Source organism: Tursiops truncatus, chromosome 6, assembly GCF_011762595.2.
Source record: "Tursiops truncatus isolate mTurTru1 chromosome 6, mTurTru1.mat.Y, whole genome shotgun sequence".
NCBI lineage: Eukaryota > Metazoa > Chordata > Mammalia > Artiodactyla > Delphinidae > Tursiops > Tursiops truncatus.
The window spans coordinates 75,523,347-75,595,435 of record NC_047039.1 but is presented as its reverse complement, the minus strand read 5'-3'; the positions used below and the strand labels follow the sequence as shown (position 1 = coordinate 75,595,435).

General features: G+C 38.3%; 1 pseudogene; it reads left to right on the top strand.

Moving 5' to 3' along the window:
- Positions 1 to 42,538: 42,538 nt before the first annotated feature.
- On the top strand, positions 42,539 to 61,315 carry LOC109552349 (ferritin light chain pseudogene; annotated as a pseudogene).
- The last annotated feature ends 10,774 nt before the right edge of the window (positions 61,316 to 72,089 follow it).

Genomic DNA, 72,089 nt, shown 5'->3' with positions numbered 1-72,089 from the left:
GTGTTGCTGAGTTATGTATACAGTGTTTAAACTTTCCTCTTTAATTATTACTTCTTCACATTTATAAACATGAAATTCACTTGCAGTTTAAAAGCCAAAACATATATTGTTATAAAAATTCAGTTGAAATGAGAAAAATAAAAAATATCTAGCTCTATCACTAATTCTGTGACTAAATAATGCTAAAACAAATCAAAACAAAAAGAAATTCACAATGGCTGGGAGATTTTCTACTTTCTTTTGGGGGACTTTAATTTTAAAAAATCTTACACTCCTTGCCATTTTATTTCAATTCTAAGTCAATATTTTTTCAGTCAACGCACAAACACACACACACAAAAACTACAATGAGAATGAGAGGTATAACATAGGAACATCATCAAACTTAAACTGAGAATTGAAGTGATAGAGCCTGATAGTATCTTTCTACATGTGTTGGTCTCAAGGTTAATAAGAAAAAGGTTGCCCACAGTGTTGACTCCACGTGGTATTTGAGGGACCACCTAGCAATAAATGTGAAGATTCCAACGTGCCACAACTTTATTTACTGCAAAGTTAGACCCTCGTAGCAAACTCTGTTTTCAAAAGTGAAATTGCCATGACACTGGGCAGTATAAATCTGAGAACTCCACCATTTCTGACAGGCTGCCACAGTGATTCCACTCAGAGCAGGGCCTCAGAAACACTCCTGGTAAAGAGCAATGAAAGAATTGTGCTCAGTAATTACTCTTCAAAAGACAGAAATAGCAATTTAAACCACTCTAAAGTGCATAACCAGATTGAAATTGAGGTGAGGCCAAAAAATATATATATCATCCATTCCTCTAATAACTCAGAACCAATGAATCCACTTTTTATTTTCTCTCTTCCTCTCATTTTTGACGTATACTCAATCTGTTTCTTCTTGTTTGTTTATACCTCCATCTCTTATTCCTCTCTTTTTTCTGCTTTTTTCTCAAGAGTTTCTTCCTCCTGTTTTCTGTTTATCTCCTTTCTTCTTTGTCCATTTCTTCTTGATTCATCTCCCTTTCACTTTCACCCTGCAGCTGTCATAACAGTGGTATATGGAGTTAAAATGTGTGTTTGTGTGTTGCATCTTTGTAAGCATTATACTCATTGAATATAAGCTACCATTATTTTCTTTTCTAAAATGAAAAATTCTGTAATTTGAACTTCTTCCCTCATCCCTTTTAAAATGAAGTCTGGGGGAAGATGGCGGAAGAGTAAGATGTGGAGATCACCTTCCTCCCCACAGATACACCAGAAAAACATCTATACGGGAAACAACTTCTACAGAACACCTACTGAACGCTGGCAGAAGACCTCAGACCTCCCAAAAGGCAAGAAACCCCCCACGTACCTGGGCAGGGCAAAAGAAAAAAGAAAAAACAGAGACAAAAGAATAGGGACGGGACCTGCACCAGTGGGAGGGAGCTGTGAAGGAGGCAAGGTTTCCACACACTAGAAGCCCCTTCGCGAGCGGAGACTGCGGGTGGCAGAGGGGGAAAGCTTCGGGGCCGTGGAGGAGAGCACAGCAACAGGGGTGCGGGGGGCAAAGCGGGGAGATTCCCGCACAAAGGATCGGGGCCGACCGGCACTCACCAGCCCGAGAGGCTTGTCTGCTCACCTGCCGGGGCGGGCGGGGCTGCGAGCTGAGGCTCGGGCTTCGGTCGGAGCGCAGGGAGAGGACTGGGGTTGGCGGCGTGAACACAGCCTGCAGGGGGTTAGTGCACCACAGCTAGCCAGGAGGGAGTTGGGGAAAAGTCTAGACCTGCCAAAGAGGCAAGAGACTTTTTCTTCCCTTTGTTTCCTGGTGGGCAAGGACAGGGGATTAAGAGCGCTGCTTAAAGGAGCTCCAGAGACTGGCGTGAGCCACGGCTAACAGCGCGGACCCCAGAGACGGGGATGAGACGCTAAGGCTGCTGCTGCCGCCACCAAGAAGCCTGTGTGTGAGCACAGGTCACTCTCCACACCACCCTTCCGGAGAGGCTGTGCAGCCCGCCACAGCCAGGGTCCCGGGATCCAGGGACAACTTCCCCGGGAGAACACACGGCACGCCTCAGGCTGGTGCAACGTCCTGCCATCCTCTGCCGCCGCAAGCTCCCCCGGCATCCGCACCCCTCCCAACCCCCAGCCTGAGTGAGCCAGAGCCCCGAAGCAGCTGCTCCTTTAACCCCGTCCTGTGTGAGCAAAGAAAAGATGCCCTCCAGCGACCTACACGCAGAGGCGGGGCCAAATCCAAAGCTGAGCCCCGGGAGCTGTGCAAACAAAGAAAAGAAAGGGAAATCTCTCCCAGCAGCCTCAGACAGCGGATTAAAGCTCCACAATCAACTTGATGTAGCCTGCATCTGTGGAATACCTGAATAGACAACGAATCATCCCAAATTGAGGAGGTGGACGATGAGAGCAAGATTTATTATTTTTTCCCCTTTTCCTCTTTTTGTGAGTGTGTATGTGTATGCTTCTGTGTGAGATTTTGTTGGTATAGCTTTGCTTTCACCATTTGACCTAGGGTTCTATCCGTCTGATTTTTATTTTTTTCTTTTAAAAAAAAATTTTGTTCTTAATTATTTTTTATTTTAATAACTCTATTTTATTTTATCTTACTTTATTTTATTTTATCCTCTTTATTTCTTCCTTTCTTCCTTTTCCTCCCTCTCCCTCTCCCCCTCCCCCTCCTCCTCTCCTTCTTTCTACTTTTTCTCCCGTTTATTCTGAGCCATGTGGATGAAAAGCTCTTGGTGCTGCAGCCAGGAGTCACTGCTGTGCCTCTGAGGTGGGAGAGCCAACTTCAGGACACTGGTCCACAAGAGACCTCCCAGCTCCACATACATCAAACGGTGAAAATCTCCCAGAGGCCTCCATCTCAACACCAGCACCCAGCTTCACTCAACGACCAGCAAGCTACAGTGCTGGACACCCTATGCCAAACAACTAGCAAGACAGGAACACAACCCCACCCATTAGCAGAGAGGCTGCCTAAAATCATAATAACTCCACAGACACCGCAAAACACACCACCAGACGTGGACCTGCCCACCAGAGAGACAAGATCCAGCCTCATCCACCACAACACAGGCACTAGTCCCCTCCACCAGGAAGCCTACACAACCCACTGAACCAACTTTAGCCACTGGGGACAGACGCCAAAAACAACGGGAAATACAAACCAGCAGCCTGCAAAAAGAAGACCACTAACACAGTAAGATAAGCAAAATGAGAAGACAGAAAAACACACAGCAGATGAAGGAGCAAGATAAAAACCTACCAGACCTATAACAAATGAAGAGGAAATAGGCAGTCTACCTGAAAAAGAATTCAGAATAATGATAGTAAGGATGATCCAAAATCTTGGAAACAGAATGGACAAAATGCAAGAAACAGTTAACAAGGACCTAGAAGAATAAAGATGAAACAAGCAACGATGAACAACACAATAACTGAAATTAAAAGTACTCTAGATGGGATCAATAGCAGAATAACTGAGACAGAAGAACGGATAAGTGACCTGGAAGCTAAAATAGTGGAAATAACTACTGCAGAGCAGAATAAAGAAAAAAGAATGAAAAGAACTGAGGACAGTCTCAGAGACCTCTGGGACAACATTAAACACATCAACATTCGAATTATAGGGGTTCCAGAAGAAGAAGAGAAAAAAAGAAAGGGACTGAAAAAATATATGAAGAGATTATAGTTGAAAACTTCCCTAATATGGGAAAGAAAATAGTATCAAGTCCAGGAAGCACAGAGAGTCCCATACAGGATAAATACAAGGAGAAATACGCCAAGACACATATTAATGAAACTGTCAAAAATTAAATACAAAGAAAACATATTAAAAGCAGCCAGGAAAAGACAACAAATAAGACACAAGGGAATCCCCATAAGGTTAACAGCTGATCTTTCAGCAGAAACTCTGCAAGCCAGAAAGGACTGGCAGGACATATTTAAAGTGATGAAGGAGAAAAACCTACAACCAAAATTACTATACCCAGCAAGGATCTCATTCAGATTTGATGGAGAAATTAAAACCTTTACAGACAAGCAAAAGCTAAGAGAGTTCAGCACCACCAAACCAGCTTTACAATAAATGCTAAAGGATCTTCTCTAGGCAGGAAACAGAAGGAAAACACCTATAATAACAAACCCAAAACAATTAAGAAAATGGGAATAGGAAAATACATATCGATAATTACCTTAAATGTAAATGGAGTAAATGCTGCCACCAAAAGACACAGACTGGCTGAATGAATAGAAAAACAAGACCCATATATATGCTGTCTACAAGAGACCCACTTCAGACCTAGAGACACATACAGACTGAAAGTGAGGGGATGGAAAAAGATATTCCATGCAAATGGAAACCAAAAGAAAGCTGGAGTAGCAATTCTCATATCAGACAAAATAGACTTTAAAATAAAGACTATTACAAGAGACAAAGGAGGACACTACATAATGATCAAGGAATCGATCCAAGAAGAAGATATAACAATTGTAAATATTTATGCAACCAACATAGGAACACCTCAATACATAAGGCAAATACTAACAGCCATAAAAGGGAAAATTGACAGTAACACATTCATAGTAGGGGACTTCAACACCCCACTTTCACCGATGGAGAGATCATTCAAAATGAAAATAAGTAAGGAAACACAAGCTTTATATGATACATTAAATAAGATGGACTTAACTGATATTTATAGGACACTGCATCCAAAAACAACAGAATACATATTTTTCTCAAGTGCTCATGGAACATTCTCCAGGATAGATCATATCTTGGGTCACAAATCAAGCCTTAAGAAAACTGAAATCGTATCAAGTATCTTTTCCGATCACAACGCTATGAGACTAGATATCAATTACAGGAAAAGATCTGTTAAAAAATACAAACACATGGAGGCTAAACAACACACTACTTAATAACGAAGTGATCACTGAAGAAATCAAAGAGGAAATCAAAAATACCTAGAAACAAATGACAATGGAGACACGATGACCCAAAACCTATGGGATACAGCAAAAGCAGTTCTAAGAGGGAAGTTTATAGCAATACAACCCTACCTTAAGAAACAGGAAACATCTCGAATAAACAACCTAACCTTGCACCTAAAGCAATTAGAGAAAGAAGAACAAAAACCCCCCAAAGTTAGCAGAAGGAAAGAAATCATAAAAATCAGATCAGAAATAAATGAAAAAGAAACGAAGGAAACGATAGCAAAGATCAAAAAAACTAACAGCTAGTTCTTTGAGAAGATAAACAAAATTGATAAACCATTAGCCAGACTCATCAAGCAAAAAAGGGAGAAGACTCAAATCAACAGAATTAGAAATGAAAAAGGAGAAGTAACAACTGACACTGCAGAAATTAAAAGATCATGAGAGATTACTACAAACAAGTCTATGCCAATAAAATGGACAACATGGAAGAAATGGAAAAATTGGTAGAAATGCACAAGCTGCCAAGACTGAATCAGGAAGAAATAAAAAGTATGAACAGACCAATCACAAGCACTGAAACTGAAACTGTGATTAAAAATCTTCCAACAGGGGCTTCCCTGGTGGCACAGTGGTTGAGAATCTGCCTGCCAATGCAGGGGACACGGGTTCGAGCCCTGGTCTGGGAAGATCCCACATGCTGCGGAGTGACTGGACCCGTGGGCCACAACTACAGAGCCTGCACGTCTGGAGCCTGTGCTCCGCAACAAGAGAGGCCGCAACAGTGAGAGGGCCACGCGCCGCCATGAAGACTGGCCCCCACTTGCCGCAACTAGAGAAAGCCCTCGCACAGAAATGAAGACCCAACACAGCCAAAAATAAATTAATTAATTAATTAATTTTTAAAAATCATCCAACAAACAAAAGCCCAGGAGCAGATGACTGCACAGGCGAATTCTATCAAACCTTTAGAGAGGAGCTGACACCTATCCTTCTCAAACTCTTCCAAAATATAGCAGAGGGAGGAACACAACCAAACTCATTCTATGAGGCCACCATCACCCTGACACCAGGGTGACACAAAGAAAGAAAACTACAGGCCAGTATCACTGATGAACATAGATGCAAAAATCCTCAACAAAATACTAGCAAACAGAAGCCAACAGCACATTAAAAGGATCATATACACCATGATCAAGTGGGGTTTATTCCAGGAATGCAAGGATTCTTCAATATACACAAATCAATCAACGTGATACACCATACTAACAAACTGAAGGAGAAAAACCATATGATCATCTCAACAGATGCAGAGAAAGCTTTCAACAAATTTCAACACCCATTTATGATAAAAACCCTGCAGAAAGGAGGCATAGAGGGAAATTTCCTCAACATAATAAAGGCTATATATGACAAACCCACAGCCAACATCGTCCTCAATGGTGAAAAACTGAAAGCATTTCCACTAAGATCAGGAACAAGACAAGGTTGCCCACTCTCACCACTCTTATTCAACATAGTTTTGGAAGTTTCAGCCACAGAAATCAGAGAAGAAAAGGAAATAAAAGGATTCCAAATCGGAAAAGAAGAAGTAAAGCTGTCACTGTTTGCAGATGACATGATACTCTACACAGAGAATCCTAAAGATGCTACCAGGAAACTACTAGAGCTAATCAATGAATTTGGTAAAGTAGCAGGATACAAAATTAATGCACAGAAATCTCTGGCAGTCCTACACACTAATGAAAAATCTGAAAGTGAAATCAAGGAAACATTCCCATTTACCATTGCAACAAAAAGAATAAGATATCTAGGAATAAACCTACCTAAGGAGACAAAAGACCTGTATGCAGAAAATTATGACACTGATGAAAGAAATTAAAGATGATACAAATAGATGGAGAGATATACCATGTTCTTGGGTTGGAAGAATCAATATTGTGAAAATGACTCTAGTACCCAAAGCAGTCTACAGATTCAATGCAATCCGTACCAAACTACCACTGGCATTTTTCACAGAACTAGAACAAAAAATTTCACAATTTGTATGGAAACACAAAAGACCCCGATTAGCCAAAGCAATCTTGAGAACGAAAAACGGAGCTGGAGGAATCAGGCTCCCTGACTTCAGACTGGTACTGGCACAGAAACAGAAAGATAGATCAATGGAACAGGATAGAAAGCCCAGAGATAAACCCACGCACATATGGTCACCTTATCTTTGATAAAGGAGGCAGGAATGTACAGTGGAGAAAAGACAGCCTCTTCAGTAAGTGGTGCCGGGAAAACTGGACAGGTACATGTAAAAGTATGAGATTAGATCACTCCCTAACACCATACACAAAAATATTCTCAAAATGGATTAAAGACCTAAATGTAAGGCCAGAAACTATCAAACTCTTAGAGGATAACGTAGGCAGAACATTCTATGACATAAATCACAGCAAGATCCTTTTTGACCCACCTCCTAGAAAAATGGAAAGAAAAACAAAAATAAACAAATGGGACCTAATGAAACTTAAAAGCTTTTGCACAGCAAAGGAAACCATAAACAAGACCAAAAGACAACCCTCAGAATGGGATAAAATAGTTGCAAATGAAGCAACTGACAAAGGATTACTGTCCAAAATTTACAAGCAGCTCATGCAGCTCAATAATAAAAAAACAAACAGCCCGATCCAAAAATGGGTAGAAGACCTAAATAGACATTTCTCCAAAGAAGATATACAGATTGCCAACAGACACATGAAAGAATGCTCAACATCATTAATCATTACAGAAATGCAAATCAAAACTACAATGAGATATCATCTCACACCGGTCAGAATGGCCATCATCAAAAAATCTAGAAACAATAAGTGCTGGAGAGGGTGTGGAGAAAAGGGAACACTCTTGCACTGCTGGTGGGAATGTGAACTGGTACAGCCACTATGGAGAACAGTATGGAGGTTCCTTAAAAAACTACAAATAGAACTACCATATGACCCAGCAATCCCACTACTGGGCATATACCCTGAGAAAACCATAATTCAAAGAGTCATGTACCAAAATGTTCATTGCAGCTCTATTTACAATAGCCAGGAAATGGGAACAACCTAAGTGTCCATCATCAGATGAATGGATAAAGAAGATGTGGCACATATATACAATGGAATATTACTCAGCCATAAAAAGAAACGAAATTGAGCTATTTGTAATGAGGTGGATGGACCCAGAGTGTGTCATACAGAGTGAAGTCAGTCAGAAAGGGAAAGACAAATACTGTATGCTAACACATATATATGGAATTTAAGGGAAAAAAATGTCATGAAGAACCTACGGGTAAGACAGGAATAAAGACACAGACCTACTAGAGAATGGACTTGAGGATATGGGGGGGAAGGGTAAGTTGTGACAAAGTGAGAGAGTGGCATGGACATATATACACTACCAAACGTAAAATAGATAGCTAGTGGGAAGCAGCTGCATAGCACAGGGAGATCAGCTCGGTGCTTTGTGACCACCTACAGGGGTGGGATATGGAGGGTGGGAGGGAGGGAGATGCAAGAGGGAAGAGATATGGGAACATGTGTATATGTATAACTGATTCACTTTGTTATAAAGCAGAATCTAACACACCATTGTGAAGCAATTATACTCCAATAAAGATGTAAAAAAAAACGAAATCTGAACTCAGTTAATTACTTTAAAACATCTACATGAAGCTTAATTGATTTGCTTAATATATTAGTGGTTAAACAGAATAGCTATTTTTCACTTCTGATTTAGAGCAATTCTTAAGGTCCTAAAAATAGAGAGTTCCCAACATGGCAGAGTAGGAAGACCCTGAGCTCACCTCTTCTCATGGGCACAACAAAATTACAAGTATTTACAGAACAACTATCTATGAAAAAGACCAGAATCTACCAGAAAAGATCTTCTACAACTAAAGATATAAAGAAGGAACCACAGCAAGATGGGTAGGAGGAGAGGAATCACAGTATAGTCAAAGCCCATATCCCCAGGTGGGTGACCCACAAACAGGAGATTACGACTGCAGAGGTTCTCCCCAAGGAGCGAGTTGTCTGAGCCCCACATCAGGCTGCCCAGCCTGAGGATCCTGTGCTGCGAAGAGAGCTGCCAGAATATTTGGCTTTGAAGGCCAGTGAGACTTACTTTCAAGAACCCAGAGGGCTTTGGGAAATAGAGATTACACTTTTAAACGGCACACACAAAATCTCACATGCTCTTGGACCCAGGGCAAAAGCAGTAATTTGAAAGTAGCTTGGGTCAGACCTCACTGCTGATCTTGGAGAGTCTCCCAGAGAAGCAGGAGGCAACTGGAGTTCACCCTGGGGACACAGACATGGGCAGCAGTCATTTTGGGGAGTTCGTCCTTCCACGTGGTCACTGGTGCTGGCAAATGCCATTGTGGAATCCTCCCTCTTGTTTAGTAGGCTTGGTACTCAGCCCCACCACCACCCATCAGCCTGAAGTTACCAGTACTAGGATGCCTCTGGCCAAGCAACTAAGTGGGCAGGGACACAGGCCTACCCACCAAAAGATAGGCTGCTTAAGAACTCCTGATCCCACAGCTACTCCTGGACATAGCCCTGCCTACCAGAAGGCCCAGACTGGGCTGTACATACCAGTGCACAGGCACTAGACCCAGGACATTCAGGGCCTTGCAATCAGAGACCCCAGGACCCGGTTATGACCACCAGTGGGCAGCCACCAGCCCTAGAATCCCCTGGGCCCTGGGTCCTCCCACCAGCAAGCCTGCTATAGCCTCAGGACCACCCTCAGCCATTAGGAGGCCGACACCAGCCCAGGAAAACTGCAGCCCTGCAGCCTACCATGGTAGGATACAGCCCACCCACCAGCAGTCTAGCACCAGTAACAGGACCAGCTGTGCTGGTCCCACCCACCAACAGGACAACATCAGCTCTGAGACACCTTCGGACCCTCAGCCAGCTGCCCCAGGATCAGCCCCATTCACCAGGGAGCAAACACAAGCTTTGAGACACCCCAGACCTCACAGCCAGCTATGTCAGGAACTAGCCCAACCCACCGGTGGTCCAAAACCATCTCTGGGACCCCTGGGCCCTGCAGTCAGACCCTAGGACCAGGCTCTGCATGCTAGTGGGCCAGCACTAGCCCCAGGACTTGGTCTCACCCACCATGGGTGGGCATCAGCCCTGGGATCTCCTAGACCCCAACCCTGCCCTACAGTGAGCCAGCACTAGCCCTGGGGCCCCCTGTGGAGCCCCTTGTGACCCAGCCCCACCAAACAGTGGCTGGCAGCCTCCACAAAAGGCAGGGCCTGGTAACCAACTGGACTGGGGGCCAGCCACACCTACAAGACTTCCCACTGTGGTCAGCCTGCCACAACAGAAGGAGCCACACAGACCACATAAGGGACACGCCTAGATCATATAGCTCTGATGACCACAGGATAGTGTGCTGCTGGCATGCATAGGACATCTACAAAAGGCCACTCCTCCAAAGCCAGGAAACATAACTAACCTACCAGATACACAGAAATAAAAGCAGCAAATTAGGCAAAACGAAGCAACAGAGGAACACATTCCAAATGAAAGAACAAGGCAAAACCCCAGAAGAACTAAGTGAAGTGGAGATAGGTAATCTAGTAAAAAAAAAAAAATCATTTATATCCACAATAAGCAGTTAAGGGATACATAAAACAAACAGATGTAAAATATGATGACGAAAACAGTAAACATGGGGAGGGGGTAAAAATGCAGGATGTTAAAAAGTGTTTTATCTTAAGAGATTAGCAACTTAACATAACTATATATATATAGTTATTATATGTAATAACACACACACACAAAGAGAAAGGAATCCAAACATAACACCTAAAATAGTCATCAAAACACAACGGAAGAGAGCAAAAGAAGAAGAAAGGAACAAGAAAAAACACCCCCCCCCCCAAATTAACAAAATGGCAATAAGTATATACCTATCAATAATTACTTTAAATGTAAATGGACTGAACACTACCACCAAAAGACAGAGAGTGGCTGGATAGATACAAAAATACAACCCATATATAGGCTGCCTACAAGAGATCACTTTAGATCTAAAGACACAGATGGACTGAAGATGAGGGGTTGGAAAATTATTCCATGCAAATGGAAATCAAAAGAAAGCCGGGGTATCAATACTTATATCAGACAAAATAGACTTTAAAACAAAGACTGTTGCAAGAGACAAAGAAAGACATTATATAATGATCAAGGGATCAATCTAATGAAAAGATATAATTATAAAAATATATGCATCCAACACAGGACCACCTAAATACATAAAGCAAATATAAACAAACATAAAGGAAGAACTTTATAGTAACACAATAATAGTAGAGTACTTTAACACCTAATTTACAGCAATGCACAGATTACCCAGATTAAAAATCAGTAAGGAAACGCTGGCCTTAAATGATACACTAGACCAGATGAACTTAATAGCTATACATAGAACATTCCATGCAAAAGCAGCAGAATACACATTGTTTTCAAGTGCACAAGGAGCATCCTCCAGGACAGATCACATGCTAGGCCACAAAAGAGACCTCAGTAAATTTGAGAAAACTGAAACTGTATCAAACATCTATGCCGAGACAATGCTATGAGACTAGAAATCAACTATAAGAAGAAACTGAAAAACACACAAACTAAAATATGCTACAAAACAACCAATGGGTCACTGAAGAAATCAAAGAGGAAATCAGAAACTATCTGGAGATGAAGGAAAACAAAAACACAACAATCCAAAATCGATGTGACACAGCAAAAGCAGTTAAAGCTTACATAAGGAAATAAGAAAAATCTCAAAAAACAACCTAACCTTACACCTAACAGAACTAGAAAAAGAACAAATACCAAAATTAGTAGAATAAATCATAAAGATCAGAGCAGAAACAAATGAAATAGAGCCAAAAAAATAATAGAAAAGATCAATGAAACTAAGAGCTGGTTCTCTGTAAAGATAAACAAAATTGATAAACCTTTAGCCAGACTCATCAAGAAAAAAAAGGAGAGTCCCTAAATATATAAAATCAGAAATAAAAAAGTTACAGCCAACACCACAGAAATACAAAGGATCATAAGAGATTACTAAGAACAAATATATGCCAATAAAATGAACCACCTAGAAGAAATGGACAAATTCTTAGAAATGTACAATCTCCCAAGACTGAACCAGGAAGAAATAGAAAATATGAACAGACCAATTACCAGCAATGAAATTGAATCAATAATTTAAAATATTCCCAAAAAACAGAAGTCCAGGACCAGCTGGCTTTACAGGTGAATTCCAACAAACATTTAGAGGAAAGTTACCACCTATCCTTATCAGGTAGAGTCAATACTGCTAGTCCAAAGGCCACACTTTGAGTAACAAGTGCATAGAATCTACAGCAACAGGTACATATAAACCAGTGTCAGTTTCCAAGGAATTTACATAGTAATCATCAGGAAATGATTGAGAAGGTCTACAAATCATTTTGCATCTTTCCCACAGAGGTCTTGATCTCCATCAAGAAAATATAGATACCCAGAGTCTCTGTCTTGGTTTCAGTAAGATGGACCAGAGAAACAGGCTTTATATAGTGTATCCTCAACCACCGTAAATGTTCTTGATGTAAGGTCAGTAAGAGCCAGAATTGTTTTTTATTCATCTATACATCCACAGTCTCTGAAACAGAACCTTACTCTAAGTAAGATTTCAGTAAGTGTTTGTTGAATTAGAGTGGATGTAAATAAAATCTTTTTGGTTTTGTATTTCTAGCTGAAATACAAATTGCTTAATAATTTCTTAAATTATTAAGAATTCTAGTGACATACGGACTGATTCTCAAAGAGTGTAATTGCTGGAATCATGCTTTCAGATTCTTGCTATTCATATAGATAAGAAATGTCTCAATATCTTTACTAAGTTGAATTCAGCAGCACTTAAACTAAACTCTTACTGGTTTTCTTACATCAGAAATACCTAAACTTTACTTCTTTCCAAAATCATAACATGCGTAAATCAAAAGAGCTTTCCTATTTTGTATCTTATGATCACAAATTCCTTGCTGGAAAGAACTACTTATTAATAATCCAAGAGCAGTCTGTAACCACATCAGAACTTAAGAAAAGGAATAATTAAACACTATTTTAATGATGCTAGTATCTCCTTAGAATTTTTAATATGATGGAAAACTTGGTGCCCTGAGTTTATCATGACAGCTTAGATTAAAAGCCCAGCCATCTTTACAGTGTAGACCCACTGTAAAATAAGAAATATATACAATATTATATATATATATATGTATATATATATATTGGTTTCTGCCCCCAGTGCCTGACACAGAGCTCCTGAAATGCTTGTAGATAAGGATGCTATCATTACTCTTTGACCCCAGTTCCTAACACAGAGCTCCTAAGACCTTTGTCATTTACTGAGTGATAGGACCATCTGACACAGAGCTCCTAACTCCTTTGCAATTTCCTGGGTGACAGGAACATCTTTTGGTTCTAATGAGATTACTCTTGGTGCGCTCCTGGAGGGGGGGTGGTCATCAGAAAGATCAAGCTGTGAGGAGAAGCCTGGAACTTTTAGTCCCATCTCCCACCCTCCAGAGTATACCAAGCTCAGGGGTTAGCACAAGAGTTAGGGTTTTTTTAATTTTTAGTTTCCAAAGCACATTAACATTCCTTATGCTGTTTGAATTACCCTAAGAGCATTTTCTAGTGGCTGTGTAAGGGAAGGGACATTATGAACACCCTGTTTTACTTGTGAATGTACACCTACAGGCATACCTCATTTTACTGTGCTTAGTTGATCATGCTTCACAGATACTGTGGTTTTTACAAATTGAAGGTCTGTGGCAACCCTGTGTTGTCAAATAATGTTTAGCATTTTTTTAGCAATAAAGTATTTTAAATTAAGGTATGTACACTGTTTTTTTAGTCATAATGCTACTGCACACTAAACAGACTGTAGTATAGTGTAAACATAACTTTTATATGCACTCAGAAAACAAAAAATTCATGTGACTCACTTTATCATATTTGCTTTACTGCAGTGGTCTGGAACCGAACCCACAATATCTCTGAGGTATGACTGCAGATGAATACACTGAAACCCTAAAAGTCTAAGTCTAAGGGAAGAGGACTCCTCTTTGAGAATTATTAGTATATCATATTGGTGTTTTTGAAACATGTGAGCAATGCTTTGTAATTTTTTTTCCAGCCTAATCATTTAATTTGTAAATGCTTTAGAGTGTGCCCAAATGTCTAAGGTCAGTAAATAAACAAGCAATATATTCTAAAAAGAAATGGCACTGAGACAATTGCTTGCCAATTTGTTTTCTATCATTGATATTTATTTGACATGCATTATGCCAATGATCTACTGACACATAATATGATAATAGCTATGTTAGCGATATAATGTCATTTTAAGTCTGTATTCTTATACTCTCACTGACAGAAGTAGACATTTTATTCACACAAATGGAATCTTTTTAACTTTCAAACTTGAAATAATCGTACCTATAATAGTGAGAAATCTACAATTTAATTAATTACAACACAATTCGTTTAAAACCTTTTTTGAGAAAACCCAATTTTTGAAATGTTAGTGTGAAAATGATATAAACTAGGTACGCCTCTCTTGTAGAATTGTGGCCTGGAGTTTTAAAATAATTATTTCAGGAAATATGGTAAACGGAAGAAATTATAACCACATTTCACAGAACTCCATATATATATATATATACATATGGCATTACAGCATATCAAATTACAAAACTATTCTGCAGCAATAATCGTCTTATGATTCAAGATATGCTTATTGGTCACTTCTGATAAACTATGTAATATTAGTATTTTGATCACATAAACGGTATAGGACCCTCTCTGTCTCTCTCTTACAATGGAAAATAAAACAAGTTATTATGCATGCCTCTTTCCTATTTCTGTATAATGCTTCCTCCGCATGTATTGTGGAGCCAAAACCTGACATGAAAGTTTATGACAGAGTGAGATTGTAAAAATGTATTTTTTATTTGAGAGAATTTTGTTATAAAAGCACATTTTGGTCCTTTAAAATAACAGTGGATGAGATTTACTGTATCACATGTAAGTTTCACACCTCAGTCAGTGGTAGATTTCAAACAAATCCCAGCAGCTGAGCTGAAATTGGCTTTGAAAATCTTTAAGTTAGTTTGCTCCCAGATGAACGTCATTTTTTTAACTTGAAAAATCACACATCATGCAGCCTGCAAATTCTTTGGTTTCCATTTATCCATTTTATTATCTTTTTATTATTGACTGAGACAGGAGTCAAGTCAGTGCGACATTAATCCAGAAGCCAAAAATAAGTAGACAATATTGTGAATATTAATGCAAGGTGGCAGCTCTCATTTCTCCTCATCCCAACCTATTTTTCATTTGAACCAATTTGTATAAAACGTATTTAAAGATCAGAAACTTAAAGACAACCAATTTCCACCTCACTGACCTACAAATTTGTCTTTGATTGCAGTGCACTTCTGCTGTAGCAGGGAGATTAGGAGTGGGTGCTTGAAATCGCAGATTCCTTAGGGAGGGTGTAATCACATGCTGACAATGCACCCGAGCCATTTAATGTCCTGGATAGAAACTGGAGGACATCTAGCCGGTTTATGAGTCCCGAGAGAGGGGAGAAATGGATGTTGATAACTGTAACACCTCACTCTGTAGGGAGCCTGTCTAGTTCTTGGCAAGAATTTCAAGCTTAATGTTTCCTGGATAGCTTTCTCTTCTTTCTCCTTCACTTTCTTGTTGTAAAATAACAGTAGACTTAAGAGTGCATTCACACACACAAAAAAAGAGCGATAGAAAAAAGAAAATTAAATGAGAAAAATCTCAACAGATTTGACCTTAGATTTGTTTTAGCTTTCATGAATACTTGGCCTTAAAATCCACTTGCTTTGCAAGTTTATCCCTAATAATTACCAATATTTGTGTATTGTTTTTCGGATTACCAAGCACCTTTACATATATAGCATTCACATAACAGAAAATTTTTGAAGCAGGAATATAACTCCATCGTATATTGCAAAGTTGAGTCTTGAAAATGTTGTTTAAACAAAGTCCCCAAGACAGAAATTAAAAACCAGTTTTCCAGACTTCTAAGTCCAATGCTCTTTTGTCTATAGTAAGTTGATGTTTTCATCTTTGAAATGTTTATTAGTTTTTGTATATTTTATGTAAAAAAGAATTTTAAAATTAGGCTTCTTACATTTAGCATATTCAAAAAGGTAAACCTATACAGAGTATCCAAGTAATAAAGATAGTAAAACAGACACTATAAGATCAGATTGAAGATGGATACCAATGTCCTCTGGTAGCTTCCTTTCCTTTAAGGACTACTGAAATGTGAAGGGACATTAAAAGGATCATACACCATGATCAAGTAGGATTTATCCCAGGGATGCAAGGATTCTTCAATATACGCAAATCAATCAATGTGATACACCATATTAACAAACTGAAGAATAAAAACCGTAGGATCATCTCAATAGATGCAGAAAAAGATTTTGACAAAATTCAACAGTGATTTATGATAAAAACTCTCCAGAAAGTGGGCACAGAGGGAACCTACCTCAACATAATAAAGGCCATATACGACAAACCCACAGCAAATGTCATTCTCAATGGTGAAAAACTGAAAGCATTTCCTCTAAGATCAGGAAAAAGACAAGGATGTCCACTCTCACCACTATTATTCAACACAGTTTTGGAAGTCCTAGCCACAGCAATCACAGAAGAAAAAGAAATAAAAGGAATACAAATTGGAAAAGAAGAAGTAAAACTGTCACTGTTTGCAGATGACATGATACTATACATGGAGAATCCTAAAAATGCCACCAGAAAACTACTAGAGCTAAACAAGGAATTTGGTAAAGTTGCAGGATACAAAATTCATGCACAGGAATCTCTGGCATTCCTATGCACTAATGATGAAAAATCTGAAAGACAAATTAAGGAAACACTCCCATTTACCATTGCAACAGAAAGAATAAAATACCTAGGAATAAACCTACCTAGGGAGACAAAAGACCTGTATGCAGAAAACTATAAGGCACTGATGAAAGAAATTAAAGATGATACCACAGATGGAGAGATATACCATGTTCTTGGATTGGAAGAATCAATACTGTGTAAATGACTATACTACCCCAAAGCAATCTACAGATTCAATGCAATCCCTATCAAATTACCAATGGCATTTTTTACAGAACTAGAACAAAAAATCTTAAAATTTGTATGGAGGGCTTCCCTGGTGGCTGAGTGGTTGAGAGTCCACCTGCCGATGCAGGGGACATGGGTTTGTGCTCCGGTCCGGGAAGATCCCACATGCCGCAGAGCGGCTGGGCCTGTGAGTCATGGCTGCTGAGGCTGTGCGTCCGGAGCCTGTGCTCCACAATGGGAGAGGCCACAAGAGTGAGAGGCCCACGTACCGGGGGGAAAAAAAAAAATTTGTATGGAGACACAAAAGAACCCGAATAGCCAAAGTAGTCTTGAGGGAAAAAAACAGAGCTGGAGGAATCAGACTCTCTGACTTTAGACTATACTACAAAGCTACAGTAATCAAGACCATACGGTAATGGCACAAAAAAAAACACAGATCAATGGAACAAGATAGAAAGCCCAGAGATAAACCCACGCACGTATGGTCAACTAATCTATGACAAAGGAGGCAAGGATATACAATGGAGAAAGGACTGTCTCTTCAATAAGTGGTGCTGGGAAAACTGGACAGCTACATGTAAAAGAATGAAATTAGAACACTCCCTAACACCATACAGAAAAATACACTCAAAATGGATTAGAGACCTAAATGTAAGACTGGGCACTATAAAACTCAGAAGGAAACATAGGAAGAACACTCTTTGACATAAATCACAGCACGATCTTTTTTGATCCACCTCCTAGAGTAATGGAAATAAAAACAAAAATAAACAAATGGGACCTAATGAAATTTAAAAGCTTTTGCGCAGCAAAGGAAACCATAAACAAGACAAAAAGACAACCCTCAGAATGGGAAAAAAATATTTGCAAATGAATCAACAGACAAAGGATTAATCTCCAAAATATATAAACAGCTCATGCAGCTCAATATTAAAGAAACAAACACCCCAATCCAAAAGTGGGCAGAAGACTTAAACAGACATTTCTCCAAAGAAGACATACAGATGGCCAAGAAGCACATGAAAAGCTGTTCAACATCACTAATTATTAGAGAAATGCAAATCAAAACTACAATGAGGTATCACCTCACACCAGTTAAAATGCACATCATCAGAAAATCTACAAACAGCAAATGCTGGAGAGGGTGTGGAGAAAATGGAACCCTCCTGCCCTGTTCATGAGAATGTTGATTGATACAGCCACTATGGAGAACAGTATAGAGTTTCCTTAAAAAACTAAAAATAACCATATGATCCAGCAATCCCACTACTGGGCACATACCCAGAGATAACCATAATTCCAAAAGACACATGCACCCCAATGTTCACTGCAGCACTATTTACAAGAGCCAGGTCATGGAAGCAACCTAAATGCCCATCGACAGACGAATGGATAAAGAAGACGTAGTACATATATACAATGGAATATTACTCAGCCATAAACAGGAATGAAATTGAGTCATTTGTTGAGACACGGATGGATATAGAGACTGTCATACAGAGTGGAGTAAGTCAGAAAGAGAAAAACAAATATCGTTTATTAATGCATGTATGTGGAACCTAGAAAAATGGTACAGATGAACCAGTTTGCAGGGCAGAAGTTGAGACACAGATGTAGAGAACAAACATATGGACACCAAGGGGGGAAGCCACGGCAGGGTGGGGGTGGTGGTGTGCTGCATTGGACGATTGGGATTGACATGTATACACCAATGTGTATAAAACTGATGACTAATAAGAACTTGCTGTATAAAAAAAATCACCATTGTCATTAAAATCATTTAAAAAAATAAGAAAACACAAGCTTTAAATGATACATTAAATGAGATGGACTTAATTGATATTTATAGGACATTCCCTTCAAAAACAACAGAATACACTTTCTTCTCAAGTGCTCATGGAACATTCTCCATGACAGATCATATCTTGGGTCTCAAATCAAGCCTTGGTAAATTTAAGAAAACTGAAATCGTTTCAAGTACCTTTTCCAACCAGAATGCTAAGAGACTAGATATCAATTACATGAAAAAATCTGTAAAAAATAGAAACTCGTGGAAGCTAAATGATACACTACTAAATAACCAAGAGATCACTGAAAAAGTCAAATAGGAAATCAAAAAATATCTAGAAATAAATGACAATGAAAACAAGACGACCCACAACGTATAGGACGCAGCATAAGCAATTCTAAGAGGGAAGTTTATAGCAATACAATCCTACCTCAAGAAACAAGAAACATCTCAAACAACTTAACCTTATACATAAAGCAATTAGAGAAAGAAAACAAAAAATACCCAAAGTTAGCAGAAGGAAAAAAATCATAAAGATCGGATCAGAAATGAATGAAAAAGAAATGAAGGAAACGATAGCAAAGACCAATAAAAGTAAAAGTTGGTTCTTTGAGAAGATAAACAAAATTGATAAACCATTAGCCAGACTCATCAAGAATAAAAGGGAGAAGACTCAAGTCAACAAAATTAGAAATGAAAAAGAAATAACAACTGACACTGCAGAAATACAAAGGATCATGAGAGATTACTACAAGCAATGATATGGCAATAAAATGGACCAACTGGACGAAATGGACAAATCCTTAGAAAAGCACAACCTTCCAAGACTGAACCAGGAAGAAATAGAAAATATAAACAGACCAATCACAAGCACTGAAATTGAAACTGTGATTAAAACTCTTCCAACAAACAAAAGCCCAGGACCAGATGGCTTCACAGGTGAATTCTATCAAACATTTAGAGAACAGCTAACAGCTATCCTTCTCAAACTCTTCCAGAATATAGCAGAGGGAGGAACACTCCCAAACTCATACTATGAGGCCACCATCACCCTGATACCAAAACCAGACAAAGATGTCACAAAAAAAGAAAACTTCAGGCCAATATCACTGAAAACATAGATGCAAAAATCCTCAACAAAATACTAGCAAACAGAAGCCAACAGCACATTAAAAGGATCATACACCATGATCAAGTGGGGTTTATCCGAGGAAGACAAGGATTCTTCAAGATACACAAATCAATCAATGTGATGCACCATATTAACAAATTGAAGGAGAAAAACCATATGATCATCTCAATAGATGCAGAGAAAGCTTTTGTCAAAATCAACACCCATTCATGGTAAAAACCCTCCAGAAGGTAGGCATAGAGAGAACTTACCACAACAAAATAAAGGCCATATATGACATATCCACAGCCAACATCATCCTCAATGGTGAAAAACTGAAACCATTTCCTCTATGATCAGGAACAAGACAAGGGTGTCCACTCTCAGCACTACTATTCAACATAGTTTTGGAAGTTTTAGCTACAGCAGAGAAAAAAAGAAATAAAAGTAATCCAAATCAGAAAAGGAGTAAAGCTCTCACTGTTTGCAGAAGACATGACACTATACATAGAGAACCCTAAAGATGCTACCAGGAAACTACTAGAGCTAATCAATGAATTTGGTAAAGTAGCAGGATACAAAATTCATGCACAGAAATCTCTGGCATTCCTATACACTAATGATGAAAAATCTGAAAGTGAAATCAAGAAAACACTCCCATTTACCATTGCAACAAAAAATAAAATATCTAGGAATAAACTTACCTAAGGAGACAAAAGACCTGTATGCAGAAAACTATAAGACACTGATGAAAGAAATTAAAGATGATACCAACAGACGGAGAGATATAACATGTTCTTGGATTGGAAGAATCAACATTGGGAAAATGACTATACACCCAAAGCAATCTACAGATTCAATGCAATCCGTAACAAATTACCAATGGTATTTTTCACAGAACTAGACAAAAAGTTTCACAATTTGTATGGAAACACAAAAGACCCTGAATAGCCAAAGCAAACTTGAGAAAGAAAAATGGAGTTGGAGGAATCAGGCTCCCTGACTTCAGACTATACTACAAAGCTACAGTAATCAAGACAGTATGGTACAAAAGCAGAAATGGTACTAAACTGGCACAAAATCAGAAATATAGATCATAGAACAGGATAGAAAGCCCAGAGATAAACCCACAGACATACAGTCATCTTATTTTTGATAAAGGAGGCGAGAATATACAATGGAGAAAAGATAGCCTCTTCAGTAAGTGGTGCTGGAAAAACTGGACAGCTACATGTAAAAGAATGAAATTAGAACACTCCCTAACACCATACAGAAAAATACACTCAAAATGGGTTAAAGACCTAAATGTAAGGCCAGACACTATAAAACTCTTAGAGGAAAACGTAGAACACTCTATGACATAAATCACAGCAAGATCCCTTTTGACACACCTCCTAGAGAAATGGAAATAAAATCAAAAATAAACAAATGGGACCTAATGAAACAAAAAATTTTGCACAGCTAAGGAAACCATAAACAAGATGAAAAGACAACCCTCAGAATGGGAGAAAATATTTGCAAACAAGCAACTGATAAAGGATTAATATCCAAAATTTACAAGCAGTTCATGCAGGTCAATATCAAAAAAAGAAACAACCCAATCCAAAAATGGACAGAAGACCTAAATAGACATTTCTCCAAACAAGATATACAGATTGCCAACAAACACATGAAAGGATGCTCAACATCACTAATCATTAAAGAAATGCAAATCAAATCTACAATGAGGTATCACCTCACACCAGTCAGAATGGCCATCATCAAAAAATCTACAAACAACAAATGCTGGAGAGGGTGTGGAGAAAAGGGAACCCTCTTGCACTGTTGGTGGGAATGTAAATTGATAGTCACTATAGAGAACAGTATGGAGGTTCCTTAAAAAACTAAAAATTAAACTACCATATGACCCAGCAATCCCACTACTGGGCATATACCCTGAGAAAACCATAATTGAAAAACAGTCATGTATCACAATGTTCATTGCAGCACTATTTACAACAGCCAGGACATGGAAGCAACCTAAGTATCCATCAACAGATGAATGGATAAAGAAGACGTGGCACATATATACAATGGAATATTACTCAGCCATAAAAAGAAACAAAATTGAGTTATTTGTACTGAGGTAGATGGACCTAGAGTCTGTCATACAGAGTGAAATAAGTCAGAAAGAGAAAAACAAATACTGTATGCTAACACATATATTGAATCTAAAAAAAAAATGGTTCTGAAGAACCATCTTTATTGGTTCTTTATTCCAATAAAGAACAGACGTAGAATAAAGAATAAAGATGCAGACATAGAGAATGGGCTTGAGGACACGGGGAAGTGTAAGCTGGGACAAAGTGAGAGAGTGGCATGGAAGTATATACACTACAAATGTAAAATAGCTAGCTAGTGGGAAGCAACCACATAGCACAGGGAGATCAGCTGGTTGCTTTGTGACCACCTAGAGGGGTAGGATAGGGAGGGTGGTAGGAAGATGCAAGAAGTAGGAGATATGGGGATATATGTATATGTATAGCTAATTCACTTTGTTATAAAGCAGAAACTAAGACACCATTGTAAAGCAATTATACCCCAATAAAGATGTTTTAATAAAGAAAGAAAGAAAAACATGGGACTCAAAACTGCCTCTGATTATTTCTAAGAGTCCCAAAGTGAAAACTACCACATGCCCATGAGCAGCAGAATGGATTAGTAGATTGTGATTTTTACAAACAAGAAGGTAACACACAGCAATGAAAAGGTATCATCTTCAACTACACACAACAATGTGAATTTCTTAAATACAATATGTAGCAAAAAAGCCAGACACAAAAGAATGCATACTATATTGTCAAATTTATATAAAATGGAATGCAGTCAAACTAGTCTTTAGGTTACAAGTCAGAGGCTGGAAATGGTCACACTTGAAGGGAATCTGTAACTGGGAGTATGGAGGACTATGTTTTTATCTGCATGCTGGGTACCTAGTTGTGCTTATTTTGTGATAATCTTTGAAGTGAAACATTTATGATATTTGTACTTCTCTGTACATATAATATACTTCAATAAAACCTTTGAAGGGAGAATGCAGCTGGACCTTAAGATTGCATCTGTATCCATCATGGATACCTTGGAGCATCTAACTCTAGGCTTTTTCAGGCAAAAGAGCACTGGAAAAGTGTGGGCTTTCGATCCATTTGCCTGAGTTGGAAGTCTCCACTGCACTGTGACATTCATTCGCAGTGTGTCCTAAGGGAAGTTTCCTAAGCCTGTTTCTCCAGTAAATTTTTTATGAATTTGCGCCCCTCAATTACTTGATAGGGTTTTGTAAAGCACAAATGCAAACCCTGTAAACTGAGAGACCACAAACAAATTTATGGCGTTATTCTTCAACAGCCCTTAAATATCTTGAGTTAGTACTATCACTGGCAAAAAAAAAGTCAAATTCTGTATTAGGAAGGTTAAGCAATATTTCAGTATGGCCAGCAATTCTCCATAATTCAGTGGCTTCACACAATAAATAATAGTTCTGAATCCTGTAAAGTCCAGTTGGGGTTTCCTGGTTTAATGGCCTTCAGGAATCCTGTCCTTGGCTAGGTCTTTGAGATCCCCTCATTTTTTATTTGGAAAAAGGGACCACAGGAAAGGTACATCTATTTCCTAGCTGCTTTGTTCCTGAAGATATATGCATTATTCTCATTTCACATTCATTTTGGGGGGAAGTGGCCACATGGTCCCAACTCGTTGCAAACAACCTCAGGAAAGTATGAAACTTCATTAGTCCATTAGTCTGCCACTTTGCCCTTATGTTCTCCTGCACAAACCACAGATAATTTTTGAGGCTCTATCAGGTAAGCATTTCACACCAAATTCATAAAAATATGAAGATCATTTGATCTACAAACATATGTAACTCTCTGGAATATATCCTCCAAGTGGTTGACTTTAAACTCAATCTGAATACCATGGATTTGCTCACACTTCTGTGAGACAGTTTACATTCATGAACAAACGTTATGCCTAAGTCACAATTCCTAGGTGTCAGTTCATATAAATCTGAATTTAACACACTTTACTCTTTTCATCTTTAAGGTGAGAGATATCTTGGTGTAGGAGAAAGCACCCAGCACTGATAACTGGGGTCATGGTCCACCTTCTAAATTTGTCATCAAACGTCAATACTTCAAACTAGAGAAAATTCTTATATAGGACTTATTTAACCTTCATAAACTTAATTACCAAAACCCATTGTTAAATATTGTCCTCTAAAACTTTGGAAATGAAAGCTTTACTTTTACAATAGAAGGCTTACATAAGATATGGGACTTATTCCAAATCACAAATTAGGACCAAACTTAAGGCTCTGTATTACCAGTCTGATACATCATTCACTTCTCAGTAAAGCAGGAAAATGTCAAAAATAAAAATGTAATAATGTTTGCATGTAGGATACTCTAATGATCAAGTTTCAGAAAAGATCTGATAAATCTGGTAGAACTGTTTTACTGGTAAAATTCTCTCTGCTCCTTGATAATTGACCTAAGTAGTACCAGGAACTTTAATTATATCAATAATCACCATAAATTGTATTTATCCCTCATTTTTCGATCTTTTTTTGTATTTGCAGACTTAGGATCACAAAACATAAGGCAAACGGTATCACTCTGGAGAGTTTTCATCATACAGACTTTTGCTCCCAGAAGTGGTTATTTCATTTTAATAGTCCTGTATCTATCTATATATATATATGTAGGTCTCTCATGCCTGAAATGAATTTTCAAGACTCAATGTCTTTATGCTAAGTATTCAGCACTCCAAAAACTACTGCTTCTGAAAATATGTATAGGCCAGGAATGAAGTGTTCTATTTTTACAATGAGATGCAGATTTCCTATTAAAAAGTAAAGCTTTCATTTTTAAGGTTATAAAGGATAGTATTTGAGTTTTGGTAAATTAATTTAGGAGGCTAAAGAAGTCCTACACAAGAATTTTCTCTAGTCTAAGTATTTACCTTGATTATAAATTTGAACATTATTATTAGTGTCCAGCCCTTGACTCTGAATATTTGGGTCAAATAAATATCGGTAGCTGGTACTTATTCACTTTCTGTTGCACTATTTTCAGTTAAATTTGATCTCAAAGCTATTTACACAGTCTCAGCCATCAATTATCAGAATGTATTGATATTATTTTTTCATTTGTCTCTATGTCTCAGAAATACTTTTTTTAGTTCCCTTTCTTCCTTAAAGCAAAAACCAGGAGGGACACGTAAAAATGAGGACATATTTCAGGGTTGAGGTAAGATGTAAAGAATTGTTCCTCTCTTTCCTCCAGTTTTAAAGTGTTTCAAACTCTATCAAGTAAGAATAGATGACTGTTATTCAATGTAGGGCATTGTGGGCCTGGAGTCTTCAATATTTCTCTGATCAGTTTATAGATTCCATGGTCACAAGTAAGTACAGGTAGATAGTAAGCTCCATGCACCATCTTCACTAACCCTACACACCTATCAACCAGCACAACGCCTAGCACATAATACTTGATTAAATATTAATGACGTATGGTTGGTAGCAGTTCCCCTGCCTCTTGGCCAGTCCTGACCTGTAACATCATACACACTTCTCTCAATGTTATAGGTAAGCCAAGTAGACAATCACCCTGAAAGTTCTTTAAATGGTCAAGAAAACTCCTAATGTCCCAAACTATACTCTGTCACCTGAAATTCCACTTTTGAGTTTCATTCATTTAGCTAAAAATGTCATTCTTGTTATAATCCAAAGCAAAGAAATATAAAACTGGAGAGTTAGTAACATTTGAATCCATTTTAAATTATTTACACATATGACAAATGAGGATCAGATTTTTTCCCCAGTGCCATTTGGTTGGAGGAAGAAGTCATTCTGTGGTCTTGGAAGTAGGTTGAGAAAAACCCAAGTCAGTAAGATGAGTTTAGATGGGTTAGAATCAAGAAAACCTCTCCTTAACTCACACTCTTGTCTATGGATGACATAATGCTAAAAGCATAGAGATTATCTGGTTATCACCAGTACCTGTATTACACATAATGAAAATGAGATCCACAGATGTGAACTGGTTCAACAGCTAATCACTGGTAGGGCCAAGCTTAGTTTTTAAGAGAAATGACTTTTAGTTTGGTGCTCCTCCTTTCAGAGCTTTGATTTCTTACTTACAAAAGCTAATCCTACTTCAAAGTAAACTAAATCTTATAAAATATTTTAGAAATTCAAAAGAACCTTAAAGGAATATCAACAAATTTCCTGTCTCTGTAATTTTGTACAGTATACATAAATAACTACTTAGGCTCCTTTAGAGTCATTTAATTTTCCAAACATGTAAACTGATTAAGTGTGAAGATTTATGATTATGTAGTTAGAAAAACTGAGTTTAAAAAATATTCTCCATCATCTTCATCAATACTAAATCAGCTCATTGAAATAATCATTGGGATCTATGGCTATGGTGAAAAAACTTGTATTGCTGTACGTATAAAGAAAATATCTTTGGGATTTCCCTGGCAGTCTAGTGGTTAAGATTTCACCTTAGAACCAAAGAACCAAAACAGAAACAATACTGTAACAAATTCAATAAAGACTAAAAATGGTCCACATCAAAACAAATCTTAAAAAAGAAGAAAATATATTTCCTTCTATTCCAAAAATGAATTCAATAAAGACATTAGGGTTATGCAAAAAATATGTATACCATGTGCAGTAGTGGAGTGCTGAGGTTAATAGAGTCAAAACTAAGTATATCAGGCAGTATATTAGAGTTCTCCAGAGAAGCAGGACCAATAGGATATGTATATATGTGTGTGTATACAGATATATGTACATATTTATATATAAAGATATTCATTACAGGGAATTAGCTCACACGATTATACAGGTGCAGAAGTCCCAATATCTACAGGATGAGTAAGCAAGCTGAAGACTCAAGACTCAAGTCTGAGTCCAAAATCCTGAGACTCAGGAAAGCCAATGATGTTCCATTCTGAAAACCAGCAGGCTTGAGATCCAGGAAGAGCAAATGTTTTAGTTTGAGTCCAAAGGCAGGAGAAAAGTCAATGTCCCAGTTCAAAGGACATCAGGTGGCAGAATTCCCTCTTATTCAGGGGAAGGTCAGCTTTTGTGTTCTATTCAGACCTTCAGCTGATTAGATGAGGCCTACCCACATTACAGGGGGCTGATTTACTCAATATACAGATTTAAATTTTAATCTCATCCAAAAACACCCTCAGAGAAATAGTGTCTTAATCCATTTGGGCTGCTATAAGAAAATACTATAGATTGGGCAACTTAACAAACAACAGAAATTTCTCACAGTTCTGGAGGCTGTACATCAAAAGATCAGAGTGCCAACATGTTCGGATGCAGACTTTTCTGGACTGCAGACTTCCTGTTTTATCTTCAAGTAGCATAGGGGACAAGGGATCTCTGTGGGGTCTCTCTTATAAGAACACTAATCTCATTCATAAGGGTTCTAGTCTCATGACCCTTTGGTCACCTTCCAAGGCCCCTAACTCCTAATACTATCACTCTTGGGGCATTAGAATTTCAACATATGAACTTGGGGAGACACAAGCCTTCAGACTGTAGAACCCAGAATAATGTTTAACCAAACATCTGGGCACTCCGTGGCCCAGTCAAGTTAACACATAAGATTAACCTTCACAGGCAGGCAGGTCTCATTAACTCATCACAGGCAAGCTACTCTTTCCAAATATCTTTCTGTATCACATTCTTTAATAGAAACACAAGAATTTCTTGGAAAAAAGGTTGAAACAATTCTACAGTTGGGATTAAGACATATGTAGGCATATATGGCAACTGAATATTCTGGGACAGATGATAGACTTTAAAGATGTTAGACAGAGCTGCTAAGAAAGACATATCCTAAATGTAGACCAAGTCAAGCAACAACATGATTATCAAAGAGAAGTGGCTTACTAGATACAGATGAGTGACTATTTTACAAAATGGCCTGGGCCCAGCCACCCTAGAATCTAGTCTCACAGAACAAAAGGACTATATGTGAAACTAAAGCAGTTGTTCCATGCAATCTGTGCTATTCCAGAGCTGGGCAACTTGACTCTAGGACATCTTTTACAGAGCACAATAGAGAGAAAAGAGCTAACTCTGAAGATGATCCCCAAGGCCCATAGAATTGAAAAAGCTTTGGATAGCAGCAGAATTGGATGGTACCAGAGGATGATGGGAGCCAAGCTTGCTACGTCACAGAAAGGGCAGCTGTGTCAATGGTAGCTGCCATCTACATTAACTCGAGAGCACTGGAAGTGAACCCTCTGCGAGAGCCTGAAACGGTTGGGTGGAAAAGGCACATTTTTCATAGTGGGGTGACTTACTGAAAATTTTATGTAGCCAAATACTCTACTGATAAATTTTCATTTTGTGTTTTACTGCTCTAGACTCATAAAAACATATAAAAATGAGCTTCCCAACAATCCTCCATCCCCAATTCTCTTCCCTCCAGAGACGTAGTCAGTCCCAAAAGTGTAGTTCTCAGCTCTACATATATCAAGGGGCATAGTAAACAGGCTTCTTTTTGCATTTCTTTGAAAGACGACATACCCTGGACTGTGGGCCATGATAACGACAATCCTTAAATGGCTCTTTGTGTTTGGAGGTTGAGGCAACTCAGAGAATCTAAGAGCAGGACAAACAATAGCTCATACTCTCTTGCAAGAACCAGTTGTTTTCTTTTCAGGAGTTTTGTGTTGTTAAACATAGCCATTATTAAAATTTAGATTATATAAACTTATTGTGAAATAAATTTTATTAAAAACAATGTTAATGAATACTCAAAACTCATCACCTCCTATTTTACTACATTTTGTTATTATCTATGCTCTTTCTTGAAGTTGTTCACCTGTTTTGAACTTGTATGGTGGAAATTGGTAACCTGAAATTGGCCATGGTGGGAGCATTCACACTACAGAAATTGTCAAACACTACAATTGTGACTTCATTTTTACAGTGAGCCAGTTGGGAAACATTTACTGGCACATCAGTGGGTTGACAATGTGAGTGTCAAGGCCCAGTAATGCTGATCTGATCCTAAGTTATTGTGAGGTCACTGAGGATGAAGAAGAGGAATGTGGTTACAACTTCAATATGGCACCCATGCAGAGCAGGATTTCTAACTGTGCTGTGTCTATGGAGGGTGTATTCTAAATCATGATATTCTGGAATGCCTCCTACCTTCGAAGGGATCATTCCTTTCTGATCAAAGAATATTGGCAGGGATGACCTTTGCCAACGAGGACCAAGTCTCTCTCTACTTTTTCTGGTATAGTAGAAGCCTCAGATTTCTTCTACAAAATAATGGAAGGGTTTTCCACTATTGGATGGTATTGTACATTTGACAAACTTGGTGGTTTGTGTCTGGATTCAAAATACATTTTATTTATATGAAAAAAAACCTTGAAATCTATGATATTACCGGTACCCCTAGTATTGTGTAATGATTCATACTTGTTATATCATGGGGAAAAATGCCTTGTTAGTAAAAATTGAATGTGGTAGTAGCATATCTCATAGGGATGATGATTATAAACTGTATTTGTTACCAGGTTTCATACAGACCATACATTTGAAATATTTATATTGTCATAGAACAAATCGTAGTGTGACTGATGCTTTAAATGTATCCATCTAATTCCAGAAACTATGTCCCATAGTTACAATCCCCCTCCATGTCTCAGATTTTGTGAGGTTAAAAAATGATTTTACATGTGACATTGGGAGGAGAATTTATGAAGTTGGTAGAGAGGTCATATGACCCCTCTCAAGATCCCCCAAATCATGCTCCCTTAGAGATACTCTAAGGATGGCTGAGATATTACAGTCAATGCAGCTAATAATCTAGTAAAATTAGGGTATTAATGTTACTGGGCATTTGTTGATATTCACTGATTAGTGAGTTAGTCATGAGAAAAACTGCCCTATCCATTGTATCCCAGATCTAACCAGGGAAACAAAACCATTTTACAAGCAAGAATAAAGGGAATTTAGTAGAGGGGATTGGTTACATAGGTCATGGGAGAGCCATGAGACCAAACAAGGGATGTAAGACAATCCAGAGATTATCACCACCAGAAGACTGCTACCCTCTCAGGCTGGAGGGCCAAAGGAAGCAGGCGATATCACAAAAGTCCAGACAACATCCAGGTTCACCTGTCTGACAGGCTTTTTAGGACTTGGAGCCCCGTAGTTGAAGACACGGCTGCCAGAGATGCCATCAAGATAGAGAGAGAGACAGAAAAATACTCTGGTTTCCCCCTTCCTCCTGCTCCGCAATCTCATACCAGGGATTCTCATTAAACCTAACCATGTTAACAGTGGGCCATTGTATATGTAGCTTATAGGGGTCAGCAGAGAAAGAAAAGGACAAGGAATAGATGTGAGGGAAAACAGGTACAGGACTAATAAATCTATAAAATCCAAAATATGTATCTATATCTGGATGGATAAAGAGATAAAGACAAATCCCCCCCCAATGTCCATTAATGTTATGACAAGGGGAAAAAAAAGAATTTTTTTCTTGCCCGGGTATATTATCTGAATGAGCATTTAATTAATTACTGAATTAGAAGTTTACACACTTCTAATTATTTACACTATTCAACTGTCATTTAGCTTCCTAAATGAGCACAAGATTGCCCAAATATCAAGAGCCTATTACTGATCCAAGAGACTCTTCTTTTCCATTATTCTAAAGCTCTCTATCTATACTCATACTGTGAGAGGTACTACAAAATGGAAAACTAGATTGATTTGACAGTTAACCCACTCTTTTTCACCTTGCCTTCTTCTCAGATATGCTGAGAAACATAAAATGGCCAAAAGGCAACAAGAAGGAGGAGGAAAAGTACAAGAATACTCTGCAAACTGAGTGATGGATGATTGAGAGCTGACTCCCTTTGCCAAGTGCTTTTATTATCCCACATGTTATCCCTGCATCCCAGGAAACAGCCTGAAGTAACATGTCAATATTATTATGGCTACATCTTTGCCATATCCTCTTTCCACCACCAAAAAAATAAGAGCCCATCAGAAAACACATAATATTAGCCAAGACTTGGTTTTTCCTTCCTAGGGTTACTTCTGTTTTATGCAGATCCTCTTTACAAAGCTATTCTTAGAGTCCTTTTTGGTATCATAAACTTAAACTACGGAAAACTACCTTTCCTTCCTTCCTGACACATTATTTCATGAGGCGTGTGTGCTGTTACTTACATAGACAGGCAGAGTTTTTTCAAAGCAGGAAAGTCATCTATTTCGCTTGCTTTCCATGTGCTATCTATATTACTACAATTAAGCACTTCAAGCACACAAATTTGTTCTAGAAAATAGGCAACTCAAAAATACAAACAAGCCCTATAATAGTATTCAAGTAACCCTTAAACTATTTGAAAAATAATCTTGCTTTAAAAGTTAAAGTGTGGAAAAGAAGTAAAGCTGTCACTGTTTGCAGATGCCATGATACTATACATAGAGAATCCTAAAGATGCTACTAGAAAATTACTACAGCTAATCAATAAATTTCGTAAAGTAGCAGGATACAAAATTCATGCACAGAAATCTCTTGCATTCCTATACACTAATGATGAAAAAATGTGAAAGAGAAATTAAGGAAACACTCCCATTTACCACTGCAACAAAAAGAATAAAATACCTAGGAATAAACCTACTTAAGGAGACAAAAGACCTGTATGCAGAAAACTATAAGACACTGATGAAAGAAATTAAAGATGATACAAACAGATGGAGAGATATACCATGTTCCTGAATGAGAAGAATCAACATTGGGAAAATGACTATACTACCCAAAGCAATCTACAGATTCAATGCAATCCATTAACAAACTACCAATGGCATTTTTCACAGAACTAGAACAAAAAATTTCACAATTTGTATGGAAACACAAAAGACGTCAATTAGCCAAAGCAATCTTGAGAAAGAAAAACAGAGCTGGAGGAATCAGGCTCCCTGACTTCAGACTATACCTGAATTGTATAGTATAGACAGTATGGTACTGGCACAAAAACAGAAATATAGATCAATGGAACAAGATAGAAAGCCCAGAGATAAACCCACGCACATATGGTCACCTTAGTTTTGATAAAGGAGGCAAGAATATACAATGGAGAAAAGACAGCCTCTTCAGTAAGTGGTGCTGGGAAAACTGGACAGCTACCTGTAAAAGAATGAAATTAGAACACTCCCTAACACTATACACAAAAATACACTCAAAATGGATTAAAGACCTAAATGTAAGGCCAGAAACTATAAATTTCTTAGAGGAAAACATAGAACAATCTATGACATAAATCATAGCAAGATCCCTTTTGACCCACCTCCTAGAGTAATGGAAATAAAAACAAAAATAAACAAATGGGACCTAAGGAAACTTAAATGCTTTTGCACAGCAAAGGAAACCATAAACAAGACGAAAAGACAGCCCTCAGAATGGGATAAAATATTTGCAAATAAAGCAACTGACAAAGGATTAATATTCAAAATTTACAAGCAGCTCATGCAGCTCAATATTAAAAAAAACAAACAACCCAATCAAAAATGGGCAGAAGACCTAAACAGACATTTCTCCAAAGAAGATACACAGATTGCCAACAAACACATGAAAGAATGCTCAACATCATTAATCATTAGAGAAATGCAAATCAAAACTATGATGAGGGCTTCCCTGGTGGCGCAGTGGTTGAGAGTCCGCCTGCCGATGCAGGGGACATGGATTCGTGCCCCAGTCCAGGAAGATCCCACATGCCGCGGAGCGGCTGGGCCTGTGAGCTATGGCCGCTGAGCCTGCGCGTCCGGAGCCTGTGCTCCGCAACGGGAGAGGCCACAACAGTGAGAGGCCCGTGTACCGCAAAAAAACAAACAAACAAAATACTACAATGAGATATCATCTCACACTGGTCAGAATGGCAATCATCAAAATATCTACAAACAATAAATTCTGGAGAGGGTGTGGAGAAAAGGGAACCCTCTTGAACTGTTAGTGGGAATGTAAATTGATACAGCCACTATGGAGAACAGTATGGAGGTTCCTTAAAAAGGTAAAAATAGAACTACCATACGACCCAGAAATCCCACTACTGGGCATCTGCCCTGAGAAAACCATAACTCAAAAAGAGTCATGTACCACAATGTTCACTGCAGCTTTATTTACAATAGCCAGGCCATGGAAGCAACCTAAGTGTCCATCGACAGATAAATGGATAAAGATGTGGCACATATATACAATGGAATATTAGTCAGCCATAAAAAGAAACAAAATTGAGTTATTTGTAGTGAGGTGGGTGGACCTAGAGCCTGTCATACAGAGTGAAGTAAGTCAGAAAGAAAAACAAATACCGTATGCTAGCACATATATATGGAATCTAAAAAAAAAAAAAAAGGTCAAGAAGAACCTAGGGGCAAGACGGAAATAAAGACGCAGACCTACTAGAGAATGGACTTGAGGACACGGGGAGAGGGAAAGGTAAGCTGGGACAAAGTGAGAGAGTGCCATGGACATATATACACTACCAAACGTAAAATAGATAGCTAGTGGGAAGCAGCTGCATAGCACAGGGAGATCAGCTCGGTGCTTTGTGACCACCTAGAGGGGTGGGATAGCGAGGGTTGGAGGGAGGGAGACGCAAGAGGGAGGAGATATGGGGATATATGTATATGTATAACTGATTCACTTTGTTATAAAGCAGAAACTAACACTCCATTTTAAAGCAATTATACTCCAATAAAGATGTTAAAAAAAACCCAAAAACCTAAAGAGACATGTACCACAATGTTCACTGCAGCACTATTTACAATCACCAGGACATGAAAGCAACCTAAGTGTCCATCAACAGATGAATGGATAAAGAAGATGTGGCACATATATACAATGGAGTATTAGTCAGCCATAAAAAGAAATTAAATTGAGTTATTAGTAGTGAGGTGGATGGAACTAGAGTCTGTCATACAGAGTGAAATAAGTCAGAAAGACAAAAACAAATACTGTATGCTAACACGTATATATGGAACCCCCCCCCCAAAAAAATGGTTCTGAAGAACCTAGGGGCAGGACAGGAATAAAGATGCAGAGGTAGAGAATGGGCTTGAGGACACGAGGAGGGGCAAGGGTAAGCTGGGATGAAGTGAGAGAGTGGCATTGACATGTATACACTCCCAAATGTAAAATAAATAGCTAGTGGGAAGCAGCCACATAGCACAAGGGAGATCAGCTCGGTGCTTTGTGACCACCTAGAGGGGTGGGATAAGGAGGGTGGGAGGGACATGCAAGAGGGAGGAGATATGGGGATATATGTACATGTATAGCTGATTTACTTTGTTATAAAGCAGAAACTAACACTCCATTGTAAAGCAATTATACTCCAATAAAGATGTTTAAAAAAAAAAAGTTAGAAAGTAAAAAAATTCAAAAGAATTGACCACACTCCTCCAACAGATTCTCTAACATTTAGCAGAAGAGAATTCACACTGATTCTGGTTTATGAGTAAAAGACAAGTCTACTTTAAAGTGGATCACAGATGACAATGTTTCTTTTCCACGTGTCTGCTTTGGAGCCATATTTCCGCTGACCACTCAAAAATTTCCTCTTGAGTATTTTGTGATATATTAGAACCAGGAATAAGGGATGTTAGTGCTGGAAGGGCCAGCCAATGGTCTGCGATTTAATTCACATATCCTTTCTGCACCATACTCTTTAAGGTCATTGAGTTAGCCTAAGAATTTTGAAGCTGCAGAATTCAGGACAGTACGTTACAATATGCCAATATTACTATTCTCCTGTTCTGACAATCTCCACTGATGGACAGATGGAGAAGGAAGGGCAGTCACCATCTACTGAGAGTAAATGAAACTGGAATATTAAAATTCAGGATTATTTGAGTGACTGAATTGGCTGGCAGAGTGTTCTCCAGTTAAGGGTGAGGAAAGATTAATTCTGCACATGACACCACTACTGTATTTATACAACTCTACTGGGACAATTGTTTGCCTTGAATTGTTTTCTTCATTCACTTCAGTCAGACAGTTGTGCTGACTGATTTTTCTTTTTGAGGTATGAAATGAATGTTTGACTGAATTTACCATTTAATTTCCACTAATGCACTGTAAAAACAATACATTAGTCAAATCAGATTGGCAGGTATGAAAAAGTTTACCGCAGAACTAGACAGAAATATAATATTGCCTTCTACAGAAATGTAGGTCATATGCCCTGGATTTGGGAAATGTTCCAATTTTAACTATTTTGCCACGTTTCAAAAATGTAAGGTGACTGATCCCATAGTAAATATAAGAAGATCTGTGAAGTCCAGATAAAAATAATTTTGTGTGAATCTGAGAATCACATAAAAGAAAAAACTATTATGAGATAAATTTTACTGAGTTTCATACTTATCAAGAGGTGTTTCTATGTTAAACTTTTGAGTCTTATTCTAAAAGTTCTTTAGGAACAAATACTTCAAATATATTCATAGAAAACTATTTATAATTTCATTCTTCCAATATTTATAGTTACTATGACAGGCCATTTCTCCATATCCCATCCCACAATTCTCTGCTCTGAACATTTGGAAATTGGTGGCATGAGCAGAAAAATGCAGCAGTTTTTGAGATTGTTATTGAATAATGCTGATTTTATAAAGACTGTTTTCTTCCATAGTTGACAAACTTATTATGGTACAGATGGTTGCATACTACTCTTAGAGATGAAAAAGTTCTTAAGGAATTTTCCATATCCCATTCACCAATCTGTGTTCTTGTTCAAAGCAAAATTAATTCCTTTCAAAATTAACATATTAGCTTAATAACAATTTTTAATCTTAAAATTATCTGTGAGAATGGGAATTTTTGGTAGGAAAAAGTGACAGAAGATGGGACAAAACAAAGAATTCATAGACAAAACAGAATTTTTTAAATGGTGGGTAAGAACTTCTGTTTCCAACTATATCAGTTTACCTTAGGAAAACATACTAGAAAGGCCAGATAAATCGTAAGCAACATTTGACTGTGAGTGTTAGAAAGCTACTGAGGTAGCCATGACCTAGAAAAGTAAAATAGAGAAAGAAACTCAATGAAGTGAGAACAATATTCTGCACATGCTTTTCTAGCCCAGTCATTTAGAAACTATTGATGAAGAACAAAAGTCTGAGAAACCAAATGTGGCTCCTAAGAGGCAGAAATGCCAGTAGATCTTAGGACAATGTCATAGGACTAAGGAAACCAGAGTTGGAATTTAGAATAACAAGGCAGCTAGAATTTTAAGGACCAAAATCCCAGAGAGAGTAAAGATTCATAGAATTGAGCTGGGTTCAGCAACAGTGTTCCCTTGCAGTATTTTCCATGTATAGTAGGTAAACAAGGCAAGATGCTAAGAAGTCAAACAAAAGCTAACTGAAGTAAAAGCAGAAGTCAAAAGCTAACTAAGTCTAAGGTTTAGTTGGCTTATAATGGTGAAGAGACAAAACAGGGGTTCAGAACCTATCAAAGAATTGTGGCCCAATGGAAAACTAATCATATGAATTAGGACACTGAAAGTCTCTCTCTCTCGGTGTGTGTGTGTGCTAGGAAAGTTGATGCAACATCTACATTGAACCTTATAAAGAAGGAATATGAGTATGCAGTTTGTCCAGTGACTGAGGTGATCTTCCCCTCTGCTCCCTACCTGAGAATAGGAAATTCTCTCCTGAAGAAAATACAGTTGACCCTTGAACAATGTAGGGGTTAGAGACGCTGACTCCCTGTGCAGTCAAAAATCCACATATAACTTTATGGTCGGCCCTTCCTATCTGTGGTTCTGAATCTGAGGATTCAACCAACCACAGATCATGTAGTACTGTATTATTTATTGCAAAAAAATCCATGTATAAGTGGATGTGTACAGTTCAAACCCAGGTTGTTCAAAGGGCAACTGTAATGGCATTCAGATTCTCTAAAACTTGTCATATCCCAAGTCTAGTATTCGTTGAAGAACCATCAAGACTACCAAGAAAAGGAGAATTAGAATAAAAATCAAAACAGGGGCTTCCCTGGTGGCGCAGTGGTTGAGAGTCTGCCTGCCGATGCAGGGGACCCGGTCCGGGAAGATCTCACATGCCGCGGAGCGGCTGGGCCCGTGAGCCATGGCTGCTGAGCCTGCGCTTCCAGAGCCTGTGCTCCGCAACAGGAGAGGCCACAACAGTGAGAGGCCCGCGTACCGCAAAAAAAAAAAAAAAAAAAGCATGGAAAACAAAAAGGATATAAAGTACACAAAAGAGCATTTGAGACATATGGGCCACAGTAAACATCTTTATCATATATTTAAACTGGAGTCCAAAGATAAAAGGAGAGAGAGATTGGGATGAAAACAATATTTCAGAAATAACAGCTGAGAGTTCTCTAAAACTAAAAAGAACGTATCGAGCAATAAATTCAATAAGCACTAAAAAAATGCAATAAGAGTAAGTACAAAGAAAACCACACCTAAGATAACCACAGTACAATTCATGAATAGCAAAGAAAAACAGAACATCTTAAAACTAGCCAGAGGAAAAAGAGAGATACTACTTCCAAAGGAACAACAGGATTAAGATTACAGCTTACTTCTCAATGAAAATGATTGGATACTAGAAAATAATGGAATAACATTTTTAAGTGCTAAAGAAAATAACTGCCCATTGAGAATTCTAGAGGCAGAGAAAATGTTGTTTGGAAGGAAAGATGAAATAAGGAAATTTGCCAACAAACAAAATTTAGAGAATATGTTCTCATCAGAACTGACTGAAATAAATTGTAAAGGGAGGCCCACAGGCAGAAGGAAAATTATCACAGATGAAAATAAGGACTTTATAAAGGAATTATGTATAACAGAAAGGATAAATAAGTGGATAAATCTAAATAAAATCTAACTGCACAAAAGAGTAATAATAAAATATATCAAAAATCAGAATGCATTAAAACAAATAGAAGAGGAAAAAGTAGTAGAAGAAATTTAAGATCTCAGCATTGCTTGAGAAGCAGTAAAAGAGCTATAAGTCATGGTACATGTGCAACTGCTACTTATGTAAAAGTAACAAGCTAATACAAGGGAAAATGGAATTTGAAGAATCTAAATAGAAGAAAGAAGAGCAAAAAGAACATAACAAGGTGGGACAAATAGTAAACAAGGAGTAAATGGTCTATAAGAAAATACATTAACTGTAAATACTCAAATTAAAGGACAAAGATTATTGAAACAAACAAAAAAACCTAATTCTATGCCACTTACAAGAGACAAGAGTCAGATTAAAAATTAAAGGATGAAAAAATTATGTCATAACAACAATAAATAAAATTGAAGAAGTTTTTTTTTAATGTTAACATAGATTTGAAAGCAAAAAGTGTCACTGGCAATAAGGCAGGATAAAAAAACCAACTGTTACTTTATAAGGAATATAGTATAAATCTAAACTTCAATGTAATATATGAAGGGAAATTCCAAAAAACTAAGTAGAAATAGAAAAATTACCTACATCAGTAACATAGAACCACAACAACAAATCAGCAAATTATAGAAGATCTGAATACCACCATTAAAAACCTTGGCCTAAATTTACATAAAACACTGCACCAACAATGATGGAATATATATATTACATGCAAATTTTTAGGTGCACATGGCACATTTATAAAATTGACTATATGCTGGTTATAAAACAAGACACAGAATAAGCAAGAAATTTAAAAATATATAACCAATATTTTACCAAATAGTTGGATATTGAAAACATACTTCTGATCATTATGTAAGTCAAAGATAAAGTTGCAATGGGAATTAGAATTTTATTAATTGAATGATAATGAAAATATGCCATAACAAAACCTGTGGGTTGCAAATAAAGCTGTGGTCACAGAGAAGTTTAAGTATTCAAATGATATATCTCTAAATGTAAAAGGGAAAGGAATAAAGCAACTAGAAGATAACCTATCACCCTGAGGTAGGCAGCTCCTGAACTGTACCTGATGGGGAAGACAGGGCAGAGCTTCAGGAGGCCAGCAACAGGCAGCATTTGGAAGCAGGATCGGCTTCCAAATGAGGCCAGCTGAGAGCACGCTGAACACCATGTCAGAAGCAGTCTCCAAGAAAGAGCATTTAACGTACAAAGGGATGACTAAAATATATTTAAGAGCTAGCACCCTGACTCCTCTTAAGGATGACTTACGTTGCTGGGGAAAAAATAAGAAGTGCTCGATGTAGAAGGTGAATAGCTTTATAATTCCCAGGAGAATCTTGGTACCAGGACCACACAATGAAGAACTTGAGTCCCTGTGGCTAATCCAGCAGAGAGAGAAGGAGAAACAGAGATGGGAGAGAAAACAAAGGGAACTCTTGGTGCAATTTGGCGCTCCTGCAGACCCAAGTCCAGGTATACGCTCTCTATCTCCACATCTTAAATAGAAGCCACCACGTTTCTAGGTCTTTCAGGTACTTAGAATTTTTCTTTAGAACCTGAAAATGGGGTCGGGTTTCCTGTCTGGATTGCTACAGTACAAATAGAAGCAGGATGTTTGAAATAGTTCTCCATCTGGCAGAGGAGGCCTTGAAGCTGTGAGCCACTCACTGCGAACCAGCAGGACATGAAGGATTCTTGAGCAGATCTGAAGCTACTGGGAGGCCTTTCAGGAGTTAAATCCCATAGTAAATACTGTACCTTCAATGGCCCCTTCTCCCTCTCTGTCCAGTCTTCCTCCACTCCCGTGGGGGCCCAAAGAGGTTAAATGAACACTCTTTGACTTGTGCTTCCCAGAACTTGGGCTTGGAGACGTCCATGAAAAGACGTCCATGAAAACTTGGGCTTGGAGATGTCCATGAAAAGTCTGCCTTCCTTCTACTGGTTTGGGTTTCTTGGTCTCTCTGCTCCAGGCTAATCCCTTCAACCTGCTTTTTCCATTTCTGCCAATAATCCCCCTCTCCAGACCTTCCTAATGCTCTTCAGGGGCGGGAGGAGACTTCCTGAGGGCAATGTTTATTTCTAGAGGGAGAGGTGACCACATGACTTCACAGTGGTCATCCCCTTGATTATTCAGTTTGTCTGGATTAGTCGTGGGTGTTTGTGCACCCCACCCCCAGCCCCAGGAGGCTTTAGAACACTGTCCTTATCTCAGCACTGAGCCTCTCTCTATCCTCCTTCCCTCTCTCTCCTTACCCATCTTTACCCACAGGACCTCTGAGGAAGATAAGCACTTCACAGAACCTCTGCTACAGAACCAAACATATTGAAATGACTCTTTACGAAGATATTGAAACAACAGAGAAAGAATACATGAGGATTGTTTCTCCTGAGGGTTCAATTACGTAGGGGGCCTTTAGCAAACTTTGATGATAAATCTAACCTTTCCTTCCTTGGCAATAGTTGATCACACTGTGATGAAAACAAGTTAGAGAATGGAAAAATAATATTTGGATTTCAACGAAATAATAAAAATGCAGGAACTATCTTTGACTTGCAAGGTGAGAAGAGAGTTCACATTTTGATTATGTGATGGCAGGAATCCCTTTTAAAACAGGGCCAGTCTGCATGATGCATTTAAAAATCAATCTTTGCAAATACAGCCACAACTCCCCCAAGATTTCTTGATTTCTCTGGGGTCAGATAAACCATCACATTTCAGAGTGGTGCCCTATATATGAAAGTGATAAACATAACCTGGAAGCACAGCAGTGGCTAAAAATACGGAGCTGGCAGCCACTCGTTTAAATGATTTTTGCTTTTAATTCACTGCATAAAATGCTAAATGTCCAAATTCAGGCAGGTAGATCTTACCAACCATGAAGAGCTTCAGCCCTGCTAACAGCTAAGTATGCACTTTTAAACCCTATTTTGACTGTTCCAGAAACTTATTGGGTTTCTTTAATGCCTGTGTTACTATTTCCTTTGTGTCGTTCTGTGTTTCTTTAAAAACACAGCTGTGTGACCTTGGGGAAGTTATATTATTTCCTTGAGACTTTGTTGCCTTCTCTGTGAATATCTGGGTATAATTTTAGTATTGCTCAATAGAATTTTCTGTGATAATGAAAATATTCTATACCTGTACTATCCAATGCAGTATTCAATAGCCACATGGAGCTAATAAACATCTTTGAAGTACGGCAAATGCAAATGATGAACTGAATTTTTAATCTTGTTTTTAAATTTGTTTAAATATAAATAATGCTACATGGCTAGCATCTGTTGACAGTACAGATCTACATAATATGTTAAGGACACTCTCCACTCAAAAACTCTACCATTCATTAACTCAACCTAAATACTTCTGCCCTTTGACAAACAGAAAATAATTTATGCTTCCCTTGAAATTATTTTTCAAGACCTTCGTCAGTTTGGAGACATTATATTCTTAAAATTGACTTTGCTTTATGAAACTTTAATAATGTTGGAGTTTCCTGCCCTTGGTACCACCTTTGTTATTATGGTAAATATTGTGGATGATCAAGGACCATTTCAAGAGATCATGGAGAGAAACCTCCTTCTGGATTTAATTTCATTATGAGGATGTCAAAATGCTAAATTGCTTAAAATAAAACCCATATCGTTTTTATAGTAAGTTATATTCTACATGTAGCTGGAAAAATGTTAAAAAGATTTTTAAAGAACTGCACATCTATTTTTGAAGCTGATTTGGCTGTTCAAGGCTTGCTAGCACTTTATCCATCTCACTAATATTTCACTTAGTAAACAAATGCAGTTGCCATAATTGCTGCATATGTGTCTGTGTTCCCTTCTAGGTTATATGTTTTTGAAGTTAGAAACTATATTTATATCACAGCCCCTATGTATAGCACAATATCCACTGCTAATTCAGATTGTGTTTTAAGATATGAGACAAAATTTAAGACTTTTGTTATAGTCATAAACATCTAGCAAACCAACCAGAAAATAAAAGCTGATTTTCTTTTGGTAGGCCAAGAACAAAAAAGAGAGGAATACCTAAGTGCAAAACCATATCTCTAATAACTACTGTTGGATTTAGAGCACACACACATGCTAAACTTATTTTAAAATATCTTCTTATCAAAGACTTTGAGGTTGTACCTGAAAAAATTATATCAGAAGTAAAAATAATCATGTGGTCTGACCAGCCTGGATCACACAAAGTAAGTGTATACTATATATAAAATAGATAAACAACAAGGTCCTACTGTATAGCACAGGCAACTGTATTCAAACCTTGTAATAACCTATAATGGAAAAGGATCTGAAAAAGAAATATATATATCTGAATCACTTTGCTGTACACCTGAAACACAACACTGTAAATCAACTATACTTCAAGTAAATAAAAAAAAAACAAACAAAGTAAGTGTAAAGGGAAGTATAATTTTATAAATTCACTTCTGATATCCAATGGACCAACCGAAAGACAACAGAAACTACAACTTTCTAGGACACAGGACATGGCCAGCAAACTAGGTCGTTACCCTCGGTAACGCTCATACCTGCCAAAAAATATACAGACTAGCCTGCATTCATGAATATATAGGAATTCTTCATTTATCTGGCATTATTAGGCAATGAGGTATTGTATGTTAGGAGAATTTTTTTATATGACAAATTTAAGAAGAGTTATTTTAACCTTCACTCAGTAATTTTTTTCTAAAATTAAGAAATGTATCCACTGGTGTATCTAATGTTTCCTTGATAACTCGGGGTCATCAGTTCAGTCAACGTTTGCATAAATAATGTGAATGGAAACAAGAGGCATGCTTACTGAAACTGAAAACGACATAATATTGGCTGGAATAATTGATGAGAGAGCAAGAAAAAAACAAAAATGAAAATAAACCGTGATCAAGAAACAATCAGTCAAGTTCTGACTTTCTGTACTTAGTTTCAAAAAGAGATACCACAAATCCCAGTGAGAGACTCCAGCATCATTAGCTGTCTTTCCCCTTTGTTTCCACCTTCCTTTCCTTTTCCTTCTACCCTAGATTGGTTCCAGGAAATGTTTATAGCTGCTTGCAAGACAAATTCTAATACTTGCTTTCTCTCACACAAACTTCACAATATGCCCATGTGATAAATAGTGTGGAGGTAAAAGACAATTCATCACAGGGAGACCTCCTATGAAAATAAAATTAGAAACTAGCTTCTAAACACGCAGAGAGTAGGGTGTGGTGTCAGGCACTAATTTCCTTGCAAATTCCTCTCCATTTCTAATAAATGTTCTTATTTACCAAGATCCTGTTTTATTGGTGTCCTATTCCAGACTGCTCCACTCCGCCTATCCTCATCCTGTAAAATACATTCACATTCTTTTGTGACCCTACTTATTTGCCCATTAAATAATCAATCATAGAACTGTCGGAATTAAATATAGAGTGAAATTAAAATACTGGAGTCAATTGGGGGGTATAAGCAGCTCCCCCAGAAAATACTGGGCATGGATTTAAAGAGGCTGCGCTGGACTTGCTCTTGTCCAAGTTCTTTCTCAAGAAGTATCTGAGATAAGCCTAAATTCAGAGTTAATCAGATTGGCCTGCTTTCTCAGGCGGACTGGAATTCATTGTTCTTTCCCCGCAACACCCTGAGGTCAGTGTCACTTTCCGGAGACGAGGTGGACTTCTCTGCCTACTGCAGAAGCTCAGTTCCCCCCGGGCCCACTCCCTGTCGGAATCCCACACTCAAGGCCAGATGCCAGCCTTCCCAGAACATTTGTGGTCTCCTTTCAGTTTCTGACCTGCTCAGATTGAGTCCCTCTAGACTCTTTCTCAGCTGGAAACCTGATCTTCAACCCCTTTCCCTGACCTCGATGGCTACCTGCCTACTTTAGGCCTCAGGTGCTTTAGCTATAAAATGATATGTTTGTCCTTAATTCTAAAGTCTTCTTTCTAAAGCTCTACAATGTGGTGGCTCCTTGAAACTGTTTCTCTTTGCTGGTTGTAATTTTGTAGAGAATTAAAACCACAGTTACTCTAAAAGACAGTAAGTTACATTGGATAAGGAAAGTGTGCTTTTGTAGTTAGATTAACAGGGATGGAAGACGACTTAGTATGTTTTAAGATACTCATGATCCGTTCTCGTGAGAGTCGGGGGAAGAAGGGGAAGAGAGTTAATAAAATACCAAACGATTGTGACAAATTAAGTTAACCACGGTGTAGCTGATTAGTTACTACTTGAATAAGCCACACAAATCCAACTCAAGTTTTCCTTTATTTTTCTAAGAAGGGATCCCAGTGAACTGAGTCCCATGTTCAGTAACTCCATGTTCTATGGCGTAGTCTTTAAAAACTGTTATGTTGCTGGGAGAAGAAATGTTGCCCTTTAGTCCTAATTGATGTTTCGCTATCAAGGACATTTGAAATAAATTTATTACTTTGCCTGATCTCAGTGTAATACATTCCAAAGGGGCAAAGAGCACACGAAAAGTTATGGAGTCTCCATCTTCTACACTGAAGTGTGCAATGAATTACATATTATTTGGCCGTGAAATTCACAAGACATAGAAACCACGCCATTAGCAATGTGTACAGTGGTAAACAGCAGGTAATGAGAATGATATAAAACAAAACAGACTGTGTATGTTGGCACTGCTGCCAATAAAACAATCATTAAATGCATTCATATGCATCTACGCTAGGTAAGCTCTTTAGGGCAATTGCTATGAGTTCTACATACCTGTCAGGATACTATAGCCCAGTTTCTATGGCCTTTATTCAAAGACGCTGAGAAAGGGTTACTGTGGGTAAATTCAGACCTTTTCTCAATATAGAATTTGGTCAACATGCATTCTGAACAGCAAAATTTCACAGTATTTTCCTACGCTAATTGCCACCTCAGCAAATGCAAGATTAAGTATAATGGATTATAAGAAGTTAGAAAGGAAAGATGGAAGAAAAGAAGGAAGGTAGAAAAAAGGTGGGTATGGAGTACTTCAACATTTATGTAAAGAGTGGACCTAAAACTAACCTGAGATTACCCTGAACTATTAGCATATGCTATAGAAACTTAAATGAAAAAAATAAAAAAAACCAGCAAAGGAAACTCAAAGATTCTTTGTTTTTTTCACTTCACTGCATACACACGTCCATCTTAAATAATCTATGTGCTTATAGCATTGTTTTGCAAGGCTATTTGGGTTCTATCAGCATGTAAAGGTCGGACAACTCAACTTTAGCAGAGTCAGCCTTCAGGTGAATAATTGCTTCTTTCAGGTTGTGAGCATTTGAATTTTCCAGAAATGCTTCCCAAAAAATGAAAACTAAAAGAGTCCTAGGACAGCTTCCTTTAGAAGTTTTATAGTATCAAGGTTTTCTGTAGGAAGAGTATCCTTGTTGATTATCAGCACAATGATTCCAAGCAGGTCAATTTATGCTGAGAATATGATATAACAGAACCCACTTCACCTCCATTATACTGACAATGATCTTCCTTACTTCTACCCTGTGCTTCTTAGTAAAGTTGAAAATACTGAGCCAAGGACAGTGACAATGCCAGAGACTCAGATGTACCTATAGGTGCCTTCAGACAACATCAGCCACCCAGGCTAAAGTCCTGGTTTAAAACATCCCAACATGAATGAATCTCAAAAACCATATGCTGAGCAAGTGAAGCCAGATCAAAAGGGCACCTACTGTATTATTCAACTTACATGAGATTCTAAACTGGGCAAAAGTCATCTCTAAAGATAAAAAACAGATCAGTGGTTGCCTTGGGGTGGAAGGTGGGGATACTTCTGCAAAAGGCTAGGAGGAAACTTTCTAGGGTTTTAGAATTGTTTTCTATCTTTATGGGGGTGGTAGTTATACAAATGTATACATAAATTAAAAGTCACTGAACCGCTGACTAAAAGTATCTGCATTTTATTGTATGTAAAGGATACCTTAATAAGGTTGATTACAAAATGAACCAAAAACAAAACAAAGCAAAAGAAAAACCTCTCAAGACCTCAAAGGAAATACACTGTTTTCTTCCAGGGTACCAGATTGGAATGAGGCATTGGTCTGTTCTACCCTCAGATTATCCCTAGGATTATCTAGTCTATTTTAAAGCACTAGAGTCCCCTATCAGGAAAACTCACCCCATGTTTGATTACCTTGATTTCTTCTCTGCCTCTTCTCCCAAACACAGTGAAGTCATTTATGGAAGAAAAACCAACTTTTCCCAACTTTGCATCATCACATATTCTTTCCAAAGCTATTATTTATGGAATAAAATTTGGCTACAGTTTGTAAAAATCTAGCTTTTTGAGGCTTACAAATCTTAACAGTTAAACTATTGCCTCCACTGGAATTTGGAAAAAAAATTATTTTGAAAATGAATAGCTGAGATTTGACGTTTTTGTTTTTTGTGATTTTCTCTTCCCCTGAGAAAGGGTAAGTGTGAAAGTGAGTAGGAATGAGAAACACATACATAAAGAAAAAAAAAATTATCTTGCTGCCTTTGCATGGTTGTAATTTATAGGAGGCCGTTTTCAACAATAATCCATTATCAGAATCAATAAAATATAATCTCCATGAAGTCCAGGCCAGGATATTTGTCTCTTTCTCAGCAGACTGCAATACAAACTGCATTTGTGGATATGCTTCTTGATGATCTTTGTAATACTGTAACAGTTGACCATTTCCTCATGTCTCTTCACCTTAACTTCAACCTGGTTTTTCACTAATGATCTCAAATTTCCTTCTCTATCACTTGGTTTTTGGCCTCTTTTCCAACTCCAACTCCAACTAGCACTTCACTCTGGAACCAAAGGAAGACTCACACCTTCCTGCTTTTTAGTGATACCTCAAGGTCATTACCATATTGTGATCACCCTGAATAGCAGCCAGACAATTGTTATTTCAGAGCCATCTGACAGTCTGTAGCTCTAAAAATTAACCAAGGACTGCATTTGTCAAAAATATCCTAGTTTAAGATTTTGGTAATACAGCAACAGTAATTCCGAAGTCATTTATGACAATGAGTGCGGGAAGCACCCTCCTTCGGGAAGACCCTTTGCCGTACAATACTCTTTCCCTGTCAGGTAATAAGGAATCATGGTGTGGAAAGTAACCTTTCGTGGAAAGAAATACTTGGCTTCAAGAAGGTGTGAAGTTCATACATTTTTCTTGAATTAGATTCCCCATTAATTATTTTAGCCACAAAGAGGTAATTATGAGAATTATGTAAGCAATTAAGGAGATGCTACTCCACATTCTTTCAGCTTGTTGACCTTTCCCACTTTACTTCATGTGGCTATCTGAAACATCAGTGATTTACATGTCTTTCTTTTTTTAACAGATTTGTGTGTCCCCCCATGATGAAAACATCATTAAAATAAAACATCATGAATAGACTCTTAAGAAGCAGTCTACTTAAAGTCCTGGAAAATGTGAAAGCACTAATATTTATGGACAACTTTACACTCTGAAATTTACTCCAAATTTTATTGATCTCTATTTTGTCTAGGAGTTTTTCAAATTTTCTACCATCATCATTTGTTAGTTTTATAATTACATAATAAAGGCATTAAATCATACAATCTTGTTATCCATTGCAGTTTTAAAACTATTCCTTTCTTTGTCCTCAGCAGATATGTCATAGATTAGTACACAAGCAAAGACTTTCAACATAACAGTACTTTATAGTGACAAGACCGATACTGAGCTATCTCTATTCTAAGACAATGCACTATAAAGGCCCTAGGAATTCTTAAGCATTAGGAATACAGAGACAATCAAGGGGCAAGGTCCTTGCCTTCAAGTATACATAATCATTATAGCAAATGCTTAAATAGCACTTAGTATATGCCAGGCATTATTGTAACTCATCACAGAAGTCTTACTATACTCCTTTTTTAGTAGATAAGGAGAGGAAGCCACAGGGAAGCCATAGGGTAAAGCCAGAATTTGAACCTAGGTAGACTAATACACTCTCCACGGCTTTAACTACTACGTTAAAATATATATATATATAAAAGTTATATATACATAACTCCAAGTATTCCAAAGTTACAAAACACTTATCTACCAAAACTCAAAAAAGAGCACACAAGCTTGCATAGAAAATAAACACGTAAAAGTTCATAAATAAACCACAATATAACCTGCTCCACATAATACACTGACTGCAGTGTCCTGGGCCTCTCCCATCCTTAGGTAGGCAGAAATTACAACAAAATGCTACTTTTCACCTTTGGAAGCCACACCACCTCTCATACCAACCAGCCCATTACTTCCTTAGAGAGAACAGGAAATTAACCTGAATATCATGAAAAAAATATATACATATATATAGCATTACTGATGTAGAATCTTTGTTTAAAGACAATAACTTCAATAGCAGAGGGAACGTTACCATTGCAGGCTTCAGATAACCTCTATATTTCTCAGATTTCATGCTAAATCATAAAATGCCATATTGTGTCTGAAGCTGTTTTTTCAATAGTCCATTTTCTTAAATGGACTAGCAAAGCAGTAAATACTGAGGAACATTTTGGCTCCCAAATCCTAAAGCCATTCTGATTATGTCTGGGTGCTCATGGGGACGTCATCGGAACTACCAAAGGACTGGCTGAAATACTAGTGTTCTGGCCAGCTTACAACTTAGAAATTATACAGAATCCAATTTTATTTTTTTGTTAATTCCTGTGAGGCTTTTGGGATGTCAATGTAAAGTCCTATGATGTGTAATCTTTATCCATAAGATGGGGAACAATGCCAATCCCCATCATAAATACTTTCACAATCTGACACTGAAAATCCACTGTAGGGCGTAAGGACCTGCAAATAGGATGTGAATCACACACATCCACTCAGACAATCTGAAAATATTCATTTTTAAGTCTAATATGCCAATAATGTACCGGGCTCTAAGATGCTAGACCATGCTAAATGCTGAAACACACATACTCAGTTCTGGCCCTCCTGGAACTTACTACCTACAGAAGTGCCTTCGTTGTAAATGGTCAGGTCTCAGCCAATGCTATTATCGTCAGCAGGTGACCAAGTGATAGAGCTTGCTTTCTAAACAAGCTGCACACTCTGCTTTCAACATTTTTGCTTTCCTTCAAGGCACATAATCCAGTGGTCAATTTCTCTTAGTCAGTGAGGTTTGGGGAAAATGTACCCAGTGAACAATTCCTTGTGGCCTCACCCTTTCCTCACACTTTTCCTCTGCGCTCTTGAGCTAAAGAGACCTGGATTAAAGTCACTTGCTCTAATCCTATTATTTTAAAATACAGCTGCTCCTGCTTTGAGGATTTCTACTGGACCAACATGCTTTTGCCAGCAGCGCTGAGGCAGAAGCAGGTAAATTTCAAAATGACAGCTCTAAACATATCCACTCTCCTTTTGTTCTCCTCCTAGCCCTTTGCTCTGAACACCTCTGCCCTGAGGCACTGCCTTTACCCTTCTCTGATTACTGCTCCAAAAGGGTTTCCAGGAGCGGGGAGTATTTATGGTTTCATTTGCTCCCAAGTCCTTGGTGGAAAAGGATGCTTGCTTCCTGATTCTTACTAATTCCACACTCACATCCTTAACACAAAAATCATCATTTTTTAAAAAATATTTTCCTCAGCTTCATATTTCTTCTGGGCCAACACTGAAAGAATATTTTCAAAGAAACAATATCTTCCCCCCATTGCCCTTCTGAGTTTCTCGTTCTTACCTCTAGTCTCATTTTCAACACTTATTAAGGGATGCATCACAAAAAATATAAGAAAGTTCTTTGTGCTTTCCCTGTAGCAGCCAATTATTCTAATTTGTTCTGTCTCTAAAGAACAGAATGCGAAATCAACACAAAGCCTGATTATGCGACCTCTTCCAAGGGAAAGATCTGAGAGTTGTCTATTTACTAATGAAGCTCAGTGTGTATTAAGGGTTGACTGAAGCAATCATCAGGAATTTTCATCCCTTAAATTAGTGTTTTCCACCAGATGCACATCTTTCATTTTGGATAATGTATCTTTTAAGTTCAGGATACAGCTGGACAAAAGAAAAAAAGGTAACCAACACAACATTTGCAGTAATAACACAGTAAGAGCTCTCATCCTTCCCTGAGGAATTCAGCCTACTTTATGGACACAATTTAGTACAAACTCATAAGAAAGCTAACAAAGCCCCAAACCACTTCACAACAGCGTAGAGAGGTAAAGGTCAGAAATTATTACTGCCAGACCCAGCAGACAATGGCACCTACCGGAAAGAGCACAGGACAGGAAAACCTGGAAGCCTGTGTTCCAGTTCCGGTTATTCCTGTAAGCATTAGTACGATCTGAGTGAACTCAGCCTGCCCTGCTTTTTCCGTTTATAAAAACCTACATCATCCTCTCAGTAGAATGAAATACCACATCTGAAAAGTTGCAGATCTCTTTAGGAAAGAAACAAAAATCATGCTTTCCAACCAAAATGGAATAATTCAGTCAATGGAGACTTAATAAAAATCTGCCATAAAGCAACTGTTTTCTTGAAATCTAGCTTTTGTGGTATATTTATTGGGGTAAGGAGTGTAAGCAAATCATAATTAGAGCTACCAATTATTCCAGAAATCAAGGTCATTGAGTTCAGATTCCAAGTATGACCTTGACCCAGGCTTAGAGAGATGTAAGATGTCCCAATACCTTATATCCACCATGCATGGGAGAAACCAAGTATGCAGACAGATCCTCTTAGAAATATCCCCTATGTAGTGGTTTTAATACAGGGTCTCAGATTCGTTGCCATTCTTCCCATCCAGATGTGGGCATTTTCCCTTGAATTTAGGCAGGCTTTCCAGGGCTTCAAACAGTAGAGCAGGGGTCAGTAAATTATGGCTGGTGGGCCAAATCTAGGCCTCTACCTGCTTTTAGAAACAAAGCTTTATTGGAACACAGCCATGTTCATTAGTATATGCATTGTTTGTGTCTGTTTTCACATCACAGCAGCAGAGTTGAGTAGTTGCAAAAGAGACTGTATGGCTTGTAAAGCCTAAAATATTGACTGTCTGACACTTGATCGAAAAAGATCTCCAACTCCTGCAACAGAATATACTGAAAGTGACGCTCTGTAATATCTAAGACTAGGTCATAAAAGGTCATGCCGTTTTTGCATGATTCTCTTGGAATGCTTGAACTCTGGACACTCATTCTTGGGATACTCTATCTTGAATCCTAACTACCACGTTATGAGAAGTCCAAGCCACATGGGCAGCCACCTGTAGGCACTCCAGTCAACAGTCCTTGTTGGGCCCAGTCTTCAAGTCATCCCATGTCAGGTGCCAGACATGTGAATTAAAATTATCTAGGGGCTTCCCTGGTGGTGCAGTGGTTGAGAGTCCGCCTGCCGATGCAGGGGACACGGGTTCGTGCCCCAGTCCGGGAGGATCCCACATGCCGCGGAGCGGCTGGGCACGTGAGCCATGGCCGCTGAGCCTGCGCGTCCGGAGCCTGTGCTCCGCGACAGAAGAGGCCACAACAGTGAGAGGCCCGCGTATCGCCAAAAAAAAAAAAAAAAAAAAAATTATCTAGATGATTCCAGCCCCAGCCATTTGAATCCTCATGAGCTGAGGTTTCAGACATCAGTCATGGAGTAGGGACAAGCCATCCCCTGTGTACTGTTTGAATTGCTGACCCACAGAATCTGTGCACATGTTAAAATTTGTTTATTTCACCACCAAGTTTGGACTTCTTCATTATGTAGCAGTAGGTAACTATAGCACTGTGTCTGTACACAGGAGATCTACATTTCACAGAGCACATACTTTGATGTGAATGTTGACTGCTCAATTTCTGTTATGAGAAGAATGTATACACACATAGAGATACAAAATGTTTATGTATATGTAAATATTATACCTATATAAACTAATCTATATTATCTATAAAATGAGGGGCCTTTGATAATAGCTAACATTTTTTTTCGGTATTTATTATGTTCCAAGAACTGATAAATTCTTGTGTTACGAATTTTCTTTTAACCCTCATAGTAACTCCCTGAGAGAAGTAATGTTATCTCTATTTTATAGATGAGAAAACTGAGGCAAAAACAGATAACATGCTCAAGAGTACTCAACAAGTAAATTTTAGAGTCAAGATTTGAACCCAAGTTCTCAAGTTTTAGATCCCTTACTCTTAGTCACCAAGCTATAGACTGAGGAAGGGGATGAAAACTGAAGCCATTACCTCATGTTCAAGAAGTCAGACAGAAACGTAGCAGGTATGGTTGAAAGAAGACAGGACTTGGAGTCGTAAGTCCAGAGCCTCAGTTATGCAATAAATTCTCCTCTCATCTAGATATAGGTTTGTTTTTAGAAAATGAAGAAGAGCACTGCATATTTTGATTGTTAGTTTCTGTACTTAATGATTACCAAAGAATGGAATTTTACCAGGGAGTTATTTTGCAATGGCATAAATTATTGATACAAAATCAAATCTTTATTAAGTCTCCATTGCATCAGAAGTCTTTCCCACTCTTCATTTCTTTTTAATCCCTTTTTTGTCTACTCTTGGCCAAAGCTTGAAGCCTAATTTAACATTTGGAAATAAAATAATGAAACAGTCATACCACAGCAATTCCAATGCCTACTGAAATGGAAGCTCTAAATAATTTTTCAGATAATTTAGGCAATTAAAAATATTTACATCATAGATGCAAAGACAGAAGTTACTTGTGTAATAAAATAACTGGTGAGACAAAAGTTTCTGGTCAAGTAGATTTGTTTAAATATGAACACTAATCTGAGTTCTACCCCTGTGCTAAAACCCAGTGACAGGCTGCATACAGCTTCTAAAGGGATATTTCAGTGCATTGGATCAAATTCATCCCATAAAATGTGGTATTAGTAGTAGTACTAAAAGACAAGAGGGTGACTGTTTTCTTCGGGACATAGATGAAGACCCCAAGATAGACAATATCAAGGACAAATCATGTGGAATAAGATATTATCTCAGTCCTTGGAACATGTCATCCAGGATAGAACAAGAAATAGATTATCAAATACATGAAGCCAGGGCCAGTAAGCAATGAGTGGTAGACGGTTAAAATAGACAGGTTTTAGAAGTAGAGGCACAGATGTAGAAAACAAACAGGGTTACCAGGGGATTGGGGGGGGGAGGGATAAACTGGGAGATTGGGACTGAAATATACACACTACTATATATAAAATAGATAACTAATAAGAACCTGCTGTTCTTATTAGCACAGGGAACTCCACTCAATACTCTGTAATGGCCTATTTAGAAAAGACTCTAAAAAAAAAAATGGATATATGTATATGTATAACTGATTCACTCTGCTGTACACCTGAAACTAACACAACACTGTAAATCAACTATACACCAATAAATTTTTTGTAAAAAATAGGTTTTAAGAACCACAGTCAGGGAGCAGCGTGGATTGGAAAGACCTGGCAAGAAATATTTCTGCATCCTCAGATAATCCTCCCCAAATTGGCTACTGCAAGGGTGAGCATTTAAGAGATCTTTGACCTAAGGAGGACATGAGATTAACAATCTAACCCAATGTGCATGAATTATTCTCCTCGGTGCTATCAGAAATCAGATGGCATCCTAGAGCAAGGATCAGCAGATCTTTTCCGTAAAGGGTCAGATAGTAAATATTTTGGATTTTGTGTACCATACATCTCTGTTGCAACTGCCCATCTGCTGCTGTAGCACAGAAACAGCCATGCACAGTACGTTAATGAATAAGTGCAGCTGTTTTCAAGCAAAACGTTATTTACAAAACCAGGAGTCAAGTGAGATTTGATCAGTGGGGGAGAGTTTGCTGACCCCAGTTCTGGGTCAGTGTTCACAGCTGAATGAGTCATGAGGCCTTAAGTTCCAGTTCTCATTGTACTACTTTCTACCTGGGTGAACCCGGGTTCGTCCTTTTATTTATATGGGCCACTATATTAGTCAAGGTTCTCCAGAAAAACAGAACTAATAGCATGTGTATACAATGTGACCATATATATTGACAAATATAGATCTAGATATTGATATCTATATCTATATTGATAACTATATATAGATAGAGAAAGAGAGAGAGAGATTTTAAACAACTGGTTCACACAATTATAGAGGCTTGGTAAATTCAAAATCTGCAGGTTAGGCACTCTAGAGACTCTAGGAAGCGTTGCAGTTCAATTTCTGTTAAGTCTTCTGGTAGAATTCCTTTTTGCAACAGGGAGGTCAGTCTTTGTTTTATTAACAGCTTCAACTGATTGGATGAGGCCCATGCATATTATGGAGGATAATCTGCTTTACTCAAAGCCCACCAATTTAAATGTGAATTTCATCCAAAAACACCATCACAGGGACTTTCCTGGTGGCACAGTGGTTAAGAATCCGCCTGTCGATGCAGGGCACATAGGTTTGAGCCCTGGTCCAGGAAGATCCCACATGCCGTGGAGCAACTAAGCCCGTGCACCACAACTATTGAGCCCACGTGCCTAGAGCCCACGCTCCGCAACAAGAGAAGCTATGGCAATGAGAAGCCCGCACACTGCAACAAAGAGTAGCCCCCGCTTGCTGCAAATAGAGAAAGCCCACGTGCAACAACGAAGATCCAACGCAGCCAAAAAATATAAAATATAAAAATTTTTTTAAAAACCCAAAACACCATCACAGAAATATCCAGAATAATATTTGACCAAATAACTGGGCATGATGGCCCAGACAAATTGACATGTAAAATTAACCACCTAAGCCATAGTTTTGTCATCTTTTAGTTAGAAATTTGATTTCTCTGAACTATTTTGATACCTTCTAGAGATAACACCCTCAGTTTTTCACATGGTAGGCAGCAGAGGGAAAGAGGCCATTTGCCCAGTCAGATGACACCTAGATAAAATTCTGTCTTCTCTCTCCAACCCACAAGGATGAATGCCAAAAATACATCACTTATATCTGCTTTAGCTAACATAGGATAGGTCTGGAACTGACCTATGCTCCCAGTAAGTCCCATGAAATGCTGTTTCGTTAAGGGAAGACTTTACTTGCTAAGAGTAGAAGCAAAAGAGGGCGGTGGATGAAAAACTGCCCAGGGATATAAAGTTCATGCAAGGGAGCAGGAGAAAGAATGGGTATCCGAAGATGTGCGCTCTGAGTCAACACTAATTCCACAGCAACAGCTTGTAATTCAGGGAGCCAAACTGCTGGGGGGGGGGGGGGTTTCCCCCCTTTTTTCCCCCCAAAGAGGGACAAATCAAGGATATTGGCAAAAAAGAGCATTAGTTGTAACAGATAAATTCCTTTTTAGAGGTGATCTCTCAAGTGATTTGGCTCAGGGTAGACTATGATTTGGCTGCAAAAACCATAAACTAGGGCCTTTCATTCCAGGTTCCTCCTCAAATACCCATGATAGGTAGAAATTTGGCATCAGTAGTTTCTGAAATCTCCCCAGGTGATTATAATATGCAACCAGGGCTGAGGATCTGGAGATGTAGAGAGAATTTAAATTGAACTTTAAACAGTAAAACAAGCTCTGACTCTACTGGCTGGAGCTAGACAAGGGATACGGATTAGGTGGGATGAGAAGAACATCCCAGGGAGTAAAGAACACCAGGGAGTAAATCAAATGCTTTACACCTGTGCGTAGCTAACTGTTACTCAGATAATTCAGACAATCTTACAGCACCTGAACCCTGAAATGCCTTAGCTCTGTTTAAAAAAAAGTAACTGTTCAAGTAACTGAACTCTGAGAATTATGGAGATCATAAAGAAAAAGAAATCTTATTTTTTGAATTAGTTGATTTCATATATACTGTTTCACTTTCATAATATAAACTAGATATCTTTCCATATTATATTTGAGAAAACTAAGGCTTTAAAAATCTCAGTAATTTTCTCAAGGTCACTTATTAAGGGTGTGGTAGGCAGCATAATGGCTCTTAAAAATGCCCTCACCCTAATCCCTAGAACCTATTAATATGTTACCTTACATGGAAAAAAGGACTTTGCAGATATTACTGAAGTTATAGACCTTGAGATAGAAAGATTATCCTGGATTATCTCATGGAACAAATCTAACTGCATGAATCCTTAAAAGCAGAAAACCATTCCCAACTGTAGAACGAGAAAGAGAGAGATGTCCTAATAAAAGCAGGATTAGAGAGATGCAACATTTCGGGTTTTGAAGGTGGAGAAAGGGGACTCTGAGTCAAGGACTGCAAGTGACTGCTGGAAGCTGATAAAGTCCAGGGAACAGAAACACCCCTAAGAGCCTTCAGAAAAGAATGTAGCTCTGCCAACACTTTTTTTTTTAAATATCTTTATTCGAGTATAACTGCTTTTCAATGGTGTGTTAGTTACTGCTTTATAACAAAATGAATCAGCTATACATATACATATGTCCCCATATCTCCTCCCTCTTGCATGTCCCTCCCACCCTCCCTATCCCACCCCTCTAGGTGGACACAAAGCACCGAGCTGACCTCCCTGTGCTATGCGGCTGCTTCCCACTAGCTATCTATTTTACGTTTGGTAGTGTATATATGTCCATGCCACTCTCTCACTTCGTCCCAGCTTACCCTTCCCCCTCCCCGTGACCTCAAGTCCATTCTCTATGGCTGCATCTTTATTCCTGTCCTGCTCCTAGCTTCTTCAGAACCTTTTTTTTTTACATTCCACATATATGTGTTAGCATACAGTATTTGTTTTTCTCTTTCTGACTTACTTCACTCTGTATGACAGTCTCTAGGTCCATCCACCTCACTACAAATAACTCAATTTTGTTTCTTTTTATGGCTGAGTAATATTCCATTGTATATATGTGCCACATCTCCTTTATCCATTCATCTGTCGATCCTGCCAACACTTTTACTTTACCCAATTGAGACCAATGTCAGACTTGTAAGGTAATAAATTTACATTGTCTTGAGTCACTAAATTTGTGGTGATTCATATGAAAGCAGTAGAAAACAAATACAGAGGTCCTACAAAAGCCTGTCTATGTATTTATATTTAAGTATTTCTAAAATGAATTTAACCTTGTGATTGACAGCAGCAGCAGCAGCTTCCAAGGGATCCCACCACACACCTGAGGCAAAAGCAGCTTAATACAAAGCAGTGACAGCAGCAGGTCACTGCCCCACAGTTGGGGTAGAGGGGGACTTGATCTACTGTAGCGGCAGCATAGCCTGAAGGGGAACCCATCCTCCTGTGGCACTAGTCCCATCAACACTAGTCTAATCTGCTAGCATCTGCTGTGCCAACAGGCCCAACGTATACAAGCCCTCCAACTCAGTAGCATTAAGTGATCCAGGCTCAGTGTTTCCTGAAACTCGTATCCAATGACACTGGAAAGCTCGGAAAGAGACTGACATAAATACATTTAACTTGTTTTTGACAACAGTGCAAAAGCTATCAAGGAAGAATAGACTTTTCAAAAAAATGGTACTGAAACAGCTGGACATCCCTCGACCAAAAAAAGTGAACCTTAACCTAAACCTCCACACCTTATACAAAAATTAAATCAAAGTGGATCATAATCTTAAATGCAAAAGCAGGACATTTTTAGAAAAAAACATAGGAGAAAATCTTTGGCATCTAGAACTAAGTTGATAAGTCTTAGACTTTACACCAGAAGTATGATCAATAAAAGCAAAAACTGATAAATTGGATCTCATCAAAATGAGTTAAAAATGCTTCATAGAAGATCCTTTTAAGTGGATGAAAACTAAAATTACACACTGGGAAAACATATTTGAAAATCCCATATGAGACAAATGACCTGCATTTATAATATACAAAGAACCCTCCAAACAACTTTAAAAAATCCAATTAGAAATTAGGCAGAAGACAGGAACAGACATTTCAGGGAAGAGTATATACACATGGCAAATAAGCACGTGAAAAGATGTTCAACATCATTAGCCATTAGGGAAATGCAAATTAAGACCATAATGAGATATCAGAGAAAAACTAAAGTATAGTGACAACATCAAATGCTGGCGAGTATGTGGAAAAATTATATCATATCACTGGTGGGAATATAAAATGGTTTAGCCACTCTGAGAAACAGCTTGACAGTCTCTTTTAACCCTAAAAGTAGATTCACCCTACAACCCAGTAATTGTATTCTTGAGCATTTATCCAAAAGAAACAAAAAATTAAGTTCCCACAGAAACTTACACATAAATGTTCATAGCAGTTTTATTTATAATAGCCCAAAACTGGCAACTACCCAAATGTCTTTCAATGGGTGAATGTTTAAACAAATTGTGATAAAATCTTATGATAGAATACTACTTAGCAACAAAAAGGAACAAATTATTAATATATGCAAAAATTGAAATGAACTTCAAGGGAATGATGCTGAGGGAAAAATTTTAAAAAGCCAATAAATTAATTCTTGATTATGTTTACATATTATTCTTAAAATAACCAAACTGTGGAGATGGAGGACAGATTAGAAGTTGCCAAGGGTTAGAGATGGGGGTAGAAGGTACAGTGCGGGAATTTTGTGAGGTTTTTGTGGTCCCAGTACAAATAATACAGCAATCTTGGTTTTAATCCCTAAAGATTTTTAAAAGCAATTCCTAATAAGAGGTGTCCAGATATTTAGCAATGGCAGCAGATTAGAGGTATAGCTCCCCAACATGACAACTTCAAAAGAGATCATACTAACTCAATGCATACGTTAGTTTTAAAAAGGCCAGTTGCAATACTTAAATGGTATATATCTTAACGATATTATTCTGGGTATCCAGCTATACCAGATGGACTAGCAGGATTTTCTGTACATTCAATCTTATTTAAGACAGTAAATCTTATAATAAAACAGTTTAAAAAAAAAGAAAAAAAAACAAACCTCAACTACAGTTGGATATTCTCCTAGGAAGACGAGGTTAAAATAAGTAGCAGAGGTTCAAAAGCTTAAGCAGTGGCACCTAAATCTGGCTACACATTAGAATCATCTGAAGCACTTTTTAAAAACCCTCACACCGGGCTTCCCTGGTGGTGCAGTGGTTGGGAGTCCGCCTGCCGATGCAGGGGACGCGGGTTCGTGCCCCGGTCCGGGAGGATCCCGCGTGCCGCGGAGCGGCTGGGCCCGTGAGCCATGGCCGCTGAGCCTGCGCGTCCGGAGTCTGTGCTCCGCAGCGGGAGAGGCCACAACAGTGAGAGGCCGGCGTACAGCAAAAAAAAAAAAAAAACCCTCACACCAACGGTTGGTCATCCTAGACCAATAAAATCATTTAAAATATCCTCAGACGATGCCAACGTCTAGCCAGAACTGAGGACCAGCGGACTAAGCAGAGGGGACGTTTCTACAAAGATCTCTTAACAATAAGTCCTTTCAACCCAAGAAGGCTAGATGTTGTCCATACTTGCTTAGCTTTAATTAGCACTTGTGACTTGCCCAAAACCTAGATCATGTTTCCCCTAAATTTCATGTTATTCCCTACGTTTTTCAAACCCAGGGCTAAGGGGTTTGCCAGGATGAGATTTCAAGTGCTCACACAGAAGTCCCTGGCAAACCAGGACAGCGGTCACTCTACACTGAAATGTAAAGCATCCTAAATAACCCTGCCACTGCTCCCAGATACCAGTCTGTGCCAACCAGTGGAGAAAAGGCATTCTCCACTACTACCACGGCAAATGCTGCTGTACTTCCCTTGGCTGGTCCCTATCTTTTCCAGGCGCCACTCCCCTTCACCTGCTGGTGGACGCTTTGGCCAGCTGACAATGCAGATATTTTCAAACTTTAAGGTGAATAAAAATCATCTGGAGTGCCTGTTATAACAGAGATCACTGAGCCCCACCAGAGTTGCTGATTCCATAGGGCTGGGACAGGGCCCTAAAATTTGAATATCTGACACATCATCAGGGGACTCTGGTAAAACTGGTCAGGTTGTTACCGAAAGCAGGTTTGTGTGTCTGAAGCACAGTGAGGCCAAACAAACCTAAAGGTTGGAGTCTGGAGCAGAGAAAGGTTTACTGCAAGGTCGAGCAAGGAGAGGGGTGGCCCGTGTTCCAAAACCCCGGGAAATCTCCAAAGGGTTTCAGCAAAGCATTTTTAAAGGCCAGGTGAGGGAGGGGCGTTCCTAGGGCATCTGATCAGCTCGTGCACAATTCTCTGATTGGTTGATGTTGAGGCAATAGGGCAGGTAACATTATCCATCCTCAGGTGCTAGAAGGTCTGGGGGCTATGTGCTCATGATCATCAAGGAGTTAATTTCTTCCATTTGGTGGTGGTTTTTAGCATCTGAAGACTCAAGAAATATGCCTGAGATACTATTATCTGAGTACTTCAGAGAGGAACTACAGCAGAGGATATGGGGGATGGGTCTGTCCTAGGAAGGCCCCAGAGGGTACTGCTTAGTTACAAGGTGACCATACCTTGAGAACCACTGTTCTAGTGGCTGGGAATGTTAAGAAAGCAATGTTAGAATCCCTTCCCAGGTCTAGATTCCAGTATCGCCAGCTATTTTGGTGGGGGGAAGGGTAAGTTTTGTCCTCGGTTGCACTTCTTGTTCATTTATATCAAAGCCTATTTGAGGCAGTGTGCTCGGCGGTCCTGCATATCTTGTCTTTTGCTTCAACAGTGTTTGGAATGAACAGACCCAGGGATGCTCCTTGCTCCAGCCCCCGACCACCCTCCAACCTTTCTTCCAGTCACAACCTTTAGAATCAGCCTCTCAGCTACCCTCAGCCACTCAGCTATCCTCGGCCTCCAGGACAGGCCAACACCGTTTTTTGAGCTTAGCTCCTTATCACTGATCAACCACGAGCTCCCAGATTCGTCAGAATTATTCCACCGTGGTGGAGGCCACCGTCCACCGCCTGTTCAACATGCATCTGTCGACACTTACCTCTCTCTGAGCTTCTATTTCGACAGCAACAATGGGACTCTGGACGGTGTGGGCCACTTTTTTCGCCAATTGGCCGAGGAGAAGTGTGAGGGCGCCCAGCGTCTCTTGAAAATGCAAAACCAGTGCTGTGGCCGCGCCCTCTTCCAGGATGCGTGGAGGCCTTCTCAAGATGAGTGGGGTAAAGCCCAGGACGCTGTGGAAGCCGCCGTTCTCAGGGAGAAGAATCTGAACCAGGCACTATCGGATCTGCGCGCCCTGGGTTGCGCCTGCGCAGACTCCCACCCTACGACTTCCGGGAGAGCTGCTTCCGGGAGGATCAGGTGAAACTCATCAAGAAGATGGGCGACCACCTGACCAACCGCAGCAGGCTGGCTGGTCCGCAGGCTGGGCTGGGCGAGTATCTCTTTGAAAGGCTCACCCTTGAGCACGAACAGGAGGCTCTGAAGTCCTGCGGCCTCTGAGGAGCCCCTCCGGCGTCAGAGCTTTTCCTGAAGCCCCACTCTGCAGCCACTGGGCAGCTTTTTAACCGCCCTTGACCCCTCTCCCAAGCCTTGGGCCAAATGGAAACAATAACGCTTTTTGCAGGGGGGAAAAAAAAAAGCCTATTTGAAACACAAACAGAATAAAGAGGAAAAAGTATATATAGATAGAGAGATACACGTTCTTTTAACACACAAATTGCCCCACTTTATCTGTATGAAATAAGTTTGTTCCCGTTTTGGGCTGGTTCTCAAGCTTTGCTGCTTGTTTGAATTACCTAAAGAGCTTTTAAAGAAAACATTGGTGTCTGGGTCCCAGCCCCAGAGATTTTCATTTAGTAGATCTAGGGAGGAGCCTGGGCACAGGGAGGTCGCAGAGTTCCCCAGGTGATTCTAATGTGCAGCAAATTTGTGAATCACCTCTTGGCTTCAATCCAGCTAGTGATCAGATGTTAAATCTAAGACACATGGGCTAGTGCGTGAGCTCTGTTGCTAGTTGTATTCCATTTTCTTCCTCCTGGAAGATTCGTGCCAGGGAAAATGATTGATAGTTGTGTTACGAAATGGATTGAAATTTCCAATTAGCTTGAACAGGGGAGGGTGAAAGGGTGAATGCAATAATGTGTATCATTTACGTACTGCCCTATGTGTATGGCTAGAAGCTTTTGCAATTGAGCTCTGCTCCACTCTTCATGCTAATGGTAATGCTTGTCCTCCTAATGCAGCTGTAAACTTTATAAGCCCATAGGTAGACAGCATCACTAAATATTTACCCCTCCCCACTGGCCCACTCTCAAGCTTCACTCCCCTTCCCCAATACACAAATGTACATCAATGCGCTTGAGAGCAATATAAACATATTGGCCTTCAATTCTTCTGCTTTGCAGCTTCCCTCTTATCAGGAGATGTCAGCATTTAGTGCAACGACAAATGCTTGCCTCTTGGTGAGTAATGTAGACAATGCCTCCAAGAGACAAATAGCCCTTAGGGAGGGGGAAAAAGTCTTTCAAAAAGGTTGATGCCCGGAGGAGGCATTTTCAGTCATCTCAGCTTAGAGGTCAAGTATCCAAAATAAAAATGGTTAAAAAAAAGAAGAAGAAAGGAAGGAAGAAAAGGAAACAATTTTCTTATCTCATTGTAATAAGGCAGTTTTCCTTAAAAAAAAAAGACTTAAACCTTAAATTCTCTTTCCTAACCAAAATGTGCTTTTCCATCTTTAGACTATTCCTCCTATATCCTGTATTATTCATGATGTTTGATTCTTGAAATAGCACATGGCTGAAAACAGAAGCTAACCTATTGTCCACTGTGAATTAAATCTTCTTTTCCTAGGACCCGTCTACAATGTACAATTTGGGGTTTGCCAACATAATTATTTGCTCTGGAATAAGTTATAGCGTTTTGCCTTTTCAATATATACTTATACAACCTATTGTTAACACAATATAGTTAATATAGTCAATATAGTAAATACAACTATAACACACATGATATGATGCCACTTTGGTGATTTTCTTCATCCATGTAATTCTGAAATTTGACAGTATATTTTTCATATTCTAATGAGCTGAGTATTACCTTTGCAAGGATAGAAAAATAAAATAAATTCATAATATTCTTGTGTGGTTTGTCCCTGGGGTGGATTACCATAATGGGGGGATATTTGAGCCTTTCCCCAAGTCATTAAAAAATCTCCAGCAAGCAGCCCCTTGTCCTCTCCAGGGAGAGGGGCAAAGGATCTTTAATCATAATAATCCTGAGGGGAGAAATCTTGGAAATAAGACATCTGCTTCTGTGCCTTGTTGTTTTGCAGAAGAGCAACGATTGCTTTAGCAGCTTCTATCACCATATGTGTACAATAAGTAAATGAACATAAAATTGAATGAACGCATAAAAGAAGGATAAATCCACCCAGCTTAACAAATCCACTCTCTCACCTGCTGTGCCCTGAAACATGAAAGAAAGAATCACGGGATCATAAGGATTAATAAAATAACAGTCTTTGTTAACAATATTGACAGGAGGTATAAGGATAATTTGTCTGATGTGGGACCAACAGCTTAACTGCTTAATTCTTAACCCTGCCCGCTTCCACCACTTTCCTCCTAATCAGGGAATAAAAATTACCTATACATTTGCGTTAGAAGAAATCAAAAGTCAGTAGTCCAAACATTTTTTTAAAATTTTGTTTTCTGTCCAGTTGGAAATGAAATACATGATTGAATTTTCTTCATCATTCATATAGTCAATGTGGAAAACATCAGGGCCGTGAATTTCAATATAGTAAGAGAAATTTTTAAATTGGTCTTCCCAAACCACTAATAAGTAACTGATATTGTATATAATGCTAAAATCTTAGAGACTGAGTTTGATATTTTAAAAGTTCTGAAAACATTAGCTAATTTCTCCTCATCATATTTCTCATGCCTCAAAGCTGGGTATTACTTTTTTAAAATAAATTTATTTATTTTTATTTATTTATTTTTATTCTGGCTGCATTGGGTCTTCCTTGCTGTGCACCGGCTTTCTCTAGTTACGTCAGGCAGGGGCTACTCTTTGTTGCGGTGCACAGGCTTCTCATTACAGTAGCTTCTATTGTTGTTCCACAGCTCTATGGGTTCCTTTTTAGGTCCTAGGAAGAACCCTAGAAATTAGTTCATGTAATTATATGTTTTTTCAAAATTGTCAAAAGAGATATTTTAATTTCAATCAGGTAAGACCAGCGTCTCTTTCTTTGCCAATTTTCCCTCTATCATATTCTGCTATGTTGGATCATCTTGGAATGGCCACAGGCTTTTTTGAAATCTGGCTAAGGAGATGTTTTAGGTGAGGCTATTATGTGATTTTCAGACACCACCATATGTAATTGACTATATACTATCCCATTACAGGAATAACTTCCAGTACTCCTACTGACTACTATACTGACTTAACTATCACAAGACACAGAAGCATAAGGACAAAAACCACCTTATAGTATAGCCATGTCCTGCACTTCACAGCTCTCAAAGCATGTGTGTTTGAAGAAGAAAAAAAGAACTGAAAAGTATAAAGCCAGAAGCTATTCTGTGGAAAATTATTTCAATCATCAGGCATGTGAAAGGTAAGTCAATGATTCAGTTCTCATCAATGATTAGTCAAAACAGAAATTTTCTTCTGTCAAGGATATACTCCATCAATAACAGTGTGTGTGTGTGTGTGTGTGTGTGTGTGTGTGTGTGTGTGTGTAATGGAATGGTGTGAAAGAGTATTTTATCAGAATTCCTGTAATGCACAAACCTATAGCAGTACTGAAATCAGTAATGCGTTTATAATAGTAAATATTTAGGAAGTAATCCATAGAGATTTTCTCAAATTTAACAATGAAAATTAATGTGACATTTTCAATAATAAATTGTGAAGCTGAAATAAACTTTTCTAAACTATTAATAACTACAAACAAATTCTAATCAACCATGTTAAAAGAAATCTATGTCTATAAACTACAAAGTTTATTTCTTAAAATTTTATTTCTAAAATACATAAACTGTCATATGAGAAGGCAATTGAAGAATATATAGCTAAAAGAGTGGGGAAAAAGTTTTATAGAGATACATCTGGCAGTAGTTAATTTTTAAATGTCATTTTTCTAGATTTTGTGATACCTATCGTATTGATATTTGACAGCATTTTAAAAAATGTAATTTTAAGATTTGCTACTTCCAGGTAGAATAAAATATTTTGAAGCCAAACAACATTTCCACTGAGAAAAACAAAAACAGCCAAATAAAATAGCCAGCATTCAATCAAAATGTTCTAGACAAACCAAGAGATAGAATCATATGACTAAAATTCTAAGAAAAGAACAGATAATACAAAAATATATAAGATATTGTGTATCTTTATCAGGAAAAGTCTTTATCAAGAAAACACTTTTAAATCATCAGAATTAATATTTTATTTATTTGTATATTTTATTTATATATAGATATTTATATTTTTATATATAGAACTTAAAGCCCTAGTTAAGGCAGTGACAATAGCAGTAGCAATGGGAGTGAAAAGAAATGGTTATATTCAAGCATATTTTGTCAGTAAACGTCCAAGATCAGATGTCTGACTGGCATACATGGGACGGATAGAAAGAGTGAGAAAAATTAAAGTTAACTTTAGAGGTTCTAGTGAAGATGGGGTTGCCATCACCCAACCCAAGGGGTTGGGATCATCCCCAAGGTCTAGGAGACTCAAAGGGAAGGTCATGGTCAGAGGAAAAGATAATTGGTGGGAAAATAAAACTCCCAGTATCTCCATCTCCTTATACCAGCTTTGTTCTTCTGCTCATATACATAGCAGCATTTCATTCAAGGGGAAAGTCATTGATCTGATTGGTCAAATTAAACAACGTAGTTCAAGGTACATTTACAGTGGGTAGTTCCTCCATAATTTAGAAAGTCATGTTCACAATTTCCCTCTTCATACACCCTGGAACACACTAGCCATTCCTCCAAAGTTTCCACTCCATACAGCAGACCAGAGATGACATTAGCCCAGAATTGAGAGCTTGGCATGAGATGGTGTCAGCCCCACGTAGAGCTCTGGCATAAGTTATAACCCAACCCAGCTCTACAGAGAGCTCTGCATGGAATCTTGGGAGTAAACTCAGCCATAATAATGTGATTCTGTTTTTCACTTGATTTTCTTCCTTGCTTAAACTTTCCTTGGCCACTCTGACAAACGTTCAGGCATTCCTGGGCCACTCACTAACTTTATTCCATTTAATGTCATCCAGAGTCCCAAGAAAATTACTAACAATAAGGAGGGAAATTTGGAACATGGTGAGTTTTAGATGCCTGAAATATACAGGTCATTGAATCCAGTTAAGTAGCAAATTATCTGGATCTCAAATAGGCCAGTAGAATAGCAGACTAAGCTCAATTCAATGTACTCTTACTGGAGACACACGTAAATTCTGGGTGAATTTTGAAAAAGTTAAAAGCACGTAGCTGAGATTAAAAGAAAGAAAGGAACACCTGCATGTTTCAGAAAGTAACAGAGAAATTAAATCCAGAGAAAGAAGAGCGGACTGATGTCTATGGGTTCTGTTCCTTAGTATAGGCCTTATGTAAATAGGGGCTGGAGCTAGAAATCTAACATTACCTTGAGGCCAGGAATTTAGACTCAGGATGGAACAATATTGAGAAGTTGGTACAGATATCCTACAGAAATTTCATGAGGAACTGCTTAGTCCATTAAAAGGGCCAAGGGAGGTGGTGAGGAAGATTGATATCTCTTGAAAACCTTCAGGTAGAGAAAACATCAACACCTCTGAAAAGTAGGCCTGTCCTTCCCAGAGTTGTGATGGCCAGGTTGTCACTAACCTGTAAGGCCCTGTATGAATCAGAAACTGCAAGGTGAGTAATGCAAAGGAAAACAGGTACAGGATGGGTATGGCAATAAATCCTAGGACCCCAATCAGAGACAAAATTAAAACCACTCTAAAGGGAAATTTTAACAAACCAGAGCAGATAGTATCCTAACCAGAATAGAATAATAATTCTGAAGAAGTTACTTTAGTTATTTAAATAATATTCAATGCATTTCCATGGCCAGGCCATTTTGAAGAATTCTAAAACATATACAAACAATTCATTTACATCTTACATATCCTACCATCCAGAGCAAAATTCACTTAAGAACTGTACTGGTGGAAACTGGGCAGCACTATGGAGAAAATAAAAAGGTGTTTACCATAAAAAAAGTGAAGGTAAGGGGCTTCCCTGGTGGCGCAGTGGTTGAGAGTCCGCCTGCCGATGCAGGGGACACAGGTTCGTGCCCCGGTCCGGGAAGATCCCACATGCCGCGGAGCGGCTGGGCCCGTGAGCCATGGCCGCTGAGCCTGCACGTCCGGAGCCTGTGCTCCACAGCGGAAGAGGCCACAACGGTGAGAGGCCCGCGTACCCCCCCAAAAAAAAAGTGAAGGTAAGAAAGATAATGTCTAATTTTTAATTATCCTGTAGTTTATTTAAATCTTTTGGAAACCCAAAATAGAGAAAACCTATGAGGAAATAAGATTTAAATATTTAGAGATTTATCAACTCATCTATAAAAGCTTTATTAATCTCTTCTTTTAATAACATTCCTGAGAGGTATAAATGTGTCTAGTGATAGAGTTGAATAAGCCTGAGAGAATTTCACTTGTTTACTATTCTTGGTCAGCTATTTAAGACCTTTCAGGAGCATCTTGATTTTCATGGCATCATCCAACAAAAAGCAGGATATTTTACAGAAAGTCCTGGTCCACTTTGTGCCTTGCTTTTGTGTTTATGTTTTTGCTTTTTTCATATTGGGTGGTACATTAGGCTACCTATGGCATACTCCCTCATTCATGCATGCATTCATTCAAACAATATTTATTGAGTTGAGATATTTAATTAACAATAAATGATGCTTAGATGAATGAATGTGCTTTTTATCAAAGTAAGTGTAAGTACCGAGAAAAATTACAGAATGTATGATCCCAGCCCCACAAAAGCTTATAATTGTGTTGAAGATATAGCATATGCTGATGAAATAACTAATATATCATATTGGATAGTTTCTAAGTTCAAAAATGAGTTTTTATAAATAATCAGAGCCTAAGGAGGACAAAGAAGGGACAGTTCATTAGGGGTTGAATATATCAATAAATGTACATTTGAGATGAGATTTGAGATTGACCTTAAAGAAAGAAGAGGACTTAGATATATGAATAGGGAACGAAAAAGTCATAGTGATAGCATGTGCATAGATAGTGTGGCCAATATTTATGTTCTTCATTAAAGATAGTCATAGATAACCCAAATGTAACTGTTTCCATGGGTCCATTCTCAGTATCCAAACAAAATGGCAAATCCTATCTTAGTAACACTAATGAAAAACACAGTCTTTAACAAAGAGATTGTGAAGGAAAGGGGCAGAGAAAGGCTTGCATCCCACACCACACAACAAAACTTATTTAATTATTTGTTTAATTTTCTCCCTCTGAAAATTTCCTCTCCCTCTCTCTGCACATCTCTCCTCTCTCACATCCGGCCACACTCTACCAGCCATCTTTCCAGATCTTTCCAGATCTCTCCATCCTATTTTCATTATGCCACAATTTAAACATCTCACAGGTCTCCAGGATGCATCCCCATCACTTATTCCACAAAGACAAACAAAGGACACTTCTCAGGCTCACATTTCTTTGAGGGAAGAGGTGATGAGGAGTGATTATAAATAATATAAGGTGGAGAGCAGTGACTTAAAATACCATTTTTCCTCTTAGAATGTGAATACAGGGAACTTTGGGAAACTAGAAAATCTAGAAAGGATTCATTGATAATTATTTATTTTCAATGAATAAAATAAAATATAATAATAAGGCTAAACTCTGACAGATTAACTTTTTCAAAAGTTGCTTTCACACACCTTCACTATTGGGATGTTTGATAAACACATCTTTCCTTCTTTACTTTTTTCTTTCTTTGCAGATACTGGCACCAAACTTTCAAACAATAAGAACCTGCCCATAAGTCCCTTGCCAGGCAAGATTAAGGTATAACAATCCAAACAGATTTTTGAAGAAGATAACTGGTTGAAAGCACAGGAAAAGAGCTGGGTTGCTCTTTTTCAACAGTCATATAATGAGTAATATGGGAATTGGTTTAAAAAGTCTCTCTCCATGAGGGGATAAGGTTAAGATTAGACCTTCTGAGGCCAGAAGAGCAAAATAACTACAACAACCCACATATTTTCAAGAGCCGCCCTTTGGATGTGAGGGATTGATTTTTCCAACTATTTTTTCAGCAACCCAACTGGTGTCTTTATTAAATGACATAAGAGAATATGGTGTGGCTGAGAAGGCTTAGATTTCCTTAGCCCCAAGTCAGATACTCTCAATTTACTGTCCACTCAAATTAAAAAGAGAATTTTACAAGAGGAAACTGGATACAACTGAGTGTACTTTTATTTCAACCCTTTACCTGAATTTTTTGTTTTGTTTTCAATTCTCCACTGAAGTTCCTACATTAAAATATTTTTACAAACATTTCATTAAGTTGAAGTATTCATTCAGTATATTCATTTACTATAATTTGGAAAAGCCAAATCATTTAGCCAAATTCATTTCTATATTGCCACAGCAGTGTATTGTGAACTAAATGATACTTGGCAGTTCTTTATTCAGATACTAACTCAATTAGAAGGCAGAACAAGGATACCTACCCAGTCAGGGAAGGAAAGGTCACTTAGCCTCTGTAGCTGTCTTAGGTCTCTTATCATCACATTAATAAATTGAAGACTAAAAACCATATGATCCTCTCAATAGATGCAGAAAAAGCTTTTGAAAAAACTTCAATATCCATTCATGGTAAAAATTCTCCAGAAAGTGGGCATAGAGGGAACATACCTCAACATAATAGAGGCCATATATGACAAGCCCATAGCTAACATACTTAATGGTGAAAAGCTGAAAGCATTTCCCCTAAGATCAGGAACAAGACAAGGATGCCCACTCTCACCACTTTTATTCAATGTAGTTTTGGAAGTCCTAGCCACAGCAATAAGACAAGAAAAAATTAAATAAATAAAAGGAATCCAAATTGGAAAGGAAAAAGTAAAACTGTCACTGTTTGCAGATGGCATGATACACAGAAAATCCTAAAGACAGCATCAAAAAACTATTAGAGCTCAAAAATGAATTTGGTAAATTTGCAGGATACAAAATTAATATATAGAAATCTATTGTATTTCTATACACTAACAATGAACTATCAGAAAGAGAAATTAAGGAAACAATCCCATTTACAATCGCATAAAAAATAATAAAATACATAAGAATAAACCTGCCTAAGGAGGTAAAAGACCTGTACCCAGGAAACTATATGACACTGATAAAAGAAATTAAAAATGACACAAACAGCTGGAAAGTTATACCATGGTCACGGATTGGAAAAATTAATATTATTAAAATGACCATCATACCCAAGGAAATCTATGGATTCAATGCAGTCTGTATCAAAATATCAAGGGCATTTTCCACAGACCTAGAACAAATAATTTTAAATTTTGTATGGAAACACAAAAGATCCTGAATAGCTAAAATAGTCTTGAGAAAGAACAGAACTGGAGGAATCATGCTCTCTGACTTCAGACTGTGCTACAAACCTACAGTAATCAAAACAGTACGCTACTGGCACAAAAATGTAGATCACTAGAACAGAATAGAGAGCCCAGAAATAAACCCATGCACTTATGGTCAATTAATCTCTGACAAAGGTGGCAACAATATGCAATGGAGAAAAGTCTGGGCTTCCTTAGGTATGGTTTCATCAATTAATCTGTTTTCTTAAATGGTCCATACTTTTCCATGTCTTTGTATGCCTTGTGATTTTTTTGGTTGAAAATTTGGCATTCAAATATTATAATGTGGTGTCTATGGAAATCAGATTCTCTCACTTTCCCAGGGTTTTATGTGCTTTTGATTTTTGAAGGCTATAGTAGTCTGTTTGTTTAGGGACCTTTCCAAACTAGTTTTGCAATGACTGTATTCCTTATCGTATGTAGGCACTGAAGTCTCTGTTCCTTTAGTTCATGTTTAGCTAATGTTTTGACAGAGATTTCCTTGAATTCCTGGACCTAAAACAAACAAAAACAAATATACACATGCACATCCACATGCACATTCAAAACCACACACCTCTCCCCATTGTGCAGATTGCTGGATCACTCCTTCAGCATTTAGCTGACCTGCACTGAGTTCAGGGTTCAGCCCAAGGTAAATGCTTAGAGGCTTCTCTGGTGTTTTCAGAGCATGCATCTTGTCTTGAGTATGCATGTGGCTTTCTTAATTTCTCTGTACACATGTGTACTTTTTGTAAGTTCTAATTTCCCAAAGAATCTCCCCCAACTTTTGCTCCTGGATCTTATGTGGTCTACAGTATTTCAATTAACAGGCTTTTGCCCTAGCCATCTGTGCTTTGTTAGTTCACCTTGCACTTTTTTTGAGCAATGACCGCTGCTTTTCCAGATTGTGTTCCAAGTTAGGTAAAACAGAGATAGCATCTTGTGTCCGTCCCAGACAGATTAGAACAGATACACATAATAGTCTGAGAGTAGGGACTCTTCTGCTCCCTCCTGAACCAGGATTGAAGGTCCCATACGAGGAACATGGTCTGCTGCTATTTTAAGAGTGTCATTGCATTAAGACTCCACCACTTTAAGACCATCACTACACTAAGAGTGGATGTGGCAAGGGCAAGTAAAAATGCCACAAAGCTTTCCTGCCATTTTCAAGTTGCCTCTTCCCTGGTTCAGTATGTGTTTGGTTGCTGTAAATCTTTGGTTGACTTCAGGACTAATATAAACTCAAAGAACCCCACAACAAGAAACAGTATAATCAAACTCTCAGAAGCCAAAAGACAAAGAAAGAATCTTTTCTCCAAAAGGAGAAAGAAAAAAGAAATTTGTTACAAAGAAGTGATCCTCAAAAAGATTAATAGCTAATTTCCTATCTGAAACCACGGAAGCCAGAGGCCAGACATATTTAAAGTGCTGAAAGGAAAAAATTGTCCACCGAGAATTCTATATTTGGCCAAACTGTTTTCAAAACTTAGGGAGAAATTAACACATTCCCAGATGAACAAAGGCTGAGGGAGTTTGTTACAACTTCCTACCACTGCCCTATAAGAAATGCCAAATTGAACCTTCAGGTAGAAATGAAAGGACACTAGACAGCAACTCAAAGCTGTATAAACAA